A 65,624-nucleotide genomic window follows, 5' to 3' on the forward strand; every position below is an offset into this window, starting at 1 on the left:
ATGAACAGATGAACAAGGATGACATGATAACTTTATGTCACCGACATTTTGGTGAGTCATAGCCCACCTTCTCTACTTTAAAGTACCTACTAAATATGTTGCTCTTTCCATCTCTCTCTCTCTCTCTCACTCTCTCTCTCTCTCTCTCTCTCTCTCTCTCTCTCTCTCTCTCTCCTTTTATGTAACACACATACTCAATAATCCTACATTGGACCAAACAATTGCAAACAAATGAAGTTGTTGCCCCGCAGACCCATTAATCATTAATGTTTCATCTCTGAAATGAAGCATACATTCTAGCAACCAGGCACAACAGCTCCTTGTGCAGTCCAATTTAAATAATTAGCATTTTAAATAAAGATTTTTATGCCTTGAAATTGATATATTATGATGTCCTTTAACTAATACTATTTGTGTATATGCTGTGTTCTTTTTCTAGGTTCTACATCATCATTGTATACCTGCTGTTCCTTTCTCCTATGCATTTTTCTTCTTTGTACATCTGATGTAAAGAGGCATTAGGCATGGGAAAATGGAGCTTGTGGATTCCTCACCACACCTGAGACCACCTTCCATACTTACCATGGACCTTAGACAGATGCTGCTAATGGAACCATATGTGAACAGCCATTGTAGACGTCTGGATGCTGCACTAGAAAACCTCTTTTATACAGTGATATTTGTTCTGAATTGCATTCTACATTCTCATCTGTAAATGTAAAATGTGCATAAGGTAAACAGTAACATTTTGCCAAGGGGCTTATGCATTCTGTAGTGACATTCTGCAGTGTTTTTAAAGGCTCAAGGCTGACTTTTTGAAAATTAAATAAAGTCATTTTAAAAGAAATTTGTTTTTTATTGCTCAATTTGTCACTGCTGAGGAGATGTTTCATATTACTCTGAGATTTCCCCCCACTTCCTATTTTGTCTGAGACCCAATGACCTAGACAGGAAGTGAGGGTAAATCTGCCTAATTGGGAAGCAGACAGCAATAAATTCTGACAGAAATCCTAAACCTTCCTCGTGTTGCTAGAAAATGTGTTTTATTGCTTCCTGTGTCCCTCCTTATTTCCTGTCTTTTTGATATGTTTGAAACATAAAAAGAAGGGAGGAGATTATTCCTCACTTCCTGTGCTGTTTGATAACTATCAAATAAGAACAGAGGCAGCAAAAAAAAAAACTCTTAAAGTGATACTAAACTCAGGAGTTGAATCTTAAAAATGCATTCAAGTACCCGAACTATTAAAAAAATGTGGGGTGGCTACTTTTGTTCCCCATGGTCCCTGTGTGTGTTGTAAAGTAGCCACCACTCCAAGCTCACTCCCGTGATAGACTATAACCTCAATATAAATTAGTAAACTAAATGTGAGATTGTAGTCCATCCTGGGAGTGAACTTGGAGCGGTGGCAACTTTATAACACACAGGGACCATGGGGAACAAAAGTAGCCTCCCTCCAGAAGGAAGGACAGTGTCAGCACCAATTCAGAGATGATTTGAGGATCTACAGCCGAGTGATACACAGATCAGATAAATTTTTGTTAATAGTTGAGTTACTTGAATGCATTTTTAAGATTTAACTCCTGAGTTTAGTGTCACTTTAACACTTCTACGCTCTTTCCAAAACAAAACAAAACTGGATGGGAGTTGGGCTTCAATAACAGCAAGATCTGAGGGTAGCCATACACAAATTGGGCTAAACAAAACAAAAAAATAGATTCCTCCATTCACTCTATACAGCGTAGATGGACGAATCTCCCGTAGCCAGTTATTGTTTTCAGTAGCCACTGCTCCAGTGGTTGCTGAATACCTGGACAATATCTGCATCTGACTGGATGTAGTCATTGTTCAAGTGAAAATTTTCAAACCATCTCCTTAGACAAAAGCCAACTGAAAAATCAACTTTTGTCGAGTGGAGGGGTGCCAACAGGGCTACCCATGGCTTGAATTTTGGACAGTTCATCAAGAACCAGCCAAAATTTGCTCTGTGTATGGCATGTATGTGTGTCAGAACAACCAACTGAAACTAAACATTGACTACAGTAAACTGAAATCTGATTGGCTGCTATCCTGCAATATAGTACTGTACTGATCATCATGTTTTCTCTTTGCTATGCTTCATGTTAGAAAACGTAATAGATGAGTGCTGGAGTGGTCAACAATTACAATGCAGTTGGTTTTCTATAGAAGTAGAGACTGTTAATGTAGCAAATAGCAAAGTGAATTAAAGTAAATAAAATAAATCTGGGTTCATTTTGGATGTCCAATCATGTGTAAGGTAAGTTAAAATAAAAGCAGCTTATTGATTGAACGTTATTGGAGGATGGCAGTGTGCACAGCTTCAATGTATTCACTGTTAACATACACTTTGCTAAGTGAAAAATCGCTATTGGGGGCTTGCTCAGCTTGGTTTCAGTTACTAAAAGAGTAGAGACTGGTCACTTCTCATAATGTATGATAGTAAATAAAATAAGCCTGTTCTCCAATCACGTGTCAGGGACTGAAAAAACAGGATTTATGCCAGCACATAATTGGTTAACACAGCTCCATCTTATTTACTAAGTTCAATGATCATTCATTCTCCAAAGTGATCAGTCTATACATTTTTAATAAATCAACATCACTGCCTCCATCTTTTGTCTATGATCGGTTTAAAGGAAACTTCTAATGGGAAAATATGGAGTCTGCCATTGCTGCCATTTTTGGGGGAAAATGCTACTTGCCTGGCTGTAATGGTGATCCAAAGTCTTCAATAATTTGAGTCATTAATCCAGAACAAGCATGCACATCAGGTGTTTTACAGATTACATTGGACTGGATGGTCTACCTGGTAAGGAAGTCAAACCACTAGCATTTTCAGAAGGAGGAATATGTTATCCAATTATTCTTTCAGCAAAGGTTTCATTTAAGTAGTACCTGAGGCCAGTTTTGGGATTCACTGCTCATCATTTATGCCGATCATCCAAGATGGCTTGCCAAAATGTTAAGGTATGCCATAATCTATAGAAGAGTTTCTAAGCTTTAGAATTCAGTAAGGCTCTAGAATACAAATACATTGGTATTAATAGATTACGGTATAAAGTAAACATGTCTGTACAGCTTGGCACATAAATATGGATAAAATATAAACAAGGAATGATAAATGAAAAGGTATTCATATACTGAATAACATTATTTAATGGATTAACTACATACAGAACATTTAATAGAATACAATATTTTTTTAGAAAAAAGTTGTGTGAGAGACCCTTGAGTGATCGGCACTACACCCCTGAAATCGAAATTAGAAAAAAAAAAACAAGTGCAAATACATAGCTTCCTTCATACAGATTACATTGCTACCTCCAAAATGCCTCCCAAAAATATAATAAAGTATATTAAATATTCACAGATAGTAGCCATACGTGTGTTGTTTTCAAAGATTTGGCATATATTTCTCCTTTTCTTGAAAGCATTCGGAGTGGTAATATTTTTAAAATTTTTGTAAGAGTTGTCATTTAGAGCGCTTTCCCTTTTATGTGCACTGAGTTGTATTGCGCTAAGGCAGTCAACCCACAAAAAACTGGACTTCAGCATTTCACTGTAGCGTAGGTGCATTGGCAGCAATTCTCTGTGTGCATTGGAGTGCCATATTAAATGAAAAGCACCACAATGCGGTCATGCATTCACATGTATTGCCATATTAGGCTTGTTTTACCACATGTGACTCCGATACATAGGTGTGAAGCCGGCCTGAATTCTGCTATAGACAAATAAGCACCAGGATGTATTCTCTGTATTACTAACTGGCCCTTCCATAGTATTTCTAGAGTGCCCCAGATCATCTGTTGCTCCTGGAAGTTGAATGGGCTTGGCCATACCTGCAAACCACAATGCAATGCTTAAAGCCCCTTTGATAATCACAAGCTTTGCAACATGAGGGGGGCTATCTATACCCCACCTTTCAGAAAGTTGGTATTTTATTAGGGCACTTTAGGAGGGGCTCTGAGTGGTCTTGGCAAAAGACAGGAATAAAAAAAAAATGTATATTCAGTGAAGTTAGTTTTAATCAACTCCTTAAATCCTATCACAATATTTTAAAAAGCTAATACCGCTTGACTCTTCTTGTGAGTGATCACATGAATGCAGCATCTCCAAAGCAGTTCTGATAAGATGGGCGGGGGTGTGTGGTTAGCCACCCATCAAGAATGTTACATGAAAAAAAGTTGCCCATACCAATCATACCGCTTCCAACTATAACTTCTACCGTCAGGATGCACATTAATCAAAGACTCATATTGTTTGTTATGCAGCACCAAATAATGTTTCCGATAGTATACTTGCCATGTATAAGTGAAGTATTTCTGAGAATATAGACAATTATTTATCATGTATAAATTCTAAGACACATGGAATGAGTTGTAAAAAATGATTCCGTTTCCCTCAGCAGCCGGATTTGTTGCTTCATATGAAGGATAAAACCAGTTTGGTTGTTATGGGCAACTGCTCCACTTTTGTTCAGGTTTTTGCTGCAACAATTGCTGTTAATCAGCTACACAGTGAAGTCGGGGAGTTTGGAAGGTACATCACGGCTGTTGAACTATCATGGGGTTGTAGATGCTTCAAGCCTTCTACATTGAAAGTAGTCCAGGCTGCAGCATTGCTCACACACAGTCTGTGTCCTTTGAACTCAGGAATGGGCCTGGGGGACATTTATAAAAGTAGAGCAGAGTAAAAACAAAACAATTTCTGCTTTTACTTAAAATACATTGCTTTTTTTAATTCTTTACATCTCAAAAATGTTAACCAATAATCAGTGGCATCACAAGGGAGGTGTGGGGGGAGCGGCCTGCACCGGGTGACACCATCAAAGGGGTGTCACCCCCTCTGAAAAGTTAGGCACTTGGTCATGGACCGAGTGCCTGACAGCTGTATGAGAGAGGAGGGGACCCAGCTGCATACCTTATCCCACCAGATGAACGTAGCCTCCTCTCTCTTCCGCCACCCATCCCTGAGATGGCCGCTGGCAGTTAAGTACACAAGGGAGACCCGGCGGCCGCACCAGGTGACACTGGCCTGGGGACTCCTTTACCAATAATTGGATATAGTATAAAAATCATGTGAATTAGGAAAAAAATGCTTTTAGGAAAAAAACTTGCTTGTTGTTCAGTTTGCTCTTTTTTTTATATAAATTAACACTATAGCGAGGAGGCTTTTGGTTCATATGACAAGAGGGGAGATTATATGGAGCACCGTGATGAAAACACCACCAGAGTTCTTATTCCCAGCGCTGAATATTGTGTGTAGTGGCCCCTAGCAATTAGAATCCAGTCTCTACTGGTCTGAATACATCAGAGATAATTCTAATGTGTCGCTGTGAGTTTCTGCACTTAAGAATAAGGACTGTTGCTGAATAAGGTCCTCCTTGCCCTGTGTTGATGTTAGGCCATTAGCCAATGGCTTACATTAGTCAATGACTCGGTAAAAGCGCAACTAAAACCAAGCCCTCCATATATAACAAAAGCTTCATAATTAAAAATACAATACAGAAAACCTATCATTAAACAAACCAGTGGTTGTTAAATGATTGAAAATTACAACTAAAAGGATTCTATTGATCCTGATAGGCAAGCCATTTGAAACTAATTAGCAGTCTGGTGGCATGCAGCCAGACTTCTACTGCGGTAATCTATGCAGCTAAGACAACTTAGGTTTACATTGACATTTGGGGCTGCTTCCGGCATCGTGTATTGGAAATCTGTAGTGATGTAGATGCAGCGTTTGGATTTAGAATTGCATCTTATAGAACAGTGTACACTCAAACTGGCCACAAGCTAAACTCAAATACCCCTGTACAGTGTACACTAATCTTGGCCACACACATGATAATTTGGTTGTACTGTCACTGTACATTCTCTGTTGGTATTACCAATATTATTGCTATGAAGGCATTCCTACACAATCTATAACATTTGTATTCAACCAGACAGGTCCTTGCACTACATTCGTGTTCATAGATTGTACAATCAGATTGTATTATGTGTGGTCATCCTAAAGGAAAAACAATAGATCAGCACACAAATATCAGAAAGCTGTGATCTTTTATTTGCAAGTTATCAGTTGTATTAACCTCCCTGGCGGTATGATTTTTTATTTTTTTCATGTCATTTTTTGGTCTATCTTTTTTTCAAATGTTTCTCGTCTTTGTCGTTTTTTAATTTATATTTTTATCCCGCCGGTTCCGCCCCCCCTGCGACGCGTACGCTCGCAACCGACGGAACCCGGAAGACGGAATTTGGCATCGGCCGCAGAACACAGCGCGGCTCGAGGGACAAGGTAAGTAAATTCTATGCAGCTTTCCCTAGTGTAGCTCGGGGTTACCGCTCATGGTATGGAAAAGTAACCCCAAGCTACACTCGGGAATACCGCCAGGGAGGTTAATAAAGAATTGGTGGAATGGAAGCTAAATCGTCTTCTTCATTACATCAAACTGATGAAAAGGAGGTTCCCTGGTAGGGATGTCCCATTATTTCAAGACCAAGCACAAGGACTTTCCCTCAAGTACTCGCCGATACCAATTACCGATACTTTTTCTTAAAGGAACATGTGACATTTTTTCTACAACAATACAGACTAATGATTTTAGGGCAGTTTATTTATAATTGTGAAGAACTTTAACTCAATTCATGATTATTCAGCAAGGGAGAATGGCAACCAGCAATAGAGGACTATAAATCCCATCAATCCATGATTATACAGCAATGGAGAATGGCAACCGGCTACAGAGAACTACAAATCTCAGCAATCAGTGATTATTCAGCAATGGAGAATGACAACCAACAATCCTGGGGTTGCTGAGATTTGTAGTCCTCTATAGTCGGTTGCCATTCTCTATTGCTGTATAATCATTGCCTATACAGAAATGGAGAATGGTATCTGACTATAGTGGACTAGAAATCTCAGCAATCCATGATTACAGGTCCCATCAATCTATGATTGTACAGCAATTATTCGAAACTGTGTGCGCAGACACCAGGGTTGCGTGAAGATCTCACCAGGGCTGCGTCTGGGTCTCACCAGGGCTGCGTTTGGCTCTCTCTAGGGCTGCCTTTGGGTCTCACCAGGGCTGCGTTTGGGTCTCACCAGGGCTGCGTTTGGGTCTCACCAGGGCTGCGTTTGGGTCTCACCAGGGCTGCGTTTGGGTCTCACCAGGGCTGCGTTTGGGTCTCACCAGGGCTGCGTTTGGGTCTCACCAGGGCTGCGTTTGGGTCTCACCAGGGCTGCGTTTGGGTCTCACCAGGGCTGCGTTTGGGTCTCACCAGGGCTGCGTTTGGCTCTCTCTAGGGCTGCCTTTGGCTCTCACCAGGGCTGCGTTTGGGTCTCACCAGGGCTGCGTTTGGGTCTCACCAGGGCTGCGTTTGGCTCTCTCTAGTGCTGTCTTTGGGTCTCACCAGGGCTGCGCTTGGGTCTCACCAGGGCTGCGCTTGGGTCTCACCAGGGCTGTGCTTGGGTCTCACCAGTGCTGTGTTTGGGTCTCACCAGGATGCTGTTTGGGTCTCACTAGGGCTGCATTTGGGTCTCACCAGGGCTTCATGCAGATCTCACTAGAGTTGCATGTGGATCTCAATAGGGCTCTGCAGGCAGGTGTCAGGCTCTACAGGACTCTGCGGGCAGGAGCTGGGCTCTACAGGACTCTGCAGGGGGGGTGTCAGGGCTCTCCAGGGATGAACAGGTAGGTGCCTGGCTCGTACCCGGCTCCGGGGCTGTACAGGTAGGTGTTGTGTCCAGTGCTGTGCTGGTCTCTGCGGGCACTGGGAAGGAGGAGAAGGAGATATGGGGCCGGACCAGCGCTGTCGTAGACATCCTTCCGGCAAGATCCTACAGGATGCTGAACAGCTCAAATATTGCAAGGAGGTTATCATGCAATGTGCTGCAGTGTCATTTTATGCAGTGGTTTAATATGGGCCTCAGAGAATAAGTGCACATTGCTTAGAATGCAAGATCCGGTTAAGGGTTAGAGATGTTGGGATATGTGTAATGCTAGAAATACGCTTGACACTTGTGCAAGCTTTCAATCAGCTAATTAGTCAAATGAAATAAACAGTTGACAGCACTTCAGAATTTCAAGCCACCAAACAATCAAAACTGTGGTGTATGGCCAGCATTAAATATCAGTCATAGGTCATGAGTGCATACATGAAAATATAATGTTTTGTCACCAAAGGATTTTTAGGCCAGGAGCTATAAAAGACATCATGAGACTGTCACATCATACATGAATGTCTATCCATTTCATTAAAGGAGAACTATGAGGTGAGTGCTTTTCACTCACCTCATAGTTCTAGCCGACCTGTGACAATGAGACTGTCACAGGTCGCTCAGTAGATCGGGAGGTGAGCGAACACATACCGGCGTTCGCTCACCTCTCGATCCTGTCACAGCTCTCTGCCATGACAGGGGAGGGGCCGGATTCCCCCCTCCCTGCTCCACTGTGCCAGCGCTGACTGGCGGAACGGATGGGGGAGGGGGCGGGTACAGCTGGCTCTGCCTCTAGATAGGCAGAGCCAGCTGTTAGTCACGCAGCTGGGCGGATCCCGGCACAATTGTCGGGATCCACTTCAGCTGCGGCGTCTCAGTATAACGCGAGCTATAGCTTGCGGTATATTGAGCCTAGGGTGACGGGAGGACGCTAGTTTGTGTCCTCCCGTTACACTAAGGAGAACTATGGGGAAAAGCCTTAACCCCATAGTTCTCCTTTAATGTCGATGGCCCGCTGTAAGGATGGCCATCAGACCTGAGATCCTACCAAATGTTCTCATCAAAACTAGTTTTTGATTGTTATCATTGTCCTCTGAGCCACTTATGTGTCTGTAGCACCTTTTACCCTCCACTGATCCACTCAAAGTGTGCATGTTCAGTCTAAATACAAATTATTATATATTCTTATTTTATTATATATTCAGTTACACTGTGCTTGCATAAAACAGCATTTAATGTCAAAGCTGGCTTAGGTATTGCTGTATTCAAAAAGATAATAGTAAAGTCAGACTATTTAAAACTATCATCTACCAGTAAGCTATTTAACTGGAACTTCACAGATTACAAGATTATCTACACTAGTGCAGGCCAGCTTTCTCTGCCTGCCCTTATTTATTATGTTATGGGCCTAGAAGAACAATATATAGCTAACTCTTACAATTCCTAGTTAATCAGTGGATTAAAAAATGTTTAACATGGTCAGGATAAGTGTCTTAAGTTAATCATACATCTGTGTCTATTGTGTAATCACCTTGTCAGGATATAAACAAGGCCAAATAATACTCTTTGGGTTATCTCTTCCCGATAATCTAATTTTCTGCACTGAATTGTTGGTTGAAATATGGAAGTTTGTGTAGCATTGCACAAAATGTTGTGTGTTTGTAAACTTATCAGGCTGGTAGAGTACAACAATAATAGACCCTTTCCAGAATAAAAGGTGGCCATATACATCTACTGGAGGGTTGGAGATGGGCATGGCCCAACTGCCCTTGGGCATCTGTGGTGGTCACCAGGTACCTAAACAAAAAAACAACCAACTCAGGTAATCCTTTGCATTTAGCCTCTAGAGCAGTGTGGGGTTATCTATAAACCACTCATAGATGTTTCCAATGTCAGCTTATCAGTGAAAGGCAGTATAGTATATAGTATAAAGCCTTGGGAGGGGGGTGCTTCAAAGACACTGAATCATAAATCCCCTATCTGGCCAAAAACTGTGATGTCAGTAAAGGCATTTATCTTGTAGCAGACCTAGACATAAATCTGCCAGTGTGGAGCTTGGCCACCCAGAACTGATATGCCTATCATTTGGGAAAAGTATATTTATAATGGGGTGGACTGTTTCCTAACAAAAAAGGAAATAAATTAGAAAAGAGCTGCAAGGAGGCAGGCAAGGAAACAAGGACCAACTAAAGAGCTGTAAATTAAAAAAAAAACAGAATAAGAAAATAGAACAGACAAGACTTGAATGTATAATAAAAAAAGTATACATCGCTTTAAGTGTATCTAAATCAAAACATTAATACTGTATATTGCAGCTAATCAGTCCGTGGGTGTGGTGGCTGCATTCATTTTCATTTTTCATGCTTTTTTCCTACATTTTATTTTTACCTGCTGATCCTGCCAAAAACGCACTTCCTGGCCTAAGGTGACAACAAGCCTTCACTTTACTCTATCTGTGGGGAAAAATGTTGCCACCTAGGACAGACTTCAACTCTCCTCTTCTCCATAAAGTAGATGAGTTCTATATTCCTCAGAGATAGCTGGGAACAATGCAACTGATGTAGCTGTCAAGATCAACAGATAATTTTTATTGCATTTATAGAACAGATATCACAAAATGTTTTCAATGGTACATTTAAAAGAACAAACAAAAGAGGTTCAACGTAACGGATTTCATACCGTTTAAGCAAAGTGATGTAAGCAAGGGTGAAAAAAAAAAGACTCATTAAGAGGTTTTTTAAGAGGAACTTGGATCAGGACTAGAGAGAAATCACCATGTTTCATGTTACACACTGAATATGGGTGTAACATGAAACATGGTAGAAAAGGTAAACTAAGCCTTTAAAACATAATTCCCTTTAGGATGGGCATTATTTTGTGCAGAGATGCCTTCCTATGCTTTTTCTGGCCTTCAGTATCTATATGACTCAACACTACTCTGGTGGAATACATCATATACTGTGAAGTTACAGTTTAACCAGCAAAGTAGGGTGACAGTTTGCCTACGCTTTGAATCACCAGTTCTAGATGTATAGACTCATAATTGGCGGCCTCTGTCTTTCAGGTCTTCCCACATCCTCAGTGTGCTTTGTTTGCATATGACCTCTAATCTTATCAGGGTGAGAGACCTGACTGAGGTGCTAGTGGGGTGACCCAAGACAGTCAAAATAAGAATATAGTGAGTATAAATTCTACACTGGCTAGTGTGTGTGATCACTGTGTGCCTATGCCTAGCTACCGACTCAACTACCAAATGCCTGAAGTGTATATATGGTGAAATTTGATAAAGATTCAGCTGCCCAGTCTGGGTCAGGCTACTAAAGTTTTACTGTATGGGTACCTACCTTAAAGTGAAGCTATAGCCTTTTTTTTATTATTGTAGATTAAAGAATGAAGTAGGGAAAGATCAGAGCCTCTGTCTGGTTCATGTGCTACCTATGTTTCTATTGAATTGATTCCCCTCTATGTTCCCTGTGTCACTGAAGGGTCATAGGAAACGGATAGAAGATTCAACATTTTACAGTTGCTACGTGTCTAAGGGGAGACTTCCTTTTACTTTGAAGAGATGTCTACTTATTTCCTGTTAGAAAAAAATACACTTGCTTTAACCTTTCCAAACTATGCAAAGCAGTGAAAAACATTTGGCTTTAGATATCTCTCAATTAAATTCCAGGTACTTGTTATATAGGTGCCATTACATGTGTGAAGGGCTCTCCAGGTGGCTGGCCAGAGAAGAGTGGAACAGGCCAAGACAGGTCAAGACATGTCTGCAATTGGTGACTCAGAGATCCAATAAGATTAGATTTTAGCAGTCTCCATAGTCTGTACAAAAGAACAAGCTGAGATAGGTTCAGCTAAACACTTTTCAATTCTATAGTGGAACATTTAGTCAATTAACCAGATTTGTTTATCTACTTATATGTGTACTTATTTATCTTAAGAATGGCCTTCTAGCAATCAAGCTTACATGTCAATATTCCTGTTTATTGTATATGTAATTAAAATTCACACAATTTGAATGCTTTTCCAGTGGCACACAAAGTACTCAGATAATGATTGCCCTATAAACATGCAGTGGCTTGCAAGGTAATGCAGTATATATCAACAGACAGCCCAGGGTAGTCAGTTAACCTTGTTAAATGTTTCCCTCTGACCTGCATGGGGTGTCTAGATTTGGGTTACATAGATGAGTTATGTGTTCTTTAGTGCAGTTGCTCCCCATGTTACTAAGTATGTATATATGAAAGCTGATCACCTTCTGGAAACACTTGTTGTCTCTGTACTTTCGGTGTTACTGAATGGCACAAGCGGGCAGCAAGTAAATCCTCATATTATCTGAGGGAGCATAGACACGAGTGCTGTACTAAACATGTCGCAGAGCATATCAGAACTACGCAATATGGGTCAGAAACTCAGAAAACTAAGAAGAAGCTACCAGCACACCATGGCTTCATCTTTAAAAAAACACCTTTATTAACAATTAATCTTTGTATCACAATACACTCAGAAAACATTGAAGTAAATGGAGTTACATGATAGTCAAGCAACAAGCATATTTGTTTCTCTTGTTGTTGATCTTTGTATCACAATACACTCAGAAAACACTGAAGTAAATTGATTTATATGATAGTCAAGCAACAAGTATATTTTTTTCTCTTGGCACAACTTTCCTATATTTACTTAAATTACATTGGTGTATTCACAGAGGTCATCAAACAATTCTTGGATTTTTTTTGTATTGTTTATTACATTAAACACTGTTTGCCATCATTTTTAAAACAAAACTTCAATTTTCACTCTCACGGACAGAACCCTCCTTTCCATCTTGTCTTGCTTTGTATTGTATCTGTAATGTCTTCCTTGTATTGCAAAGCCCTGTGCAAACTGTTGGCGCTATATAAATCCTGTATTAAAAATAATAATAATGATAATTTTCATATGTCGCTTTGCAGTGCTGAGTGTCCAGGAGTTGCAGACACATGCAAAAGTAGCAATGAGAAAGGCAGTCTGGAGGACAGCTACATTGGGTTAGTTCGCAGCCAGAAAGACTCCTCCACCCTGGAAGGTGTGAAATGATGGTATTCGTGTCTTTGTAAATGAAAAGGAAATTGTAAACATGTTGTTATAAGCTAACAGTAGCTGGTCACTTTGTAATGATTCAGCATGACAATTGTATTACATATACATAACAAAACATAATATATAGCACTTGTAGGAGAGACCATGGGCTAAATAAAAGCCTTGTAATGCAGACTGTTATGTAAGTACTATTAATGTGGGCATTTAAAAGTTAAAAGTGATTATAATGAACTTGGAAATTATATAATTCAGGGAACACTGGACAACACAAAAATATCATTACAAACGTCTTCAGTTGGTAGGGTCCATCTCACACGGTTTTGTGCATGTTCGACATGTGTTTATTTGTGCATCAATGTGTGTTGCATTGCATTGGCCTATTAATTTTATATGAGCCCTCAATACATGTCCCCAAACCAAAAACCGTGCCGACTTAATGTTTTGTTAATGCAGCACACCACAGCATGTCTACTCATAACTATGCTTTGTAGTGCATTGTATTGTTGACCACAATTACATGTGTTGGGGGGGAGGGGGGCTATTGGAATTGAACAAGGTGCCCTTGCTCCCCAAAATGCATGAAAATGTGCAACTATTTTCATCATGACTCGAAGGTAATGTTGTGAACAATATGGACAATTTTGGAAGATCTGTTTAAGAACAATCGCACTTTACAGCAAACCTAAACAATATAAAAGGTGAATTGTCAAAGTAAGAGGGATTCTACTCAAAGAAAGGGAGTTGTGAGCTATGTATATACGTTATATAGAAGCAGTTAAAAAAAATGTCAATGATGTGCTTGGGGCCACAGTTTGTAGCCAAACATTGGAGAAGAATCTAAACATACTGTAGACAACACGATCCCTTTGAAGACAATAACTATCAGCACCTAGCTTTCTTCCTCAAATCTGTTTGCATAACTTAACTGCTTAGGCAGTTTGTTCTTTATCATTGGCCCTTATATGCTGTTAAAATGGTGCCATTTTTTTCCAGACAAGCAGTTATTGTGCTAAATTAGCTGTTTGCAGGAAGAAGGCTTGCTCTTCTTCCTTAACCTCTTCCAGACCAAAAAGGGTAAAAAACCCAATGGGAAGCAAAGTACGTTGTGGACACCTATTGAGTAAAGGGTTACGGGGGAGGTGCGCAACTCATTCTTATCTAGAATCACCTGAGAGAGAGAGGGAGAGTGTCCTGTCTCCTTCACAAATTGTACAATTAAGCGTTTGATCTACTTCATAAAAACATCAAGCTATTGACTTTGAAATGCACTCTGCACACATTTGTTGCTATCCATTCCTCTGTGCTCTTTGCCTCATTTCCTAGAATGCTTCTTCCTTAATAAAATAAATTAACATATTTTCCCACAAATACAACCTGGCACCATAGATCTGATAAAATTGTCTACTTTCCTAGTCCTTTTCCTGTTTGAGTACAGTAGTAAGTATAGATTTAAGGAGTTTTACCTTTTGGGCAGATCATTAAAATTATGTTTGTGTACCCATTTCTAAATAAATATATATCATAAACCAAAATGGATAAATACACATTCATTCTTGGTTAAGACTAATGAATTGGCTGTAACCCATAGTAGCCAATCATTCCTCACATACCAAGAGCTTTGAGCAGCCCAGTAAAAAGCTATTGGTTGCCATGCATTGTTCTATCTGTCATGTTGCTCTTGCCTTAATGCTGTTTTTCAAGCCAAAATAATTGTTTAAAGCAATTAATTTAACAGAATGATATATTCAATAACACCCAATCACTCATTGCCCCTGGAAGAGTATCAAGTGAAAACTTTGCACAATTCTGATTAAGTTTAAAGTCAGTCTGAGTGATTGAGATGGCTCCAGTGGACCTGTTATCATCTACTGAGACAATGAATCTCTAAAAGGGTAAAGGCAATAATATGAGACTATCTAATCCTAAAAAGGTATTGATTCAATTAGCAGTCTGTGATATCATTGAAGGCTAGCCTTCTAGAAATGAACTTGGAGCCAGTCAACTGCCCTTTTAACTACCGTATTGAGGGATTAAGAGGATGTGACAATCACACCACAATGGAAATGACAGTAACACCCAATAAGGCTATTGTTATAGGCATCATTACAAGTGTTGGCTCATTACACCCCACCTTGGCCCAGGACTTTAAATATGTGTGGGCCACAATAGAAAGGCCAGTGTGCACCTTTCTGGAGGAAGAGGACACCAGCAGTTCTGACTGGGAATGGAGAAGAAGGCTTACTCTGTGCAATGGCTGTCAGAGAGCAGTCACAGGAATACCACTTACCCTAGTGTGGATTTATTGACATGCAGATCTGGTACATCTGCCCTTCAGTATCATAAGGAGTTCAATGCTCTGGGAATTGAGAGGCCAAGCACTATCGGCAATGAGAAGGAAAATCACTGTGACCGCACAGCAGCACTTTACCAGGTCCAAAGAACCCAGGCAGAAGCACATGGTAAGAACTAAGCTATGAGTGTTTCTAATGATCTCCTCTACTACCATTTAGCATCCTTGGGTGATAAATAGGGTATTAGTCGGGTATGAGTTTTTATTTATTTATGTATTTAATTTTACTATGTAAAGAGTAATAATACTAGTCTTTCTAATAATCATCTACAGTACTATTTAACATCCCTGGGTGATATATAGGGTGCTAGTAATTATTCCCACTTTGAGTCACTAACCCAGAGCAAGTATTCAAAAAAGAACTGTAATTTTTTCTGAGTTTCCCTTAGGAAATGTTTACTTTCTATTTTATTTTCAAATATGTGACTATAATCTTGATTGAAAAATTAGCAATTGTTTTCTTTTAGAAATTATGTGTATTTTTTATTGATTTTTGAGTTATTATAATGCTTACCTAAAAGTAGGTTTTTTTTAATGTAATTTTGACATTTTAGCCATAATAGTTCAAGATGTTCATAAGTGTCTTTCATACCTGGCTTTATAAATTATTGATATGTATGCCAGACAAGTTAAGTGTGTTACTTTTTCCAAACAGCTGCCTAGATAAAAGGATATACAGCTAGACATTTTTCAGTACAGACCATTGAACACAATAGTTACACAGGGACCACTGCAGAAGGAGATATGGCAGTTTAATGTACATATCATTGAAACTATAATACAATTTGATATTGAGGACACAAATCATATTTATGTTTAGTAAAAGCTTAACAGGAATCACCTGCTTAGACATTGCATATATGTCATTAGCTGATTTAAACACAAGAACACTGACTGCAGAGTATTTTAAATACCTGAATCTAATTACAATCAACATCCTTCTTGTCGTTTATCATTTTCCTTTTCTTATTGTCAGTATAGAGACTGTAGGATATCAATAGCCTGTGGCACTTGGGATATCAGTAGGTTTTGTCACTTTAGGGTTGGGCTTGTAGTCCCACAAGCTTCACGTGTTGAGTAGGACTGGATTATATCCACTGATGTAATTATTATAAGGAAGGTTATCATTGACTGAGAGTGCAGTTACTTGTTCAGATGTGTGCTGGCTTATGCATTAAATGTGGAAAGTTTCAAATGCATTACAAATTTGTATTTTCTACTTATGTGCAGATGTAACCACATCAAGAAGAGCATTCAAAGAAGTTTCCACTCACAACCCAAGCCCTTCTTCAGAGAAATGTCACAGTTCAGACACAGACCCTGGATCTCTTTCTGAAGAGGATGCCACATCCAGGCCGCGTACCAAATTTACCAAAGAGCAGCTGCAGGAGTTGGAGAATAGCTTTAAGGAGCACAGGTACATTGGATCCAACGAGAAGAAGCGGCTGTCCAAGGTTCTGAAGTTATCAGAGACCCAGGTAGGCACAGACTACCTAACTTTACGGAATGCTGATTAAAGAGAGACTGAGCAGCCAACTAATGTCCCAATCATTGGGAAAATAGCATTCTTTGGACATCTCTCTCCATTTTACTTATTGGACAGACACATATCTAATCTAAAACCATTTATTAATTAAGCTGGTCCCTCCAAAAATTCCCCAGAATGCCTGATCTAATTTAGTAAAAGTGGAGAAGGACCATATTCCCTGAACCCACCAAAGTAGAGGTTCCACCAACAAGATTGTTTGAACTTTGTTTGGATAATTAGAATATAATGACTGCTCTTCTTCTAGATATGCTTGTAGCTGTTATAATAAATCTGGAGCAGATTTGCACTGCAACTAATCAGCTTCTTTCTTTCATTTTCCAATCTTAACTGAGCAAACTAAAGACAGATGCTGATTGGTTGTCATGGGCAACTGCTCCAGATTCCGTCTGCTCCGGTTTTGATATATTTCCCTTATTATCTTTTCCCAATCAATATTAAATCATATTAAAGAATAACTTACATTCCTGTAACTCTAATGTTAAATGTGTAGCATGTACAGTACATAAACAGTACATGCATTATAGTATAATAGAAGTGTACAGTAGCATAGTACATTTGGGGAAGGCAAAATCAGCTTAATATACTGTAGATTTTAATATCCATAAGCCCAGTGTGTACAGATGGAGATAAGGAAAGTGGGTATGTTGTCCATGGCAACCATTCATATTTCAGCTTTCATGCTTTAATGCTTTAAGTGCAAGATAGCAAATGAAAGCAGGTTGCTATAGACATCTCATATCTTTCCTCCAATCTTAGTGAGTTTTGGAGTTACACCATAGCAATCTAAATTAAGAATACCCGAGTGTCCTTCAAAACACAAGAAAAACTACTCTTTATACTTGTTTTGCTTAGTATTCATTACAAGACTAGGCAGTACAGTTCATACAGCTTCATAGCAATTATAGAGCTCTTAAGAATGTTTTAATATATATGTCTTCTCTTCTGTCATAGGGCCTCATATCAGTATCTGTAAACCAAACAATATGCTAATGTGTTTTTCCATATTTATTACCAGATTAAAACATGGTTTCAAAACCGAAGGATGAAGTTTAAGCGTCAAAGTCAAGATGCCCGAGTAGAAGCTTTCTTTTCTGGACTCTACGTGCCTTACTATGGCTACTCAGACTTTCAGACCCCAGCCTGCCCTGCACGCCCTGGACTGGCCATGCCCCTTGCCCCTCCAGCATCCATCTACCCCTTTGCACCTCTTTCTGCTACAGTGATTAGGCCAGGAAATCCTCCATCATCCATGCCGCCTCAAAACCTTGGCTCTTACCCGTGCCCTTCAGTGCGTGTGCATCCATCACTTAATGAGCCGGTTGGGCTAAGATTCTCCCCATATTAACTTGAATGTGTTGGGACTGTTTTTAATATTTTAATGGACATTTTGAAATTGTTACAAATATTTATTTTAAATTATGTTATTATTGTTGCCTTTTCTTTGAATGTTTGCACAAAATATGTTTGGCACTTTATGGTTAATTAATATGGACAAAATAAAAAGTTCATAATTTCTTGATTCTTGGATTGTATGTAGATCATTTATTACCCCAGGACATCACAATCCCCAGAGTTGCATTTGTGGGAACGCTGCTCAGGGTAGTGGCAGTTGTTTTTTATCTTCACATTTCCTTATGTAAGTAAAGAGCGTCAAATAATTACAACCCAGCAAAATATAGAAGGCAGTTATCCATATTGCCTAATGTAATACGTGTAAAATTTCACATCCAAGAGATTTAGGGTGAAGGGTTTGGAACACAGCAAAAGTTACATGTAACCTAAATCTGTCATAATAACATGTCATGATAATGGTTTTCTTTGCTATAAGATAGAAGGTAAAATAAGAGATTATTTAGAGCAAGACACAAAGTTACAGGTCCAAAAAGATAGTGTCAGACTGAGATATGTGCTGATTGAGGAGATTGGCTTAATAAACTCAAAGTATCTCTAAAGCCCCCCCCCCATATTCAGATTTCCCCCCACTTCCTGTCTTTTAAATTGACAGGAAGTAGGTAAAAGTCTTTCCATTGTAATGGTAATCCATCCTTAAGCTGTGTAAACACGAATTGAATTTTGTCTGGTTCCTGATAATTCTGCTGAAGTTCGCACAGTGGATGCCCCTGTTGGCACCCACCTGCCCGGCATCCCTAGGTCAGCTGATCGAAGGAGCTGGTTGAAAAGTTCTCAGCCGAACACTGGTGTCAGCCAATCAACTACACACTCTGTTCAGGTTTTCTGACAGCAGCCGGCGGCTACTGTCAGAATACAATAGAAACAGCAGGGGATTCCTTGATCAACGCTCGTAAGCATTGATGTAGGAATCTACCCTTTATCCCTTTTCCAGTGACAACTCAAAATTTTGGATTTTCTTTCTCTCGCCATTGGTCACCAGGACAAATAGAAAGGGATAAATCTACTAAGTGGTGACACAGACAATGATCAAAAAGCTGACAAGGATACTAGTCCCTCTTCACTCCCATAACACAACAAAAAATGTTTTGGCTTGAATACAGTTGAAACATTAATTTTTTATGTTTTACAAAAATTGAAGAAAAAACATTCAGAATATGGATTTTCTGTGGTGTGGGAGTACTACAAATACACAACAATGTATGATGCATTATTATGTGTTTATTATGCGTAATTATTATGCAAATTTGCAAAAAATAACATTCATGTTGTCTAAAAAAATGAAATCGATTCTGTAATTCAAGTTTTTTTTTTTTTTTTTTAAATAAGTTAAAAATACATTTAATGTGTAATGAAGATATACATTTGAGCATACAGTGGACATTTCAGAGATTTAAGGTATAAATCCCTGTTCACACTTTTGCATTCTCTGAATTGTGCTAGTTCACATGTATTTTTCCCTGCATTTGCCATGTGTGGCCCGTTGATTTCAATGGGTGCTGCACACGCTACGCAAGTGGGAAAGTAGCTGATGTAGCAGATTCTGCTACAGATGTACGCGTCAATGCATAGGAAAAATACTTGGTTTTGCTTTGTGATTAAGTGAACATGCGTCAATAAAAGAGGTTCTTGCATCGCTATTGGAGTGCCGCTGACCCTTCCTGATTTTCAGTGCATGGGAAAAACATGCATCTTCCCAACTGCATTTGCGGTGCAATAAACAAGTAATAGGAACCCAGTATTTGACATGTTTCCGTTTGGCACATGTTCACGGAACACAAAGGTGTGAACGGGGACTAAATGCATATAGCCATAGAAAGACAGAAGTGGTCAATAAAAATTGTTCCAAGGTTCTTCTTTAACTTCTTTAACTTCCCCTACTGACACATTCCTAATAAAAAAAATCTAATTAGAAAATAAATATCCAGCATAAAATGTGATTTTAAACATTAATTCCATGGCAAATAAGTTTATAATGAACGTGGGTTTCACAGATTCTGGGAGACACACGTAAAAGGGGGTACACACATTCAAGGAAGCTGCACAATCCTCAAGCTTCAGCAGTACAAAATTCCAAGAGTGTATGTATGTATATGCCACCTTAAGGCATTGAGTACCGCATATTAAATTGACAAACACACAATCTCAAAAGGTAATATTGACACGATCACCAGAGATCGATGTTCTGTTCACTAATCCTTTAACAAATGAGTTGTTTGTGTCTTGGCACTTTATCATATAATACCAATAATATTTAATTTGACATCTGACCAAACAATACACAATGTTATGACACTCTAACATAATAGGGTATTGGTACCGTACTACTTAACAATGGTTACTGACTCCTTCCCAATACACAGGGTCACACAATAGGAAATATTCACACCTATAGTAATATCACAGAACATTTTTACACTTCTGGAAAGCAGTGTGAGTAGTATTAGAATACTGGTTCCATCCTGACTCATTAGTAATAATAATAATTATTATAATTAATTATCATTATTATTTAAATATTTTACATGGTGCCAACAAATTGTGCAGTGCTTTACAAAATGGAGGAAGACAGAAAAGATACAATACAATTTCAATACAGGAGGATTAAAAGGACCCTGCTCATAAGAGCTTACAGAGCAGGGCTTTGTTATTTAATCAAAGCATATCTAAACCCAAGATCAAAAATGTAATTTATTGCAGCTTACCAATCCCTAGATGCAGAGGATGCATTTGTTTCCTTTTTTCCAGCCATTTTTACCCTTTATTTTTTTTCCTGTAAATACTGACTGTTACACAATTCCTGTCATAGGGTGACAACACTCATTCACTGTGCTTGAGGAGCAGCGTTGCCACCCTAGGACAGGGCGTGTGTTACAACTTCAGAAGCCCCCTTGTATCCTCCACAACATTGGGGGAGGTGTTAGGAAGTCCACAGAGATAGCTGGGAACAATGTAAATGATAAGAATGCAGCACAGGCAGAAGAGAGTACAGGAAGTTAAAAGCTCACAAGATTATTGGGAGGATTGGCAGGTCTGTTTTATATGTATATATCAGATAAAGATTTCAGTGGTGTATATAACAGACCAAAAGGGAGTAAATAAGGGAAGTTCATAGTTTGAGTTTACATACTCTTTCACTTTGTGTGCATGAAGATATTTGTGTTTGTGCAGTATTATTGTGCGAACATTAACGTTAATTCAGTGCTCAGCCTAATGGAAACTTATAGTTAACATATCCTGTATTGTGAATGTGAACTACTGCATGCATAGTTATGTGAAGTCAAGTTGATTTGGGTTACTGCTCTTTGTTCACTATACTGTTTTATTGAATAAGCCGCTCTATATGATGTGTTGTAGTGTGATTTCTTTTAGCTCTACACTCCAATCTGCATTCATATCCCCATGGCACACCATGCAGCTAACAGAAATGTGAGCCTTTTTTTCATGTGTTCCCACACATCAGAGAATCTTCCTATTGCTGCCTATAAGGCAGTATTGGGTAGCAGCACTATATGTATGTCTTTATCTGTAGACATGAGTTGAAGATCAGATGAAAAATTCCAACCAGCCCAAACACTAGCATATTGCTTTTCTCCTAATGCTCATCATACCAGTGACAGATTATGAAATGGTAAAAAGAGGACATCAGGACTTACTACAAATAAAATCATTGATTCCTTGTATTTATTTTGCCATACCAAAGTATAAATATTCATACATTGGTGTGACCAAATAAATGGAAGCATTATTTCCTTTTAAACACAGTGGATCAGATAAACCAAGACTGGCGGTTGTTAAGGAATGCATATTGTCGCACGTGACATCTTATTTTGGCAAATTGAATGTCATATAAAATATGATTGCATATTCCCCATCGCACCCCTGACCATGGAATCTCAATATAGTCCCTGGTGGGTGCTGCAGTGACAAGCATTTAGAGCCACATTTCTGAATACGGAGGAAGAAGGGAAGTCACCGGCACTCCAGTTGTGATACCAGTACGTCTTTTTATTGATGCACATTCACATTATCACAAAGTAAACTAAACAAAGTTTGCATTGTGATAATGTGAACGTGCAACAATAAAAAGACATACTGGTATAATATCTGGAGTGCCTATGACTTTTCTTTTTTAATATAAAATATTATGTCACAGTACATATCGTTTATCTGGCACATAGCAGAATCTGTAACTGTCTTATGCCATCATCCTCTTGGCACATTGCTGTACACCTCTATTGTGCCAAATATTGGCAAAGATAGCCAAAGATTGTCAGTTGTAGAAGAATGATCTAACCAATGATTTTCACAATAACACAATTGAATACATACTGTATGTTGATATTTGTATAATATGTGTAAACATATGATCTTAATTTCTGTCTGTCACTTATTTTAATATTTTTTTTAGATAAAACATTTTTTATTAGATCATTGTGCCCAACCCCAAAGAAGCAAAAAGTGACTATAGGCAGTATTTCAAAAACTATTTGGTGATGTCTTGTATTTATGCGCCAACAAGTTAATAAAATAATGTAATAGTATTCCCATGCTATGGAACCTTAATCTTGTATGGAATAAAAAGCTGCTATGCTCAAAGTGTAACCCCTAGTGGTATGTGAATCGAAAAGTGCACAGCGCCAGATATTCATATAAATATCAATGTATAAAGTGCAATCTAGTGTTAACTCTGTAACATGAAGAAGATTTTAAAAATCACATGAAAGTGCAATTCAAAATAGTAACTCATAAACTATAAATAATATAAGTGACTAATCAATTATTCATATGCAATAAATAATTCATATGCAATAAATAATATAAATAAATAGACACAGAATGTCCAATCAATAGTTTGTGATAGTAATTCAATGCCAGTGTGTAAGTTTATTCGCTATTAGTAAAAGTACGTTTTTATTTTATGGTACGTGGTGTACCATAAAATAAAAACGTACTTTTACTAATAGCGAATAAACTATCTATGACCAAGAATATATATACAAGGGACACACTAAAAAATAATAATATTATAAAATTGGTGAATTCACAGAAGTTATCAATCAGTTACTGCAGAACAGTTTCCATTGTTGACAATATTAACATGTTTGTGCAATTTGCGGTTCAGTGCTTCCTGTGGAGCTTTACTTTTCTTTTTTTTTTTTTCAAGATCAGGAGCCTCCTAGTCATGTCTTTAATTGCTACATACAGTATGGCTAGTATGGAGCCAGAAAGACTCCTCCACTGTGGAAGGTGTGAAATAAATGTATTCAGGTCTTTGTTGCTGAAAATTCAATGGTAAATGTGTTGCTATAAGCTGGTAGAAGCTACAGCCACTTTGTAAAGATTCAGCATGACCCATGAATATAACACTTGAAAGTGAAACCAGGGGGTTCACAAATCAGTGTAGACTATCGGGCACCATTATTTTAGACAATTGAAGGATTGAAAACCATTACTGTGGACTTGGCACCATCATAATGGATGGAACTTATAAGCTTATAACGTGTACGTTCACACCATCATATTAGAAAACGAATATGTGTCTTGTTACAAAACACACAAGTGCTTTTAATGTGTGCCTTTCATTTTATCTTCTATTTGCATTTTACATACATTTTTCCTTCAATTTTTAATGGAGGATGGAGCACTAACAGTTGGCTTGCATGTCATTTGGGGTAGAGGTTGAGCAGGTATGCAGCTTATGTTATATATCTGCATATCACTCCAAAGACATGCTGGAAGGTAAATTGGCTCCTGTCTAAATCAGCCCTGTATGTATGCATGGGATATAGGGACCTTAGATTGTAAGCTCCATAAGGGCAGGGACTGATGTGAATGTACGCTATGTAAAAGTGCTGCGTAATAAATAAATATCTATGACAGAGACAAGATGGTTGGGTGCTGGACTTTATCATAGGCAAGGATGCCATATAGATATGGGAGTCCCTAACATATACAGGCAGCTCTCTAGTGAGCTGTGGCTATACACTGGGTCCTTGGAGAAAAAGCTACAAGTCAAAAGAGAAGAGAGTGTCACAAGGTTTTAATGGTCCATATACAGTTAATTAGTCACTAAAAACTGTTTCCAGACTATTCAATCTTTGACTATTGAAACATTTTGACTGAAAGATCTGCATATTTATAGCTAGTTATACATATGACTAGAGCATATATCAACATTTATTTCTGTATGTATAGGCCACACATGTATGCTAGCACTAACAGTTCATCTTCTGCCTTCCATCTACTCAGATCTTGCACCATACAGTATTTCCTCACAGATAATAGAAGATCCCACAACATACACAAAATATAGGCGTGCATTAAACTTTCAGAGTATGGCAAGCCTTGCTATTGATTGCACTTTGTCTTGTCTTATTATATTCACCACTCTACCATACCAGTCAGTATTAACTTTAAAAAATAAATTTCCATCTCCAAAATGCATAAACTTGCAGAATAGTTTGATGTACTCGTTGACATTGAAAAATCACAAACTGTGTTGTTCATTTATTATCAGCCGGGTGAGAGCATGGCAATTTTCTTCTGCCGGCATTCACAGATAATATTTTATCTGGATCTGAAGTCTCAAGGTTGTCTGTTGCAGTTATTTGAACAGTCTGTATGCATATCCAACCAAAGTCTCAAAATGCTAGCATTGGGGAAAATGAATGCATATGACTCGCAGTGAATCCATGAGTTCAAAGAAAGCTGTTCCGGATAAACAAATGTTTACTAAATGAATTTCTAGCAAACAGATGAGCTCAAACACTAAAGGTGCTTCTACGACAGGATTATTTATTTATGTATTATTTATTCCAACTTACTCAGCACTTTACATATAGTACATTTACATCAGCCCCTGCCCTCAAGGAGCATACATATACTTACTAGTAGACATGTGCGATTCGTTTTCGTTCCGAATCGAAATTCGGACGAATTTTTGGAAATTCGGACATTCGGATGTATCCGAATTCCGAATTACAGACATAACGAATGCAAACGAATCCGAATTTCCATTTCCGAAATTCGGTAGCGTTAGTTCGAACGTTCGTTTCGTTTTCTGTTCTTATTCGTTTCTTATTCGTTTCGTTCGTTGGAGCAAAGTGACATTAGAGAAGGAGAAAAATATTTTTCCCCCTTCAAATGTCACTTTGCTGCGAACGAACAAACGAACGAACGAAACGAATACGAAACGAATAAGAACAGAAAACGAAACGAACGTTCAAACTAACGCTACCGAATTTCGTCCGAATCCGAATTCCGAATCCGAATTGACTTTCACACCCGAATCCCGGAAAACGAAATAACACAAATCCGAATTTAAAACGAAACGAAACTAAACAAATTTTTTGGCAGTGCACATGTCTACTTACTAGGGCCATACATACTACACATCCCCCGCTGTTTTCATTGAATTCTGAGAGTGGACACCTAGAATTTTCCAACCGGCTCCTCCGATCAGCTGATAAAGGGATGCCGGGCACAAGGGTGCCAATACGGCACCCACTGTGCGAATATGGGCCGGTTCATCAGGAATCCGATTCAATTTGTGTGTTCCCTACTTAAGGCTGATTTAGACCTGAGCCAATTACCCTACCAGCATGCCTTTGGAGTGTGGAAGGAAACCGGAGTACCTGGAGGAAACCCATACAAGCACAGGGAGAATAAAATACCTGTGCTCACAGAGAATCAGATGGATGCTGCCATTAGTTTGCGAAATCCAGGGCAAAAGAAACTAGAGCAAAAGTGCATCAATGGCCTTCATTAATTTGTATGAAAACAGCTTGTCATTCACACGCAGCATGGGTTGTCACTGCAATGCACCTTAGAGGACCTTGTAGGTATGTCCTTGTGTCTGCCAGACAGATGTCTGCAGAAATGAGAAACAAGTGCAAGCTGTAAGCAGGCAGCTAGCTGACTTCAATAGAACATCCTTGTTTAAGTTTTATAGAAATAATCACAGGGTTGACATATTGTAAAGCGCTGCACAAACTGTTGGCGCTGTTTAATACTAATGGGACCTGATTAAAAAAACAACATAATTTATTTAGACCTAGGGCAGTATGATGTCTATTGTAGCTACTTGACCTGGCTGATAACCGACTGGGAAATAATTGTTTGTCTGTGGGCTGCATGCAACCTGTCCAGGCACTCCTGGGACAAGGTTCAATAGTGCTGGAGATGGATTTCACGATAAAATCACAAACCTGTTCCCCTAAGTTAGTCGGAACATGCATGCCCCAGGACATGGACATTGGTGTGATAGATATGAGCATGCTTGCCTGTTTATTGAGTGGAGCCCCTGGTGTTGTGTATGTGTGTTAGTGTGCCTTTTGCAATTAATACTAGTGCTAATACACATCATAGTGCTTGGTGATGCTTGTGGTACAGCATTAAGTGTGAACGAGCCCTTAATATCGACCGCTATCTCATGTCTGTTACTGCTCTTATTGATATATACAGACAAATAAGTACCATATACTATATGTAAATGTTGGGTCTGAGGTCACAGTTTATAGCTATACATTGGAGAAGAATCTAAACATAGACAACAAGACTTCTTTGAAGACAATGGTTATCAATACTTTACTTTCTTCCTCAAACCAGTTTACATAAGTAAACTACACTGTGCGTTTGTTCTTTATCATTGGCCTGTATATGTTGTAAAACCGGTGCCAGTTTATCCAGACAAGCAGTCATTGTGTTAAATGAGCTGTTGGCAGGAGGGGAGGGCATTTTAGTCTTCCTTAACCCCTTCCACTCCAAAAAAGGCCAAATACCCACTGCCAGTCAAAGCAATCTGCAGTCACCTAAAGAGAAAGGGGTTAAGGGGGAGGTGTGCAGCTCATTCTTATCTGGAATCACCTAAGAGAGAGGGAGAGGGTCTTATCTCCCCTTACTGAATGTACAATTAAGCATTTGATCTACTTCATAAAGACATCAAGCTATTGAGTTTGAAATGCACTTAGCATTTGCTGTCATTCACTCTTCAGTCATTGCCTCATTTCCTATGCTGCTTTTTCCTTACTAAAACAAATTAACATGATTCTCCACAAATAGGACCTGGTACCAAAGATCTGACAAAACTACCTCCCTTCCCAGCCCTGTTCCTGTTTGAAGAACTAAGTAATTATACATTATATACCCCACTTAAACAATGCTTGCTTGGTCTGCTCTACCTAGATGATGCAAACTACATCAATACTTAGCATAACAGCATAGTGGAATGAACAATGAAATGTCCATAACCAGTTAGAACTCGCCTTTCCTACGCTTAGAGCAGTCAGATAGAAGTGGCTGGTTTCTATGGGTTATGGTACTGCCACACACTGCTCTTTGGCTGGTCGCTCTTCTTCTTAAAAAAACCATATATGACGTTGATTCATTTAATTATTCACCATATTTATTGAATATCCAATCACTTATTACTCACAGAAAGTAAAACTTTGAACAATTCTGATTAAGTTTAAAGTCAGTCTGAGTGATTGAGATGGCTCCAGTAGACCTGTTATCTGCTCCTGAGACAATGAATCTCTAAATGGGTTAAAATCAATGATATAAGACTATTGAATCCTAAAAAGGTATTGATTCAATTAGCAGTCTGTGATATCATTGAAGGCTAGCCTTCTAGAAATGAACTTGGAGCCAGTCAACTGCCCTTTTAACTACCGTATTGAGGGATTAAGAGGATGTGACAATCACACCACAATGGAAATGACAGTAACACCCAATAAGGCTATTGTTATAGGCATCATTACAAGTGTTGGCTCATTACACCCCACCTTGGCCCAGGACTTTAAATATGTGTGGGCCACAATAGTTAGTTTGCACCTCTTGGAGAAGAAGGACACGAGCAGTTCTGACTGGGAATGGAGAAGAAGTCTTACTCTGTGCAATGGCTGTCAGAGAGCAGTCACAGGAATACCACTTACCCTAGTGTGGATTTATTGACATGCAGATCTGGTACATCTGCCCTTCAGTATCATAAGGAGCTCAGTGCTCTTGAAATGGAGCAGCCAATCACAACAACTATCTGCAATGAGAAGGAAAATCACTTTGACCACACAACAGCACTTTACCAGGTCCAAAGAACCCAGGCAGAAGCACATGGTAAGAACTAAGCTATGAGTGTTTCTAATGATCTCCTCTACTACCATTTAGCATCCTTGGGGGATAAATAGGGTATTAGTCAGGTATGAGTTTTCATGTATTTAATTTTACTATGTAAAGAGTAATAATAGATACTCTTCAGTACATTTAAAATTTACCTAATAAACATTTTTCACGTGTTTTTTTTTTTAATGAATTGCTGTTGAGTGTTTTCATGGTTGTAGGTTATATCCAAATTTGCAAACTCTCCTTCTTTTGGCTATTAGTCCCACGCATGCATGTAGCAGCCTTTCTGGATGAGTATTAAGATAAAAACAGCAAATGGCTGACAGAGAAAAACAGTAAAGGCAATCACTATGAACTGCAGTATATATACAGGGTTATTCACAAAAGGGTGAAGAGTTTGGAGAAGGCAGGAGAAGTGAACAATCTAGGGCAGGGGTAGCAAACCTCCGGCCCTCCAGCTGTGGCGAAACTACAAATCCCATGATGCATCTCTCTTCGGGAGTCATGTCTGTGGCTGTGAGAATCTTGCAATGCCTCATGGGATTTGTAGTTCCACCACAGCTGTAGTGCCGGAGGTGGGCCAGAGGTTTGCTACCCCTGATCTAGGGCAACAAAGCTGATTTGGAAAAATGAAATTCTCCAATTGAGCTAAATTTCTGGTTCAGCTATGTTGTCCAAAATTGTTCACTTCTTCTGCCTTCTCCAAACTCTTCACACTTTTGTGAATAACCCTACTAACCCTATTGTACTGAAATTGTATTACAACTGTACAGTCTCCCCCATTTTGTAAAGCGTTGCGCAAACTGTTGGCGCCATATAAATCCTGAATAATAATGATAATAATAATGATAATAATAATAATAACCCTGTTAGTGTATGCAATGAGCAATTGCAAACTATGTAGAAACAGTAACATATACTGTATTTATCAGACTGTTTTTACTTAATTTATATATTTGCATAAATATTTTAAACAAAACATTGTTGTGGTGCTGTAGGTGGCAGTAAAATAAAAAAAAGATAAATAGTATTGCATTTCCCCATGGTAGCCAATCAGAATTTGACTTTCCAGTTACAGACAATTTCTGTAAAGTGACTGTTGGATATTGTACACTTCTGTTGGTTATGGAATTTCACACCAATGAATATGTGGGCGCTGACCATTGTTCTTCACTATCACAATTACATAATATGGTGACACATTCACCCATTTAACCATGAGAATGAAATGAGCCTGGTTCTAGAGTAAGCTGATTCAGGTGAAATGGTGAGCTGTAGACATCTAATTACATACATGCTGCTTACATGTAAGAAAATCCACATTATGACACTGAAAATACAAGCCATATTTAGGCAACCTATACGCTCTGTATATATCACCTCCTAGATATACAGTATATCTTATCCTATCTGTTATATGACAATATAATGTTTTTGTAAGTATTATTGCCAGTACGGTGCAGTTACTCTTTCCACACAGAGTACAATATAGACTTGTATTTTCTTTCTGTTTGACAGATGTGATCATGTCTAGAAAGTCATTCAAGAAAGTCTCACTTTGTAAGCCAAGTCCTGTCCCAGAGAAACATCAGTGTTTGGACACAGACAGCGCTAAAAGCCCTGAATCTCTTTCTGAGGAGGAGGCCACATCCAGACCACGTACTAAATTCACCAAAGAGCAGCTTCGAGAGTTGGAGAAGAGCTTTAAGGAGCACAGGTACATTGGCTCCAATGAGAAGAAGCGGCTGTCCAAGGTGCTGAAGTTATCAGAGAACCAGGTAGGCTCATTGGGGTTCACCACCCAACCTTCTTTATCTAATCTATCTGTTTATGGGAAATAATGTCAACTATAGATCTCTAGAAAACAATTTAAATGTTTTTCATTCTGAACTTATTAATTATTTTCTGATATATTTACTGTAAATAATGCAAGAAATCCTGGCTTTTTTGCCATTTATGACCAGGTTGATAAGATCTCCTCACTTTTTGTACGATCACCAGGATGGAAGTGAGGAAATATCTCCCTAATAAAGACACAAACAGCAATAAAAACCTGACAACTCTTCCTATAACCCCAAAAACATGTTTTGGCTGGAATTTAGCTTTACCACAGACCAGGGCAAAGTGACTTTTCAGTAATTCATCACCAATATTTAATATACTTGTTTCTTAACAAATATGATAAAGGCTTCCACTCCTAAATGTCCCTTCCTATCTTGAAACTACAGTATATACAATAGACATGTGCGATTCGTTTCGTTCCGAATCGAAATTCGGACGAATTTTCGTAAATTCGGACATTCGGATGTATCCGAATTCCGAATTACAGACATAACGAATGCAAACGAATCCGAATTTCCATTTCCGAAATTCGGTAGTGTTCGCACGAACGCTCATTTCATTTTCTGTTCTTATTCGTTTCGTTCGTTGGAGCAAAGTGACATTAGAGAAGGAGAAAAATATTTTTTCCCCCTCAAATGTCACTTTTGCTGCAAACGAACGAAACGAATAAGAAACGAATGAGAAACGAATAAGAACAGAAAACGAAACGAACGTTCAAACTAACGCTACCGAATTTCGTCCGAATCCGAATTGACTTTCACACCCGAATCCCGGAAAACGAAATAACACAAATCCGAATTTAAAACGAAACGAAACGAATTTTTTGGCAGTGCACATGTCTAATATAAAATGTATAAATGTATTCTAAAACATCACATGTCTTTATGGAAATATTTAATGTAATATTTACAGTATTCTAGCAAAGGATTTCTAATGCTCTTCAGCAACTCATTTCTGTGGAAAGTTTCCGTTGATCTGTATCTGACGGGACTATGGAACTCAACTGACCAACTGAAATTAATTTGAATCATCATTAAAGATTTACTTTTGCCTGTATCTCCAAAGAAAAAAAAAATATGATGTCAGATAAATATGCTCACACATTTTCCTTATCTATTTCTAGATTAAAACATGGTTTCAAAACAGGAGGATGAAGTTCAAGCGTCAAAGTCAAGATGCCCAAGTAGGAGCTTTCTTTTCTGGACTGTACATGCCTTATTATGGCTACTCAGATTTTCAGACCCCGGCCGGTCCTGCACTCCCTGGACTGGCCATGCCCCTTGCCCCTCCAGCATCTACCCCTCATCTCACACCACTTTCTGCTACAGTGATTAGGCCGGGAAATCCTTCATCATCCATGCTACCTTCAAACCTTGGATCTTACCCGTGCCCTTCAGTTCTAATCCATCCATCACTTAAGGAGTCAGCTGGGCTAAGATACTCACCATATTAACTTGGATGTGTTTGGGACTCTTTATTTTATGAACTGACTTTTTTAAACTGCTGCAATATTTATTTTAACTTATGGTTATACTGATGCATTTTCCTTTAATAATAACTAATTGTATTGTGGATAATTATATAACTGGCACTTTATAGTTAAGCAATGGGAACCCAATAAAATTCTTATAGTTCATTGAGTCTTGGGCTGTACATAGATCATTAATCACCTATGACATCACTGTATCTAGCTTCTTATACAACCATTTACACTAATGTGTGCAGAGAATTTCCAGCAAATTATCAAATTATTGTGTGCAAATGCCTTTGGTTGTTGTGCCATTGAACACTGCTTCCAGCACTTCTGTGTATTTTGCACTAAGCCTTCACACCTTTTTTATACAATGCTAATATTAACTAATATTAAAGGAGAACTATGAGGTGAGTGCTTTTCACTCACCTCATAGTAACCTTACACAAAGTAATGTACTGTATGACACTTAAACAATATGGAGTATTGGTACCTTACTACATAAATGGATACTCACTACCCTCCACTACCTTACACAATGCTGGAACATTCTCATGCAGTAACGTGAGATAAATCTGTCTGACATTTTGCTGGTCAACCAACCAGCTTTCTTAATTCTGAATTGAGAAAACAAGCTGGATGACCAGCCAAAATATCTTCACGAAAAATACAGCAAGTCCAGTTGGCTTGATTATGTTTACAGATATACCATGACCTGGATGAAAAAAAATAGGGATGCACAGATACGTTTCGAGTACCAGTGCAGATACTTGGCATTTTCATGAGAACTACCAGGGTTGCAGTGGTTGCAGCTGGGACCCGGGTCTGGTGCTCCACCACTGTCCTGAAATCATTAGTCTGTATTGTTTTAGAAAAACTGTCACATGACAATAAACAAAAATGTATCAGTACTCGTAGTTGTAAGTACTCGGCAAGTACCAGTACTCGTACTCGCAAACCTGGTATCTGTGCATCCCTTTATTTATATTTATAAAAACAAAATTGTACATTAAAACAGAGATGTACTAATCCCAGGTGCTCCGTGTGCTCCTTACAAATGACAGCGGCCTCCCAATTTTTGAGTTTTTCTCTAGTCTAGTCTTGGAGCTCAAAAGTATCAGTACATGTACTCGTACTTGTACCGAGTACTGTACTTGGTATCTGTGCAACCCTAATAAAAACCTTCACAGACATCTGAGATAAAGGATCATTTCACCCTGTTGCTGGACCTGGCTGATTAAACCCCTGTTTCTGATATCCCTTAGGAACTCCAGTAGGGAGATTGCTGCACTTGAGTTTCCAGGCCTAAACGACTGACACAGCCAATTATGACAGGTTTCCACTGAGCATGTTTGAAATGTATTTTATATTTAAATTCAATGATTTAATTAAATGTATTTTATATTCTAGAGATTGAAAGAAGCAAAGGGTAGTGGCAGCACACAAACCTTCAGGATAGGGAGGTAGAGAACTACATTTTATCACTGGAGCCTCCAAGAGATGGAGACAGCCAGTGAGGAAATTAGCCCAACAGACACCACAAGTTTCTACTATCAATTTTGGGTGGGAGGAATGTTTTTTAATGCTTTGGAAAACAATTGAACCAATCTTCTTCGTCACTGCTCAGTTCTCAAGTACACACATTGGTTTATTGCATTTGCTAACTATGTATGTGATGACGATGAAGGCATTTGCATCACTAAATTAGTATGATATGGTAAATGTGCTGTTTACACTAAGAGGTAACTCTATCGTTCATACCCTGCATGAAGGATTAAACTATATATATAGCCAATGTTTTTGGAATATTAGGAAAGAGTCATAAAGTGACGGGAAATCCAATTATCCCGGTGACAGCTGTGTAAAAGGGAGTTCCCATCACTTTGTTGAGATTTTCTCTCACTTCCTGTTGTATCTCTGGGACAGGAAGTGAAATTAAATCTTCCAATATGAATGTTCTCTGCTGTGTTGTGCGATACATTGTTAAAACATATTGGAGTGCTTGCTTTTTTCTCTGCTGTATGTAATTCATATGCAGTGCACACCACTGCAGCATGTTAAGTCAAGGCGTTCTCACTGTTGTATGTGTCTTCTTGAATAAACCCAAGGTACCCAGTTTGCCAATGACATTGCAAAGACAGACAGAACGAGGAGGATTCTGATGGTTTGCTATGGCTGAAACAGTTTTCACTTAGTGCTTTTCACTTTCACTTAATCTCTACCGAAAAACATAAGGCTCAGTTCACAAAGCTAACGCACCAGGATAAGAATATTTATTTAAAAAAAGAGACAATTGTTATTAGTTGAGTCTGATGAGATTTGAAAGTTGCAGTCACATGGCTAAATCAGAGACCTTTTTCCCTGTGTTAAAGCTTTGTGACCTGAGCTTAATATCGAAAGCCCAACTGCAGACATCGTTTATTGTTTGGAATAAAGTGAGAAGGAGTTAAAGTAGAACTGAACACAAAATGTATTTATTTTTGGTTATAGATAGAGTAAAGCAGGGTCATAACCCCTGTCCGCTTTTTTATCGCCAACCATGTCCCATCAGGGAGATTTCCTTTCACTTCCTGTCTGATAGCCAAGACAGGAAGTGAAAGGAAATCCCTCCAAAGAAAAGGAAATCCACGATGCTCAGCAGAGTCACCAGAACTAGTGTCCCGTTTGGAAGATGTCCCATCTATTCTTGTTCTGATGACAACCCAAAATGATTTCCCTTTCAGTGATAATGGTCACCAGGACAAATAGAGAGGGTGCTTCTCCCTAATGGGGACACAGACAGCAATAAAAACCTGACAGGTGTTCTAATCCCTCTCCATTATATCCAAAGCTAAAAAAAAGTTTTGGCTTCAGTTGCGTTTTAAGCTGGCCATACAGCTTTAAACGTTCAGCCCATAAACAGTGTGGATGGAGGAATCTCTATTAACGGCTATTGTATCCCGGTCAGGACACTATCTGCAAGGAGTTTGCATGTTCTGCCTGTGCTTGCGCAGGTTTCCTCCGGGTACTCCGTTTTCCTCCCACACTCCAAAGACATGCTGAAACATTAATTGGCTCCTGTCTAAATTGGCCCTGTATGCATGCGTGTGAGATAGAGACCTTAAACTGTAAGCTCCTTGAGAGCAGGGACTCATGTGAATGTGCACTATTTAAAGCGCTGCGTAAATTGTCGGCGCTATATAAATACCTGTAACAAATAATACATAAATAAACTTAGCAGACGGTGGGACAAAAGTTGATTGAAAAATTGACTTTTGTTGGTGGTGCTTAGCAGGAATCAGCTGAAATTGGAGCATTGTATGGTCATCTTTAAAGGCTATGTTTACATTTCCCTTTGGATGGGAGGAAGAGGCTGCAGGAGCCAGAGCATTGCACCTGTGATCTACTGATTGTTGATGCAATGCTTTACTGAAAAAGAATACTAAATGCACATTGTGTGTATTCATTATTTTTTGCGAAAGGTGGAATTTTCCTACATCAGATTTTTATCGTCATCTCTGTCCCTATTGGGGAGTTTTCACCACCAGTCAGAACAGGAAATCTCTCTAAAGGGGACATAGACGAAAACAAAAAACACAATTTATGGTAGAGAAGGGAAGGGTTAGCTCTTCTGACAATGTGCCCTCCTGGACTGATGACAACTTCACCCACATTTCTTGTATAACCATCACAGGGACAGGAAGTGAGGGAACATCTCCCTGATGGGGTGACATAAACAGAAATGACAAGAACTGGCTAGAATCTACACGAGTGTTAATCAGCTGAGCTCAGTATAGAAACAACAACACTACAAAGCAGTTTATACGAATATACCATTTATAAATGCGAACATATAAATAGATAACACAGTTTGTAACTTACACCAAGAAAAAAGGATTTGCAGCATAATTATATATTAAAATATGTACATAGATAATCAGCGTTTGACACATTAAAAACAGAACATCTAAAAATAGATAATTACTGTACAATTTACATTTTCTTCACACGTCAATTCCACAGTTTCAGAGATTTAGTTCATAAGGCTCTTGTAGGGCAATTGTTGTATAGATTTATCACATATAAAGATTGTTGTAATATGGATTATATTGGTCAAAATGGCCATTGTTCATGACAGCTGGGGGAGGCGCTGCTGTGGGTAAAAATCTTGGATCTGGTGTGTACGGTGATTCTGGGGTTTGGTAGGAACATGCCTGGCCATGGTAAAAATGTAAGTTATTTACAGGGACAGGAGGTCCATGATAATAAGGCATAGGGTGGGGATAGCAGACAGAGGATGCCGTCATTCGATGTTGGTGGTCTTGCATTTGCCTTTTCAGTTTCATCCTCCGGTTCTGAAACCAAGTTTTCACCTATAAATAAACAACATATTAAATACACCACTTGTGAAGTCTACCGCCCTGTTTCTGACATATTTACTATTAAAAGACAAGGTTATGAGATAATAAACCTCAGAAGTATTATGTTCAGTTAGGTTTCTACATGCTTTTAAAGCTATTATAAAAACTGAAAAGGAGGCATGCTCGCAAAGAGTGACAGTACCAGCAGTGGGATAGATAAGCATAGAGGGCCTGTTTATTCCATTGCTCTATGGAAGGTGTAGGCAGGTTTGGTGCACTCCAGGTGTTGGGAAACTACAAGTCCCATGAGGCATTGCAAAACTGACAGCCATGGCATGGTGGTATTTGTAGTTTCACCACACCTGCAGTGCTAAGGTTGGTATGATGCAGAGCCATTTATTCTGAATGGCACCCCAATACACCTTCTGGCCTGGTTCACACCTAGCGTATTGTCGCAGCTGATTTAGCACAACAAAATGCTGCACAAAAAAAATCCCATTCATTCCTATGGCCCCTATTCACATCTGAGCGTTTTGTCGCAATAAGCAAAATGCCTGTCGCTGGAGCACATAAGCTTCTTTTTGGCAGATTACAGCTCGTTTCGTCCCCATCGACTCAATAGGAAATGCTTGGAAACACGCAATGCAATTATTTTTGTGCGTTTTTGCACACGTTTGCCTATATACATCAGCACAATCTGCTTGCAAAAACGCGCAACTTGATGCACGCACGTTTCTATGTTGCCGCTTAGCTGTGAATGAATTGTGTTGCTAATGTGTTAAATGCACTAATGTGCTTTTTGGTGCACATGTCTGTTGTGGTGCATTGGGCACCCCATTCAAGTGAATGGGCTGCACTAATGCAATGCCTGTTAACATGCAAAACAAGGCATGTCCATTTTAAACACAACACAGTGGACCGAGCTGCCGTGAATAGACCCTAAATGCTTTCTTTGCTGGATGCCTCTATTTCAGTTTGTTTTTTAAATCAGACAAATACAGCTGCTTGAGTGCTTTAACTAAAACCTCTTGTAGGCTGTCCTGTCCTCTTAATATATTAGTACCCTGGCTGCCATTCTTTTGACCAAATAGCTCCAATATAAGTCACTCACCCAGAATGCAGATCCGGAGTTCATATTTCAATCTGCCTGCTTGTTGTGTGTCAGTTAGAAGTCGTAAGGTAATGAAGCCATAGAATTAACATGCTAGACGGGGAACTAGCATACACATATGTCTGTTATGGCATGCTTCCTTTAAGTTTCCTTGTCACCATGAGTGTAAGGTCTATAGAAGGGATAGGCAACCTCTGTACTCCATCTATCATGGAACTACAAGTCCCATGAGACATTGCAAGACTCTGACAGCCACAGGCATGACTCCCAGAGGCAGAGACATAATGGTATTCAGAGTATCAAGGTTGCCTACCCATGGGCTACATTATTATAATTACTATTATTATATAGGATTTATATAGCGCCAACAGTTTGTGCAGCGCCTTACAATATAAGGAAGATATTACAATCACAATGCAATTCAAGGCAAGATGGTAAGGAGGGTCCTGCCCGTGAGGGCTTACTTTCATAATCATAACATCCCATGAGTCTATTGTTACTTGAATCTAACATAAACATCATCATACACATTTATGTCCATGTATATGGAAAGGGCTGTGAGGGGAAGTTATCAATACTGGAGCAGACAGAATCTGGAGCAAGGCAAGATGGACCCTCCTTACCATATTGGCTTGAATTGTATTGTGATTGTAATGTCTTCCTTATATTGTTGACATTTTATATAGTTAAGGTTTCCTCTGTTCAGTTTATTTGTCAGAGTGATAAAAAAAAGGTGGGGGAAGGCATTCTTCCATTGCAGTTACATATCAACAATGTGTGTTGGCTATTGTTCTCAATAAACCCAAGGCAGGGACAGTTACCTGAATTTCCGAGAGCTGTAGAGAACTTGCTAATTTCTTTCTTTCAGAGGCCCCCAGATATCTTTGCTTCTTGAACATCTCCTCAAGTTTGCAGATCTGCTGGGAAGTGAATGCTGTCCTCATCCTGCGTTGCAGCTCACTCTTGGTGCTAGCTTCTCCAAGGTCATCATCTTCAGGCTGACCTCTTTCTGGACTCTGAGATCCAATCTGCTCACTCTCATCTTCTGAGCAACTGGACGTGGATTCATCAGCGCTTTCCCAACCCCCGTGTGGAGCTAAATGGACAATGAGGATTAGAGTTTAGGAGTGCCATGTAAATAGTTTATACAGCAGAATATGTCTTTACTTTGGGATTAGATGGATAGTGCTAATCTGATCCAGCCCCTACTATTCCCTAATCTAGACCTCTGCAGTACTTTGTAGTACATTTAAAAAAAAACTTTATAAAGCAATTAAAAAGTTAAATTGTAACTAAAAATAACCAGAGATGGGCACCTTTTACCTCTTGGCATAAATGACAACTAGCAAGCTGTTATCATATCAATCAATGCAAATCAATTGGTTTCAGTGATTACTGCACATTACTGAATTCTAAACCATCATATTAAATAACAGAAATGACTGCCCACTTTTAACAATTAAACCAATACATTTAGTAAGCTAGTGTGACAGTAATGTTAAATTCTTGAAATATTATATTACATATGTATTTTGTATGCTTTTCTTGCGTATAAAAAAAAGGTAAAGCGCAGCATGAACTGAAGAAAAGGATATAAAATATGCCGATAAAAACACATAAGTACAAATAAAAAATAGTCAAATGGTGTTTTTTTCTCTCTACAATAACATACATTTTACCAGAATATATTTAAGCTTACATGAAACATCTTGAGGAATCGACCATTACTATTAAGATGTGGCTAGTACATTGCTAGTTACTAAAATGAATTGTCTAAGTATGAACAGTGTCTGAATTATAACACTTCTCTTGCATCAGCAAGGTTTGTTTGAAATATCTTTTGATGCTGGTAAATGATGGGCAGGTTCTACACTGCTATAAACATTTAAGCAATAGTATGCTGTAAAATCTATTAAATAAAGATGTAATAAAAGATTTATAGATTTGAAAACAGGTTAATTTCTAAACACAAATGTACTTACCAGTTGTGGAAGATACAACATACTCTAGACAAGTCTCCTGCTCCTCTGAAAGGTTCTTGAAAGGTTTAGAATCTCTACAAGTTTCCATATGTTGAGTTTTCCTTTTGGGTTGGTTGGGCCTTTCTGTATATTTACATGGAGGCTGTGGCTGTGGTGCACAGGGAATGTGTGGTTTTGAGGCATCTTTCCCAGCCAAAGAGTCTTCTTTACTCCCCGTTAGGATAAAGTCTATGGAGAACCTTTGTTTGACCATGCTGAAGACCACTGTGTGTTTGCTGGACCTATCAGTTTAGTCCTGTGCGTGCTTAAGCTCTTGGTCCATGCTGAGTTTCTGCTTTATAGCTTGTTGCATATGCAAGTGTGAAGCACATCAAAGAAAGAACCAAAAACTTGGATAATAGCTATCAGAAAGGACTAATTAACGTAACCATTCCAGGTTCTCACTTCCGACAAATGTCCCTGGACATGGCTCCAGTGAGTCTGACGGCTTACTAGTGTCACCTGGTGATTTTATAGTGGGGCTTTAGCCTCTACTAATAGAATTCCTATGTCCTAATTCCCATACATAGACAAGTCAGAAAATGAGAGCTCATCCCCACTGCTCTGTTTTCTTTGCATACACCTATAAAGCCAAGCAATGTGATGAGTCAATTGTACTGTACTATTTACATTGTTTCTGCAATTGTGGGTAAAGAGAGAGTAAATACTAGAAAATTGAACAATTGTACATACATTTTAAGGTGGAAATAATCAACATGGAATCAGCAGAGAAACCAATATTGAGTCACCTACATTTTGGCTGTCTAGACCAGGTTTTTTGCTAATTAATATTATTCGCCCACATTCACATTTATATACATTTAGGCATACATTTTCATACACCAATGGAACTTGGTGACCAAGCAGAAATGTAACTACGGTAGTAGTATTTGTATTGTTTGAATGTACTCAGCATCAGTCTATCCATATATATTATATCAAATTGTCCCACAATCTAAATAGTTTAGACAACGGTGACTGTATACAAAGGAAAGATATTTCAACAGGGTGGAACATTTTTGGGGGATGTGTTTTCATTTCTACAATTAATAAAATGTACCTTCTATTCATAGGTCGATACATAATATTATAATATATTACATTTGAATATTTTTAAATAAAAAAATATATTGACGCTGCTCAAGAAGACATAAACCCAGAGATGTTTAACATTATGCTCTTGTAAGAGGAACTAGATCCTCCCGTAGAGGTAAAACCCTATTCTTTTAGTGTGATGCATTATGAATTTAATAAAATGTAATGTTTTACAATATTTTTTTATGTGAGTGTGGTTGTGACAATCTACGGATAGATAGTGAACTTTCTGAGTCGTAGAATCAGTCTAAGGGTGGCCATACACCTATAGATTTTTTTGCTCAGCTTTTGCGCTCAACAGAAAGAAATCTAACAGATTCCACCATCCACACTAAACAGCGTAGATGGAGGAATCTACAACTGCAGTTAATTATTTTGACAGTTGATCTCACCGACTGTACTGTACTTGCATTTAAATGGATGCAGGCGCTGCTCGGTCGACAGTTTTCCTCCAGGCGCCTTTGGTTTTTCAATCAAAGAATGACAGGCGGGAGGTGGCCGGGCCACTCATTGAGCAAATTTTGGCTGCTTCATCAAGAATGAGATAAAATTCACTCTGTGTATGGCCAGCTTAAAGCAAACATTCACACAAAAAAATCCCATCAGAACATTCGATAATGCCATCAGAGACTTGACAAATGTTGTTCCAAATTTCGTTTTGGGTTTGACATTCAATTTTGGAAATTAATGGAGTTTTGTAAAGTGAAATGTGGTTTTCATTTCCAAAATTGATTGTTCAAACCAAACAAAATTGCGAAAGACATTCAACATCCATCCTGCTCCGATTTTTTTCCATCACTATGGTAAAAATCAATTATTGATTAGACCCCATTAATTATTAGAAAGTCAAACAAATATTTTGGAAATGAATGCTTTCAAAATGAATGGTTAGGTGTATGGGCATCCTAAGAAGGGCCTTCATAGTCTGACCAGGCTAAATCATTTTCTATATTGTTTTTACTATGTTAATTGTTTTGATCTGTACTGAGTAGGCAGAGATAATATGGCACCTCATGTACACGCTAAGAAGATTTTTACCAGGATGCACTGCCCAGTGGATAAGCATATCAGATAGGAAGCTATCTTTTATTTGTTTTTATTCATGTATATAGCACCAACATTAACACAAGTATAAACACTAGAGAATAGTTGGAGGTGCAGTTATAATTCATCCCCAAAATGCAATTGAAAACTTCTGTTTATCCTGAGAGGATAGGAGAAGTCATGCTGTAGACATTGATGGCAGTGGCATATCATATGTAAACAATAGTATTTATAAGGTTTTGTAACCAGTCCTATCTACACATGGATAGAATTATGTTAGAAAAAAAGTTTTAATGTGGTCAAAATGACAAATGATTTTAACCATTGCAATGAAAAAAAATTTTAACAGTGAATGTGGTTTTCTTTCTGGAAGCTCTATATGTCCCAAAATTTACTTTTAAAACGAAACAAAAATTAATTTGTCAAGTTTCTAATAGAATTCAACATTCTTATGAGATTGTTCATATGAACTCTCTTGTGAAAATGTAATGGTGTATATCCAGCTTTACTCAATGAAGCCTGAGACAAAATGTGAGGGTATACCTCTCAGACTAAAGGTCATTGTCCTATCCATCTCATGTATGTGAGTTCCTTTTATTCCACAAGGTTTTGCAGATTATTTTGAGCTTTTCACATCAATTCTTACCCTTAAAGGACCCTACAGTATAATTGTCTTTATAACAGACATACACACACCAGTCAGTTTTGGTAGGGGCAATATAACCTTCCAGTATATAACTAGACTACGGTAAAAGAAAAATCCCCTAAACACAGGGAACAAATCTTTGCAGATAGTGCCTGTAGTGATAATCAAATCCAGAACCTGCAAAGTATAGAAGAGTGCTAAACTCAGATAAGCTGATTATTGGCCTGATTATTGGCACACAGATGAGTCAATTGTGTTCAAAAGAGGTCACCTTAGATCTTTGTGGATAACAAGCATATATGTAAACCACTGCCTCAGTTTCAAAGGTGGCAGATTTCTATCTGGCAATTTAATGGCATGGATGAAAAATGCAACCATACAAGGGCTGCATTAGTGCATGTATCCAGCTCTTGTTTAATCACTTCTGTTGCATATAGAGCCTTTGCTAAATGTTGCCATATGTCAAATTTGGAATTGAACTTGAAGGCTGTAACTGAAGAAGGGAAGTTATTTTTTGTTTAGCTGTATCACTTACAAATATTAACATTTGTACAGCTACTTATTGGGTGCTCATACATAGATCTTGGCAAGTCATGTGCATGATTACAACATTGCATGATATGACTGGGCAAATTTAAGTTCATGTATGGACAATCACAAGTTCTTCTAACCACTGAAATGGCTTGTTGCAGCACATATATTTCCATGCTTGTTGATAATTCCCCTTGTGAGTGGATGGCAAATTGTCAATTATGCAATTTCTTATCAAGAAAAGGGAAACAGCAATGTCATTGTATGTAATCTGGTCAGCCAAGTCTAAAGAACACTATGGTAGGTCCTAACAGTGCTACGAATGGAGCAGGAAAATGTCTCATGGGACACGGTTCCCCTTGATGTATCTATAATTAAAATAAACAGAGGTATAGGTAAACAGCAACGGCAGTGAAGACATCTGCCCATGTTGAATTGCACTGCAGCACCACTATGATGTTCTCCATGACTGATGTTAATAATGTGCACACAAACTAAATACTTGTTCTCTTAGTTAAAAAAACCTATGTGTCCATTAATGGGTTCTTCCAATCATTGGCAGCCCTCATTATTCCCACCTTGGCAACCTCAGCAAAGCCAAATCCTTGCCTCATTGTCTATCTGAATAGTAATTTGCACTTATGAGTTATAAATTCCCTCCTACTGTCTGCAGAGTCTTTTATTGCGATGTAATAATATTTTTTTAATTATAAATTCTGTAGCTCTCCAATAGTGTTCTTACGAAACCCAAAGACACAAAATGTCTCTAGTTTTTTCCAGATAAAATAGAAGATCAAAAATAAAATAGAACATCTGGGGTAATATAATTTTCAGCTTGTCAGAATTTTTTTTGGGTATATCATAATTTTATACATTTTATAAATACACACAATTATTAAGCACACATCAACAATCTAAAATAAACAATATTGCCAAAAGTATTGGGACACCCTTCCAAATCATTGGATTCAGGTGTTCCGTGAAATTTCCTTGCTTTTAAATATTCCACAGTCAACTGTTAGTGGCATTATAACAAAGTGGAAGCAACAGGGAACAACAGCAACTCATCCACAAAGTGGTAGGCCATGTAAAATGACAGAGCGGGGTCATCACATGATGAAGTGCAAGGTGCGCAGAAGTCGCCAACTGTCTGCAGAGTCAATAGCTACAGACCTCCAAACTTCCTGTGGCCTTTAGATTGGCACAACAACAGTGCATAGAGAGCTTCATAGAATGAGTTTCCATGGTCGAGCAGCTGCATCCAAGCCTTACATTCCCAAGTGCATTGCAAAGCATCCTGACCTCAACCGGATAGAACACCTTTGGGATGATTTAGAGTGGAGACTGCGAGCTAGACCTTCTCCTCCAACATCAGTACCTGACTCACAAATGCGCTTCTGGAAGAATGGTCAAACATTCCCATAGACACACTCCTAAACCTTGTGGACGCCTTCCCAGAAGAGGTGAAGCTGTTATAGGGCCAAAGGTTGGCCTACTCAATATTGAATTCTACTGACTAAGACTGGGATGCCATCAAAGTTCATGTGCGTGTAAAGGCAGGCGTCCCAATATTTTTGGCAATATAGTGTGTATCTGCTTTTAAACTGCTACATTTTAACATAGTGCTGATTAGAAAGAAGCAATGACCCCAATATAATAAGCATTTCAATACTGTGTATGCTAGTGTTGGTTGTTTACATAACATAATTTCAAAAGCATTATTACAATGAGTCCTAATCCTAAAGAATCATTATAAAGAATATTCAAAGAATGTTCATCAAATCTATCCAAAAATTACCCCATGTAGGGCTAGCTATGGTAACATGGAAGCCGGAAAATTTAAATATTGTTTACTTTGGACTTCCAGTGGCTCAAGGAACTTGAGTCATTTCCATTGTAATTTATATATAAGCACAACTGTATTTTTTACATTTTATTTAAGGGCAGGCGTTTCATTACACTCTATGGTGCACAATGTAGCCATCACATTGTGCATTTTGTCACATATACAATGATTTATTACCAGAATACATGAATATTTATAGTTTAGACTCAAATAAACTAGAATTAATTGTCCACAGACCGCACTCTTTAAAAATGCAAATTATGATGTTTTTTTAGCAATATTTCTACTGAATGACCTTGATATTTTCATACCATTGCTCCATTGTGCACTTGCCCTTCACACCCAGCTTTTACTGGCAAGTCTCCTGCTGTGGGCTTTTGTAAGTTATATTTAGGGTGGCCGTGTCAGGACACGAATAACAATAGTCTACTGTTTATATGGAAGCGCCCATTCACACAGGCTCATAGCCAGTTCTCTGTAAAATGGCTTGTTAACATAGAAAGTATTATAGGAATGGGAATAGGAACTTAAAGCGTGGAGGTCACATTTTTATTTGATTTGGCCATACCATACTATACTGCCGGCAGCACCATAGCTTTATAGTTAATAGCATGCTTTTTCAGTGCTGGGAATCATTCTGCAACTCCCAGCAGAGATTTATATGTTCACTTTGAGGGTTACTCACAAAGCTGCCGTAGGCAGCCAAGTGAACACCCGACCCGAAGTGAAGTGAGCCAAAAGCTGTTCACTTCAGGCTATTCACTTCAGGCTTGTAGAGCTGATTTCAGCCGTACAACAGCTGAAATCAGCCATGCTTCGGCTGGCTTCGGTTCGGCCGAACATGCTCAGAAGGAGTTCGTCTTAGCTGATCCAACATCTGGATCGGCTAAGCCGATCGGCCAGCTTCGGGAGCTGTAAGGGCTATAGTGAATACTGAACTGAAGGGCTCAGGCTGCCGAAGCTAGCTGAAGGATCAGCCGTAGCTCCGGCTGATCCTTTGGCTGGCTTTGTGAATAACCCTCTATGTGTTTGCTTGTGTTTCCACAATTTGTTTCTGGTTTGAACAGAATGTAATGCTAGGACAACTGGCTTCTAACCAAACTGGCACTAGTGTATAGGTGTACTTGTAATCAATGTGTCAGGGGCATCACATTGGTATTATTGTGTTATGGTATAAACTGATCGTTTTACGCATACTGTGATTTATTATTGCAGCTATAAAAAATAAAATAGCAAAGTACATACAATTCACTCACATGGTCAAATCTCATGGGTCTAAATGTTCAGATGTAAACATAATTTTTAGAACGTGCATGGACAGCAGAAAACATTTTTACAGTTACCAAAAGCAAGGACAATTGCAGTCATTGTATAACTGAATTTGCCACCCAACAGTCTCCACATTTCATCAAGTAAGAATGTAATCATTAATTAGCTTCACCAGAAGTGATCCTTGTGTGTGTGTATGCATGGCTGTGGTATGGATATTAGATTATAAGCTCATTTGAGGCCAGACACTGATGGAGCATAATTTCAGTAGTGTATAAGTGAAAGAAATACATACTGAACTTTTCCCCTATAATCCAATATTGGTTATCATTCTCACAGCATGTAGTACAGTGTGTCTTGTTCTCTATAAAAAAGTATAGGGAAACATGTGCACAGTTTATGAATGATGATTAAAAAAATCTACATAAAATGTATCTGACACAGGAAAAATAATCAAATTCTTCACATTTTGGACATCAATTGCAATGAATTGGTTGTTTCTGATCTACTAGAGGGCAAGAACCCGGATCAGCTTGAAATCGGATAGCTGGAGGGGCTCCAGATCCTTCACTCTTCTACGGAGAAGAGCAGCACATAAAGAACTGAGCTTGTAGACCTCAATAAAGATGGGCAAGAATGAACTTGATCATTGTTCTTGGGAGACATCTTTCCCACTTAAAGACAGCCGTAGCAGTGAATTATTTTCCTCTTGGTCTTGGTGACTGGTCAGTCTAGAATCTCCATGGATGAGGGATCAAAGATAATCAGGCTCCAGGAACATCACACCTCATTAGCTCCTGAGACACCCTTTACAAAAATCAACATGTTCCAAAGAAGAGTACTTGTCATGCGTTAGCTAAATGAGCATGACAAAAGGTCCCAGGTAACTGTAAATAGTAGGTGAAACTAGATGTGCCTGAGCAGCTATTATTGTCCTTTTAAGGCTCTTTGATTACAGTGTCAACAATTTCTGATTTATATTTATGAGTAAACAAGCTTCCTCTCTAAGACCTTATACACATTCTTATAGAAAAGCTGTATTGTGCCAAATGGATTGGTATGGGAAAACATAAAGCTGCCTATTTATAGGCAGATATGTCTTGCTGAATGTGGAGGTCATGTTAATGAAATGCACTGTGTGAGACTTATTATGGTGGAACCCCCCACACTACCTGATCCTCATACAGAAATAGCAGGTGTGGCAGTGCTAAAAATGGACCATTCATGGCAACCCTGATGTTGGTCGAGCATTGGGTAATTTTGTTGCCTCATTTGGCTTTCAACCACAGCAATCAATCACACATGGTTTTATATGTTTCCCATACAAAACAAAACATATTAAAACTGCAGTGGTAAGCTAATGGAACCACGGCAATGCATCTAAAAGTCATACATTTCCACAACCAGTTTGATCGTTTTGCCCGGCAAAACTGGAAAACAAATGAAACTGTGAGTGGTAGATCACTATGGTTGTAAACGAATGGAAAGCTCTAATCTGCCTATTGATTACCAAACATATTAAGCTGCTGGCGATACATGTGGCAGTTTTCAGTCAATTTCAACTACTTTCCATCCATCACCAACCACACACATGACCGCAGGTATTCTATAGATACTAAGTAAACTACCAACCACCAGTTTGATTGACGACCAGAATTCAGCATGATAAAATTGGCCAATGTATTACCCGCTTCAATACAGTTTACTGAAAGATTGAATTAAAAAAATTTAAAAACTACAACAATTTCTTCAAAAGTGATCAGACTTTTCTACCAGGCTTGTTCGGGGCAATTTCAATCTCACCATTCCAGTTGATCAAATTGGTCTATGAACTGACATCATTAATACAGGTTATTGGAAACTTAATTGAAACCAGAAAAATTAGAGCAATATCTTCAAATGCGATCAGATTTTTCTGCTGACTTTGATCGAGGCAATTTCGATCCCATCTCCTAAAGGTCAGCCAAGCCTTTCATTTCCATGTTTAATTGCTTGGGATTTTGATTAAAGCTTAATCAAAAGTGGCTGATATTGACTGAGAGTTGCCACATGTATGGCCAGCTTAAGGGTTAGAGACCATCTGTCACAATGCTCATTAAAGCCAAAGTGACCAGTTCTCTTAAGAAGAACCTCCACTTGCTGATGCTCCCCCACAGCTCTGTTGTTCCATCTAAAGCTGGCCATACACATGTAGATTTTCTGCAGATTTTCTATGGTCAGGTGGAAAAAGTGCAACAGATTCCTCCATCTATGCTAAACTGTGTGGATGGAGGAACCTCCCACTGGGCCAAGCTGCAGTATCTTGCTAGTCGGCCCTGCTGGCTCTCAAAATACCTGAACAATGCCTGCATCCAATCAGATTGTTCGGGTATTTTGACAGCCAGTTGGGCCGACTAGCAAGATACTGAAGCTTGGCCCAGTGGAAGATTCCTCCATCCACACAGTTTAGCGTAGATGGAGGAATCTGTTGCACTTTTTCTATCTGACAATAGAAAACCTGCAGATTAACTATAGGTGTATGGCCAGCTTAAGCCCTTGGTAAATGCATGTGGCCTATATACAGGATTCCTGCTTCAGCTTGAGTGGCCAATTACCAGACCTGAACACTGTCACATGAAGAAGAGGAGGAGGAATAAGTTAACCCTCTGTAAGCTCCAACAGCATCTGACAGAGAGCTTACACAGGGTATGGAATCCTGGTTCCAACAGAGGTACAGATTAATGGAGGAGCACTGGTAAGGTGAGTAACAAGGTGTGTGAGTTGCTTATACAAGAGAACTAAAATAGATGATGAGCTTGAGTGATAAAAGTTCTCTATGCATGTTTTAAAGGTCCTACTGCATTGTGAGAATCTATATTTTGACCATAAATGTTCCCAATCTACCCAGATAGTCTGATTGGGTGCTTAGTCAAAGATTGGGCCATTCACGCTTAATTCTAGTTGGTATCAGACGCACTTGTTATTGCATGTGGAGATTTTCCAAACTCACTGATTTTTCCCATTGCTAACTAAAAAGAAATAAGGACAGAGTTGCCTGCACACAAACTGCTTCGGTCCATTAGGTGAGGCGGATGAGAAACAGAGGTGATATCATGGTCATTACCGTCACTACAGAGGACAGCCACATGTTTCCCTGCCTGACATCTTCCGACCTATGTGCAGCCCAAATATACTCAGAGACTGTCCAGTCCAGCATTTTTCACCCAGATTGGGTGACAATCTCATGCCTATGGGCACCATGAATATATTTGAATTATATTAATGCAGGCTCTTGCAACCAACTTAAGTGAGCAGCTGTAATGAGGAACGCCCAGTTTTTTAAGAGTAATAGAGCGCAGAAGTCTCTATAGAAAATGTAATGAATGACTGATGGCTGTCCAGTAATGGAAGGAACAATTGATCAGACAGGTAAAAATGATCATTGTTATTCCTGTATGTGATAAGTGGTTTTGGCAGTAGCTGAGCCAATCATTCCATTTTAGGAGCTCACTGCCTCAAATTGAGGTCAATAATAGAACACATGGACATCAGACCCTCATAGGTCTTGGGCCACAATGAGACTTTCTATAGACTTAATAGAGCACCATACCATTGTCCTTGTGGCAGAAAACTTCTAAGCACTATAGAATGTTTCACGCACTAGCAGGTTATGGCTACGTCAAAGAGGAGGTGATTCCCTCAGACAGATATTGCCAGCACAGGATACCTGAGAGGAGAACAGTAGTGATCAGGACAAGTTTCCTAACAAATATGATATTCCACCAAGAGCTGTTGGCCAACAGCTTATCGTTTGACATTGCGGACATAAAAGCATCTCCTCATGTCTATGGGCTGCTTAAGACAGGGACCAGACTAGAGCCTTTTGTTGATACAGACAGATACCTGAAAACTCTATTGGTTCCTCTAAACCTATTTTTATGATGAGTGTTGCAGGTAGGGCTGCAGAAGTCTGTTTGGAAACAGATCCATGCATGTCCCTAGTTTAGATATACAATAAACTCCCCGTTATCTGGCATCCACAGGGATTGGTAGATTCCGGATAAATTTGGTTACTGGTTGCTTGAAAGTTACTATTAAAAATAGGTCTAACTAATGCCGTACCCCATACTATAGCATCCTATAACATAAACTCTGTATTGACTTCATATTAATATTGAAATGCAGTAATCAAAAGCAAATTAAGACAAAAAGACACACTTAAAACAAATTAAGACAAATAGGCACACAATCTTTCCGAGGATAATACATGCCGCAGATCAGCAGAACAGTGAATACACAGGGGATTTTTTTTCTGGTTAGATGAGAGTTCTTGTTAGTTGAATTCTGGATAACAGAGAGTTTGCTGTATACTGCGACTGGAGACATCTGCTGGTCAGTTTGGGTAATGATACACACAGATATTGACAAGACACAATCAGCTACAGTATCTTGACTATCTCTCAAGGTAAACCAGAAATACTGAAGCTGCCATTGCTGGCCTCTACCTCTGACCATGCTGCTTGCCCAGGTGTCATGCTGATCCAATGGACTAAATACTTAGTCACTTAGCCACAATAAGCATGCAGGTCAAGAGTACCTACTTTACTGCCTGCAGGCTTTTTTTAGGTTAGAGGATGTGGAATGGGAACTCAAGAGCAAGTACAAGAGCAGACAAATTCACCAGTACTTATTTTTGCCATTTAGGAAATGGACACAATTAAGAACCTGACAATGACACATGGTGTAACATATTCAATGATATTGCTTTGTGGTCACTCATATTGTGTGGCATTCTCTCCTCATGCATGACCAGACCACTTTATATAACTTGATTGCTGAAAGTGTATGTAAACCCTAATTATGAACTTCTCTCATGTGCCTCCTTTTGGTCTGTTGAATCTTATTATTATTATTATTATTATTATTTTTATACAGGATTTATATAGCGCCAACAGTTTGCACAGCGCCTTACAATATAAGGAAGACATTACAATCACAATACAATTCAAGACAAGATGGTAAGGAGGGCCCTGCCCATGAGGGTTTACAGTCTAAAATGGACTGTGTGGGGATGAATTGTTTGAGAAAGTGATTGTTCAGTGGTTAGGTTGAGGTGGGATAGGCTTCCCTGAAGAGATGAGTCTTTAGGGAATGCCTAAGGGCAGTCAAGGTGGGAGATAGTCGGACAGTTTGTGGTAAAGAGTTTGATAGGATGGGAGAGACACTAGTGAAGACCTGAAGACGAGCATGGGAGGAGTTGATGAGGGAGCTGGAAAGCAGAAGGTCTTTTAAAGAGCAGGGGGGATAGTTAGGGTGATACTTTGAGACCACTTTGAGATACTTTGAATATGCTATTATTTTATTATAATTAGGGATGCACCAATACTAGTTCAGATACCAGTGCCGATACTTGGCATTTTCATGAGAACCAGCAGGGTTGCAGTGGTTACAGCTGGGACCTGGCTCTGGCGCTCCACCACTGTCCTGAAATCATTAGTCTGTATTGTTTTAAGGAAACTGCCACATGACTATAAACAAAAATTTATCAGTACTTGTAAGTACTCGGCAAGTACCAGTACTCGTACTCGCAAAACTGGTATCTTTGCATCTCTTTATTTATATTTATAAAAACAAAATCGTACATTAAAACAGAGATGTACAAATCCCAGGAGCTCTGTGTGCTCCTTGCAAATGGCAGCTGCCTCCTAACTTTTGAATTGTTCTCTAGTCTAGTCTTGGAGCTGGAAAAGTATCTGTACTTTTACTTGTACCGAGTGCGGTACTTGGTATCGGTGCATCCCTAATTATACATGTTTGACAAGTAAGAAAAATACCTGTTGATCCTGCCTAAAATTGTGGGAGCTGATAACATCATGTGCTCTCTGCTAGTGATGACTCTTGTTAATGACATTGTTCTCTTAAGACTAAAAAACCACGCCCCTCTATGTTATGAACAATAGGAGAAGGGCAGGGTTCTATAACAACAAGTCCTATCCTGTTTTTTTTTTTTTTTGTCCTGATACAGAAAGGCAACTAAGTGTTGTCACCTTAGGACAGGAAGTGTGTCACAGGCAGAATCACCAAGTGAAAATAAAGGAACAAAGCTTAAAAAAAATAATACTAATGCAGCCACCACAACCAAGGACTGATAAGCTGCAATATATTAAATGTTTATTTTTTGGGTTCGGATACACAGGAAACCTGCGCTGATAGAAATAATTGAGGCTGACGTTGTTGACCTCTCCTTTTAAAAATGACAGTTGCCTGGCTTTCATGCTGATCCTACGCTTTTAATTCTTCCTGAGTCACTGACACAAATATGCAGATCGGAGGATCTGATTTCACTGGCTTCATGATTATTCTAAGGGTGTGAGGCATTAACACTTCCAAGAGTATAGATCTACTGGGTCCTCTCCTGCACTGAGTGGTTCCTCTCATTGACCTCTACATCACTATTGGTAGTGTCTCTGATATTGGTAGTTCCCTGGCAGTTTTGAGTTTTGCCTCCTGAATGTTCCTATTGGCCCATGACTAAGATGAGCGGCCTTTCTGGCCAATAGGAACTTATATGAGTTGGGAGGAAGTGGGGCCAGCACTTTGTACAACTAGCCAGGGTCAGTACCCTCCAAGCGATACCAAATAGTAATGACAGGTTTATTTTGAGCCGTCCATAGGCATGAAATGACAGGCGCCTGATCTGGACACTTTTGGCAAGATCGGGAGACAATCCCATGTCTATGGTGAAGGTATGCACTTGCACACCAATAGCTCATACAGACAGCCAAGGATGCAGGTTGTCCAAATACAATAGCCATCAGGGCCCATTCACACCACACCCAGATCATCTCCAGACCAGACCGTTTCTGAACCCAAAATGCGAGCCTAATGTATCCCTATGCTATTTCTGGGCTCTGTTCACACCAGTGCAGTCCGTTGCAGACCAGACTAGTCCAGACAAATACTGCATGTCTCATTTTGTCTGGTCTGGAATGCGCTGGAGCTGCCGGGCAGATTTGCACCATTTACCGGACCAGATCCTGAATGGTGTGAACCTGCCCGGATGTTGCCTGCAATATACTGAGAGCACCGCAGCCAGGATGGATCCCGACAATACTGTCTGGATCCACCCAGCTATGTGAGTGACAGCTGGCTCTGCCTATCTAGAGGCAGAGCCAGCTGTACCCGCCCCTCCCCAATTTCTTCCTCCAGTTAGTGCTGGACGATCGGAGAGGGGGGGGGATCCCTGTGGGGAGCAGTGACTGACGGCCATAGTTAGACCGGCCCTATCTATGAGGATAGGTGGAAATCGCTCACCTCATAGTTCTCCTTTAAATGCTTGTTTTGGTCTAGGGCTGAAAATATCAAAGTTATACTCACCCGATCCTCGGAGATGGCCAGCTCTTAGACTGGTTCCTGGAGTGTCTCTGAGTCATCATGTCCTATACACAGTTTACAGGACATGAGAACACCAAGGGACATTCCATTGCTGCAGCATAGGAGGAGCCAGCTTGGAGGATCAGGTGAACATAACTTTCTAATTTTCCCCCTTAGACCAAAACGAGTAGTTAATCCCACTGCAAAGTTAATAAATGATCCGAAGATCTTCTTTAACTTTTCTCCACTGCAGTTATAGTGTATCAAAACCCCAAAACAAGAATGTAACATATTGCAGCTCACCAGTCCTTAGATGTTGTGGTTGCTTTACATTCTTTATTTCTTATTGTCATCTGGAGATCCTGCCAGTAAGACACGTCCTGCCCTAGGGTGACAAACCCCACTCACTGTATCTATGGAGGAGCAGCGTTGTCACCCTGGGCTGCTCTCCTGATTTGGACTACAATCACCTCCCCCTCTCCATTACACAGGGAGGAGGTGTCCTGAAGCTCACAGAAGATAGCCGGTAAGGCTGATCCATTTGTTTTATTTTGTATGTAATGTTCAGTAGGCAGTAAATGACAAGGACACAATTTCTGGCAGGTTCAGTGGGTACGTTTCTGTACACACAGGACTCTGAGCATTGCTGTGCAGGGGATTGATTGCAAGTAGCTCAGATGAAGTCAGATTCCGTTACTGACACTGGTTGCCATTAAAATGAAATTTTGTTTTTTTAAAGACATAGTTGCATCCATTGTTTTGTGTATATGTGTGTGTCAGGTGCGGACCTACAGAAAAATAAAGGGCCCTGGTGCGGGAATGGATCTCACTGGCCCCCCAGCCCCCCCTGAAGTCTCTACACCAGAGGAGCTTACACTCTAATGTCCCCCACAGTCTCACACTATTTTTATACATTTATATAGCTCTGACATATATCACAGTGCTGTACAGAGGACACTGAGTCAGCCACATTAGTTTCTGTACAGAAGAGATTACACTCTAATGCAGAATGTCATCGCCTGTAGGGGACTACAAATCTCAGCAATACATTATACAGCAATGCAGAACAGTATATGAATTGGACTCCGGGCTTAGCAATGCACTGAAATCAGAATTTAGCAACGCACTGGATGGGCTTAGCAACGCACTAGTCTCTGGGATTAGCAGCACGCTGGAATCAGGACGGAGGAACACACTGGACTCTGAACCCACTGGAGATCCTGCAGAGTCCACCTGAGACCCCGGCCAGCCCACCATTGATCCTGCACAGCCCACGTAGACTCTCTATGGTGGACTCTGCAGGGTCTCAGGTGGGCTGGACGGGGTCCCTTTCCCTGCACCGGGCAGCTCCTTACCTGCCACTGCTGGCCGGCGCTGCTGGCCCTCAGCCCCGGCCTCCTCTACCTTCACCCCTGTAGGTGGGCCCCCAGCCTTGGGCCCTGCGGCGCCGGTAGTTCTGCCCTTGCTGTGTGTAGTTTAGCTTTACATGTCTAAGCAAATAAGATAAAGTTAAAAGAATACTTCAAGACATTTATTTGCACATTGTTTGTGAATTTTTCTATGTCGGTTGATGCCGAGCTCAAGCACTATAATGGAAAGTTTTGGGGCCGCCCAGGGTCCCCTTCATCAGGCTTAACATGACAGGATAAAGGGGACCCTGCGCGACCCCAAAACATTGCAATTTTTGATGTGACAAATAAAAATGTGCTCTTTTTTTTAACACTATCCACTGTTGTGCTGGTGACATTTCTGATACACATTGTGAAGTGCGGCGCCATCCGCAATCGCTATAGCACCCATCTTTTAGCATTCAGTAAGGAGTGCGGCAGTTATCTACAGTTATGTCTGAAGTTGGGTATCTAGGTGTGTAACAGTGTGCTTTACTAATAGCAGCAGCTGAACAATCGTCATAGCAACCCAGGCGGCCGCTATGGGGCCCGGGGGACAGGGGTGCCCGGCCAGGACATCCCCCTGATGCCGTCTGGCCTGGGTCGTTATGGCATCTCAGGCTGCTGGCTTTCACTGCGTCTGTGAGGAGGAACGCACCACTATCCAGATCACCGACAACCTGTCAGTGATCTGTGCAGCGGCGCATTCCTCCTCACAGCCGCTGCTGAGTAAGTGGCAGCCAGCAGCTGCAGAGGAGGAGGCTGGGCCCGAAGTCGAGAGCGCAGTAGGAGGTAGGATCCCGCAATGGAGGAGGCGGGGCACGCCAGCGACCGTGGAGGAGGAGGAGGCTGACAGCGAATTGGGCTGATAGGTAAGAGGTGTGCAGGGGTGTGACGAGCCCACCTGAGATCCTGCAGAGCCTACCATAGACAATCTATGGTGGGCTCTGCAGGGTCACTCTCAGGTGGGTTGTTTGGGATACCAGGTGAGCTCTGCAAGCGAGATGTGGGGACGCACTGGGGGTCCCAGCGTGCATTTTTGGTTGCTGGGCCCCCAGTGCGTCCCTGCACCTTTTGAGGAGGAGTAGGCTGCCTCTCAGGCACGCCTGCATTAAATGTATCAACTTCATTAATATGCTCAAACTTGGAGACTCAAATAAATAGAGTTAGGGCCACACTTTGCAGAGGTGCCTTGGCGCGGCAGTGTGGCTTCTACATATTTTTGGCCAAAAGTTTGTGCAACTAAAACCTCTGTTTTTAACGCATACTGTTGACAGGGTAATTCGGGTGCGCTGGGGATCTTTTTGTGTTTTGTAGAGCTCTGCAAGGGGCATAGCTAGAAATCACAAGGCCCCATACAAAATTTTGCCATGTGGCACTGTGATTTCTAGTTACGCCCCTGGCTAATAGACACCTTTAAATGTAACTCCAAGAGAGATAGCCATTTATCTGTAGCTATTGTACTTTCTCCACGCAATTCTAAGATCAAACTTCAAAATTCTTTGGATCATTTTATATATGTTAGGAACTGAGAGATTATTTCAAGATGAGTACAGGTCCATCATAACAATTGATACTACACCTGGACCTCTTTACTCATTTAGTAGAATGAAGACTCAGCTACAAAGCACTTGAAAGATGTTAATATTCATGTATTGGAGGTATCTTCCTACTACATATTAACACAGATATAGAAAAAACAAAACAATGGATGTAATGATGTCTTTAAAAAAACACAAATGTCATTTTAAAGACATAATTGCATCCATTGTTTTGTATTTTTATATCTGTGTGTAGTTTAGCTTTACAGATCTTACCAAATAAGATAACGTCAAAAGAATACTTCAAGACCTTTATTTGCACATTGTTTGTGAATTTTGCTTTGTTGGGTGACCCAGAACTCAAGCACTACAATCAGCCATAACGCAGTCTTTAGGCCGCGTGTATGGAGATATAAATATATCAGTTATGGGCGAGGAGAACATTAGTTACACAGAGCATATGGGATATCACAGGAGATCAGAGATCTATGGCGCGCCCAATAAACCGCAAAGGGGTTTTGAGAATGGATCAAAGAGACTCCTAATGTGAAACTCTCACCTCATCCTGTTTGGTTTTCCATTGTCTCTGAAGGCCGGCTAAGTGAAGACAATGGTCTATAGCACTTAAGTGGGTCATTTAGAATGGCACCTAATTATCTCTTTTGAATGGAGGCCTCGTTTAAATATGACTGATAAGGAAATTGATCACTGCTTGTAGCTCTGTCCCTTGACTGCTTGAAGTGCTAAACTGTTTATGCTCCAGGCTCTTCCACCAACTCTGTGATGTTAATATGTAGTAGGTAGATACCTCCAATAAATTAATATTAATATCTTTCCAGTGCTTTGTAGCTGAGTCTTCATTCTACTAAATAAGTAAAGAAGTCGATGTGTAGTATCAATTTTATGATAGACCAGTGCTCATCTTGAAATAATCTCTCAGTTCCTAGCATATATAAAATGATCCAAAGATAAGACAGTTTGATCTTAGAGTTGCGTGGAGCTAGTACAATAGCTACAGATAAATGGCTATCTCTCTTGGAGTTACATTTAAATGTGTCTATTACCAAAGCACACTGTGAAACATCTAGATACCCATAGACAAAGATTTCTGATTGTTCTATAAAGCCATCCATAGATATAGATTATCGATTTGACCCCTTTAACTCTTAGAAGGTCAAACATTCTGAAAACAAATTTCTTCAAACAAAATGCTACTGGTGTGTGGCCGGCTTAAAAGAGAACTATGGAGTAAGTATTTTTCCCCATAGTTCTCCTTAGGGTCACGGGAGGACATATACTAGCGTCCTCCCATGACCCAAAGCTTATTATAAATGTCATAGATCCTGTAGCACTCCTTACCGGAAATCCCAAATGTTGATGGGTGCTTGAAATCACAGCGGATGGCGCCTCACATAGATTAACTTTGGATATAAATGTCATCAGCACACCAGCATGACAGAAACTCATAAGTCAGTGCAAATTAATTTAATTATAGATGCCATTGGGAATATCAAGCGCTTTCGGGGCCACACAGAGTCCCCTTCATCATTCGTCTACTCTGAGCCTGATGAAGTATATTGCGAGCTACAGATTGCGGTATACTGAGACTGCCGCAGCCGGGACGGATCCCGACATTACTGTCGAGATCCACCCAGCTGCTTGAGTGACAGCTGGCTCTGCCTATCTAGATGCAGAGCCAGCTGTGCCCACCCCCTCCCCGTTCTTTCCTCCACTCAGCACTGGAAGATCGGAGAGGGGAGGGAGAGGAATCCCTGCAGGGAGCCGTGACTGACAGTCACGGCTCTCTGCAGGGATATGATCGAGAAGTGAGCGACAGTATGCGTTCGCTCACTTCCCGATCTATTGAGCTGATGTGTTTCATTGTCACACGTCGGCTTGAACTATGAGGATGAGTGATTTTCACTCACCTCAACATTAATGCTCCATTAATTGTTGGCGCTATATAAATACCTGTAATAATAAAAGAGTGTTCAACTACTTGCCGTCTGCCCTTTGTAAATACATTTTCATTCACCTCATAGTTCTCCTTTAAACATGCACAGTGATTCAATGCAGTCATTCATAACTTACCTGAGGACAGCCAGACTGAGCCTGCTTTTTCAACTACCATCTAGTTGGGAGCACAGTAGCAGCTGGTTAGCATATCTGCCTTGCAGCACTGAGGGTCCCTGCTTCAAATCCTGGCCAGAACATGTACAGAATGTGCATGGGGATTGCATGTTCTCCCTGTACTTGTGTGGGTACTTGCCGTCTGCCCGTTGTAAATAAATGGACAGGCGGCAAGCTCCTTCCAGCGGGTGGCCGCAAATATACAGATTTTTTTTCTATTGCCCGCTCTCGTGCCCACGAGCAGAACACGTTGATAGGTGTAAACAGCCAGTAACGGCTGTTATGTACAAGCATTTGGGTGGCTCTATAGCTGTCCGATCGCTTGTATGTGCCCAGCTGTGTGCCCCCCCCCCATCAGTGCCGCCGTTACCGGGTATTGTAGTTTTTGCGGCTTCCCGGGCGTGTGCACTTTTATGGCTTGACATGTTTGGTGCCCATTTACCCGACGTGACCCCGACTTTTATATTTTACAAAAAAATTGGGTAGTAATAAATGCTTCATAACTTGCACAGGCAGGGGGTTTAACACCCTGGTCATCAAGTGGTTAAAGTTGCTGCTCGTTGACCTCACACACTCATAAATCAGGAAAGTGTGTGTTAATCCGGGCAATTGATGCTTTAGTAGCTGTCATACGTCAGGTAACCTCTGATCCCCTGAAATAAGTTACAGTATGAGACTCGGTATATAAAAAGCTAGTATAAAGTCCAAATCTTTTGTAAATAAGTCTACACAATAATTTAGGTCTTAAAATCTAGTTTCTTGTATAAGCCCAGTAGTGAGCAGTTTTGTTTAAAATAACTCAGTACATCTGGGAATGGAGGAGCATGTGACCTACTCCATGTGACAGTTCTGGGCCAAATAGAGTCTATAGTCCTATGTGAGCTATGACTGCATTGACTCATAGCTTACACAGGGCTCTGCTTTCACTCCTAGCAGCAACAGAAAGGTGAATATATGTGTCTGTGGAGGTCTACATGGGCAAAGCACAGACTTACTTTACCTATGTATAGTCCAGTGGCTGCATCTCAATATTTTGGTTTGTAAAGGAATTTGTATATAGGTCACTTTCATGTTTTCCACTTTAAAACAGGTTCAACAGGTCAACAGGTTCACTCTATTGCAGAAAGACTCAGGGCACACCTAGGCAACACCCAACTGTGCGGCAATCACGCACAGATTGACGCGCAGTCAGGAGTCGCCCAGGCGTGCACCGATCGTGCTGTGGGTGCCATTATTTTCCAATGGCACCGCAGTCGCGCCGGGCGTCATGTATCGCAGAAAAAAGGTACAGGTCTCTACAAGTTGGTACAAGTCGCCTAGGTGTGCACCAGCCCTTAAGAGTATTTCCTTACCTTCCATTCCCTCCCCTTCCTCCACAAGTTTCCTGTGTATATTTTGACATTAAGTCTAAACTTAAGGCAGCCATAGGCATAGCAGATTGTGATTCATTTAGGCAATAGCAAAAACAAACAAGTAAATATATATATAATATATACAGTAAATCAGATGTGAAGTCTGTAAATGTTCATAACTCTGAAGATATGTCCATATATAAACAGCAATAGTGATGAATATTTCTTGTCCCTTCACTAAATGCACCACACCAGATATAGGGGTGCTTACCTTATTGATAGACCCCCAACAAACAAGTGATCTATGATCAATTAAAATATGGTATGATGCAGCCCATGCTGTTTGGCTCATCATTTTGCAAATGGTCTGTCGGTTTATATACGTAAACAATCTATTAAAAACAATAATTTGGTTGATTAAGGTATCAACTGGTTCTTCGACACATGCAGATATTTGTTCGATCAATCAGAAGGTATTGACAAAATTCTGCTACAGCCGATACTATATCTACACTGTTTAGCATGCACTAGTATTCAGTGCACTAGAGTCTGCCAAGGGAGATGTGAGTATGCAGACAAGGGGTTAAGTTTAGTTAAAGGGAATCTGCCATAATGTGCATATGGGGGATTCCATTGCTGAACTTTACTTTTAAGAATGTTAGTTGCCTGGCTGCAATGTTGATGAATTGGCTTCAATGCTTTTTGGGTCTCTTGTTTACAGCATGCTTTTTCTAGGTCTCTGACTCAAAAAGTGCAGAAGCCAGACACATCCAAGCAACTATAATTAATAGGAGGAGATCAACAATGGTGGCCCTCTTCTCTTATGACATATTCCAGTTAGGGAAGGGTAAAGTAGGGTATACACAATGTGAATTTTGTTAACGAACTGGCCAACATTTACACAGTGGGTGCCTCTGTTAGCACACATCCAACCGGCATCCCTCAATCAGAAGATCGAAGGAGCCGGTTGGAAAATCTTCGGCTGAATGGTGCTTGCAGCAGGTTTTCTGACAGTGGGCAGCGGCTGCTGTCAGAATGCATTTGAAACATCAGGGAATTTGTCCATCCACACTGTTAAGCGTGGATGGAGGAATCTGTTATTTTTTCTTCATTCAGCCTGCAGGTAGAACAAAGAAAATATTACAGTGTGTACCCAATTCTGGTTAGAGCAAGCCCTTTGTGTTGAAATCCAACAGTGTGGATCTCATGGTGTGAAAAGCTAACATATCATAGTTGATGGATATACAGTTTGATGAATCGAGTAAAGTTCTGAGTGTATGGGTATCATAAAGAAGGCCAAAGATAATCATGTAGGCCTGAGCCAATATTGGTTGGGGCGATCATGGGCGCATATTATCATATGCCACCACGGGGAACCAAATGATCAGGTAGAGTTTTCAAACCTGCCTATAATAATATGTACCCAAAGAGTGGCCACCTTGATCTTCTCCTGCTGCCACCACAGACGTTAGATTGTTAGCTAGTCTTTATGCAATAGGCCGGATAGAGTGGATGTTGTCTCACATGGGTACTTTTTGTCTGGCATTACCCATCTACCAGAGCTGGAAAGCCACAGATGAACCAGGCCTATACGATGCCACAAGTAGGGGCAAGTTCTTCTAAAAAAACAGAAGTCATAATCATATTCATTGTGATGGCTGTTAAAACACAGCAGGATGGTGGCTCCAGTATTGTTTAATTTACAATTGCAAATGGTGAAGTCATTAAATTAATTGATAAGGTGATATAGATAGCAGAAACCTACTGTTGTGTCTTGTCTTTTCATCACGGCCTCGTCTCCAAGGCCATTCTTTAGCCAAATCACACACGTCCCCCTGTATCTCCCTCTCCTGCTCTGCACACGGGCAAGGAGCAAACGGCTTAAGATGTAAATACTAGATGTTTTTAGGACTGTTTGCTATCTAATTGGTCATCAAAGGGAGAGATAATGTGGGGCAATAAGATCTAATGTCTTAGATGTGTGATATGTGACTAGATTAGCAGGTAACACTTTGGTTTGCAAATGTACTGTTCACTGGCTCCACTCTGTCTGCTGGGGCTTTTCCACAGTCTGATGTGAATCCTAGTGACAGTTCATGAGCTGTAATGGACATTAGCTGTACATCCTGCGTTCGCCATTTTTGAAGGAGCCTGCATATCCTACATAAAGCCTGCGCTTATTTCAATACAATACTGAGGTGGCATGAATGCTAAGAACTCTGGTATTTGTTGAGTAGCACTCAAGAAAAATATCACAACTTAAAATACTAAAATACATTCAAAACTGTTGATTGTATGAATAGGTTTAGATTATTCTAAAAATATCACTTTATTATTTTCCCTCAATGTCACATAAACATTTAAATGTAAGCTGCAACACAGGATTTTTTAGCACCCGATCTCTGCTGTTCAGTCCTTGTCATTTCAAAATTGTAGCCGAAAATGTAATGCCCACCATAGATATACCTAAAGTGGGTACACGCTTTACACAGTTTGTTCACTAAAAATGGGGTCAAACTGAAAATCAATTTTGACCGTAGTGATGAAAAACAAATTGAAGGAACAGGATAGAATTTTTTTGTCCAATGGACTACATTCTAAGAGAGTGTTGCATTCCCAGGATTGTCAAATGAAAATAAAGGTAAACAGCCTGAATAAATGAATGCAGCCACCTCATATTAGGAAAACCTATTGCTAAGCAACTTTAAGATGGCTATACACCAGAAGAATTTTTATTACAAAAGTAAATTTTTGGAATGTTGGCTTGATTTTCTAATAGTTAATGGGGTCAAATCAATTCATTTCAACTGTAGTGATGAAAAAAATCAAAGGAGCAAGATGGTAAATTTTTCTTGAATGAAGAAAATTCTGTGAAAAAGAGTGAATGTGGTTGTCGTAAGGGAAACCCTTCATTCCAAAATCAAATGTTAACATCAAACAGAATTTTGAAGGACATTTGTCAAGTCTCTGATGGCATTATCCAATGTTCTGGTGAGATTCTTCGTATGAAAGTTCATACAAAAATCTACCATTTTATGGCCAGCTTTAGAAACAATGATAGAGATGATCAGCTCTCTTGTGTATAAGCATGATGGTGCTGTTTCTAGACACCTGTGGTTGGCCTGTACTGTATACATGTCATGGGTCAGCACTTATTAAAACCATAATATTACCCACCTGTAACCTTTAAACCCATGGTTCTCAAGTGTTGGGTCAAATTGAACCCATCGCATACCTGACCGGGCAGAACCCTGAGTATCAGGCGGGTTCCCAAGCGACAGCAGATTTCTCCGCAAATCAACGTGAATGTAGAAAAAGTGACTTGCACTCCAACTTGATTTCAGTCAATATTTATTGACCTCTGTAGTGTCACATCATAGCGACGTTTCGGAACCGCTTGGTCCCTTCTTCAGGCAAACAAAGAGTGCCTCAAGAAGGGACCAAGCGGTTCCCAAATGTCACTATGATGTCACTACAGAAGTCAATAAATATTGACTGAAATCAAGCTGGAGTGCAAGTGAATTTTTCTACATTCATGGTGACCCAAATGTGGGTCACGACTCCATGTTCAGACTGTCGCAGTGTGTGCATTTCACTGCGCTAGGTGAGGTGCTCCTCAGCCTCCCCCTAGCGCAGCAATATCAGTTCTCACGCTAAGCAGCTATTCAGAATATGCTGTAAAAGTATCAGCTTGAGGTAGGGTGCGCTTGAGATTTGGCCACAAGGGAACTCCATCCAAACAAGCATTGCTTAAAGCTCCCTCATGTGCCCTGTAGAGGTGCCTGGACCGGAGTGACGTCACATTCTGGCTCGCGCACCTCTACAAGCTGCGCAAGGGAGCTGTACAAACAAGGCACATATGGATGGAGCTCCCTCACAGCACAGCAGCCAACACTAGACCCCAGGCTGAGGATCCACTCTAGTTTTTGTAAGGTCGGGAGACTGGGGGATCCTAAAAAAAAAAAAAGAAATTACCAATTTTTTGGAGTGATTATCAGTTCTGCATTCATTTTTGCTTTGGAAAAGAAAGATCTGATAAGCAGACCACACACAGGGGTTTGAGTAATCAATAGCGAACAGAACCTTGGGTGTCTGTCAGAGCTTCCTATAACTGACTTCATGGTGGAACTGTATCTGTAAGCTGGCAATATAATACAGTCTTTCAATTAAATAGTTTGTCAAAAATCACAAAGCAACTGAAGACACAAATTTGTGGTTTTGTTTTACTGCAAGAAGATTAGGCGGAAATTGTCAGGATCGAACATGAAGGGTAAATCCAATAACTTTCAATGTAGTTGCATAGTTTTTTTTTCCATTTTGATTCCATTTTAATTTAACCTCTTGATAAACTGCATTGAAGTGTCAGTTTTTTCCTGGTTTCACCATCAATCGAATTCTGGTGATCCTATTTCCCAGACTTCACATTTAATTGAATTCTGGTAGCTGATCAAACATATGGGTTGTAGATTACTTTCAGGGTTATTCACTAAAGGGTGAAGAGTTTGGAGAAGGCAGGAGAAGTGAACAATCTAGGACAACAAAGCTGATTTGGAAACATTTTACAATTCAGCTCACTTTCCAGTTCAGTTATGTTGTCCTAGATTGCTCACTTCTCCTGCCTTCTCCAAACGAATTCACCCTTTTGTGAATAACCATGTTTGTCTTTGGCAATTAATTACAATTGTTTTTGCAGTTGTCGGTGACTCAAAAGTGGTTGAAATTGGCTGAAAATTTAGATGTGTATGGCCAGCTTTACTCCTTCAATCTTCAGCAACAATGGTCTCCTAAGATCCTCTGTCATCACTAATATACACCAGAATTATTATTAATATTATTATTATTCAGGTTTTATATTATATATATTATACAGGATTATACAGAATGAGCACACAGGTGCTGAAAAATAATTTCTACCCTCTTCATGTCTACGGCTACCCTAATGATGGTAACATGCGTGGCAACTTTTAGCCAATTTTCACCACTTTCAACTGATCAAGGCAACCTAAAAGCACCATTTCAGATCATTTCATTGTCTCAATAGAAACTGCTGATGTCAAAAAGTGAAATACATGTCCAAAATGCGTTTATTAATGTTTAACAACTTTGTCAAGCGCATAACTTGTCTTGCAATTCATATGCTATTTGATTGACAAAATACTTAAACGTCAATAAAGGTGGTTTTGGACAAAGATCCTTTGTGTGTAGGCGACATATTTTACTTCTTGGATTTGAGTGGTGCCCTTCGCAGTCACTTCAGCACCCATCCAACAAAAGGAATACCGGTAAGGGGTGCGGTGAAATATCTACAGAACATGCCGAAAACAACACGTGCGTTCCTGCAAGGTACCAAATGCATTAAGCAGGTTGTATTGTGATGCAATGTATTTTTTAATGTCACTCCAACACATCAACAGAGCACACCTACGCTACACCGCAATGCATCAAAACCCACGATGTGCATTGTGGTGCGCTGTTGTAAAGAAAAATAGAGTGGTAAAGATTTCTGCTTTGTTGGGGCCTTTTTTTAAATGAATGGGCCATTCTAACACAGCAAGCTGAATGCATCTTAATGAAGGTTGCTGTGCATATGTTACCTAAACAAAATCAGGAGTGAATTGGGGCTTATATTAAAATGTTGCACGCAATAATAATAACAATAACATCTAGGTATCATATATTGTTGTATCAATATTTCAAATACATCAAATTTGAAATGTGGCCTTTATTAAATTCATGCATTAAGAAGCATAGGCTTTCCAGATGGTAAAGTATTAAGGTCCCCACACACCTTACGATAATCGTACGATAATCGCGGGAAATCCCGCGATCGTACGATTATCGTAAGGTGTGTGGAAGCCGTGCGACCTCTACTACTGTAAGGTTGCACGACTTTAAACTTACGACTTTAAACTTACGGACATGTTCGAAAACCCGCCGAGCATCGTACGATATTCGGCGGGTTTGTGGCATGTCCGGACAATAACAGCCGTACGGGCCAGTGTGCGCAAGCCCGCCTCTCAGGGGGCGTGGCTTGCGATCATCGCAAGTACGATCTGCCTATGCAAGATAGGCAGATTGTACGTTTTTTTTAAGTACCTTACAACCATCGCAAGACTTTTGTCTTGCTAAATAAATATAAACTAAATATTAAATATATTCATTAGTGGGACTATTTTTATAACTCGGCTATTTTTTTACCACTTTTATATCTGGTTTTCATAGCATAGATGGTGTTTCTTATAATGACCATGACTTTACCAGGGCTACCAACTGATCCCTTTAATTTCTGCAACACAGCAATTAGACTGATTATGTGACAGACTAAATGCAGTCATGGACTAAATCCAATAAACCACAGAACCTTTATGACATGTCACTAATTAAGAATGAGCTTGCATCCCT

At 39.7% G+C, this 65,624-nt stretch overlaps 3 protein-coding genes across 3 annotated transcripts; 2 read left to right on the forward strand and 1 right to left on the reverse strand.

The window, feature by feature from the left end:
- Positions 1–13,417: 13,417 nt before the first annotated feature.
- LOC108788977 (homeobox protein vex1-like) lies at positions 13,418–18,058 on the forward strand. Its single transcript, XM_018558890.1, has 4 exons — positions 13,418–13,428; positions 15,128–15,273; positions 16,395–16,642; positions 17,729–18,058. The coding sequence occupies exons 1-4, from the start codon at positions 13,418–13,420 to the stop codon at positions 18,056–18,058; spliced, it is 735 nt and encodes a 244-aa protein (XP_018414392.1).
- Positions 18,059–27,995: 9,937 nt separating this feature from the next.
- Positions 27,996–31,537, forward strand: LOC108788978 (homeobox protein vex1-like). Its single transcript, XM_018558891.1, has 3 exons — positions 27,996–28,236; positions 29,761–30,020; positions 31,208–31,537. The coding sequence occupies exons 1-3, from the start codon at positions 27,996–27,998 to the stop codon at positions 31,535–31,537; spliced, it is 831 nt and encodes a 276-aa protein (XP_018414393.1).
- A 4,073-nt stretch (positions 31,538–35,610) lies between these two features.
- Positions 35,611–39,241, reverse strand: LOC108788979 (homeobox protein vent1B-like). The gene is made up of 3 exons (XM_018558892.1): positions 38,989–39,241; positions 37,828–38,102; positions 35,611–35,907 (listed from the first exon to the last, which is right to left on the reverse strand). Exons 1-3 carry the CDS (start codon positions 39,239–39,241, stop codon positions 35,611–35,613), a joined length of 825 nt encoding a protein of 274 aa, XP_018414394.1.
- Between the last annotated feature and the right edge of the window lie 26,383 nt (positions 39,242–65,624).

The sequence above is a fragment of the Nanorana parkeri genome, unplaced genomic scaffold (genome assembly GCF_000935625.1).
Source record: "Nanorana parkeri isolate BGI_ZX_2015 unplaced genomic scaffold, ASM93562v1 scaffold366, whole genome shotgun sequence".
NCBI classification, from domain to species: Eukaryota; Metazoa; Chordata; class Amphibia; order Anura; family Dicroglossidae; genus Nanorana; species Nanorana parkeri.

Excerpts from the sequence above, each read along its gene's own strand:
- LOC108788977 (XM_018558890.1), top strand. Across the intron at positions 15,274-16,394 it reads AACCCAGGCAGAAGCACATG|ATGTAACCACATCAAGAAGA; the intron begins GTAAGAACTAAG and ends ACTTATGTGCAG. Across the intron at positions 16,643-17,728 it reads TGAAGTTATCAGAGACCCAG|ATTAAAACATGGTTTCAAAA; the intron begins GTAGGCACAGAC and ends ATTTATTACCAG.
- LOC108788978 (XM_018558891.1), top strand. The coding sequence starts at position 27,996 with ATGGAGAAGAAGTCTTACTCTGTGCAATGGCTGTCAGAGAGCAGTCAC. Across the intron at positions 28,237-29,760 it reads AACCCAGGCAGAAGCACATG|ATGTGATCATGTCTAGAAAG; the intron begins GTAAGAACTAAG and ends TCTGTTTGACAG. Across the intron at positions 30,021-31,207 it reads TGAAGTTATCAGAGAACCAG|ATTAAAACATGGTTTCAAAA; the intron begins GTAGGCTCATTG and ends ATCTATTTCTAG.
- LOC108788979 (XM_018558892.1), bottom strand. The coding sequence starts at position 39,241 with ATGGTCAAACAAAGGTTCTCCATAGACTTTATCCTAACGGGGAGTAAA. Across the intron at positions 38,103-38,988 it reads TGTTGTATCTTCCACAACTG|CTCCACACGGGGGTTGGGAA; the intron begins GTAAGTACATTT and ends TTGTCCATTTAG. Across the intron at positions 35,908-37,827 it reads TACAGCTCTCGGAAATTCAG|GTGAAAACTTGGTTTCAGAA; the intron begins GTAACTGTCCCT and ends GTTTATTTATAG.